Here is a 72089-nt window from a genome sequence, read left to right on the forward strand (position 1 = left end):
TAAGGGCTTCTGAGTCTTTTGCCCTGTCTCAGATACATAGGGACAGGTTTTTGGCTCAGCGGCCCAGGGTAATAGGGAGAGAACACTTTGAGGTCTTGGCACAGAAAATTATAGTTTAACCCGAGATTTGGGAATAAGTGCTTGAGTTTATTGGGCTTTTGTGCGCAGACTCTTCATCTTCTTTCTCTGTATGAGACCCTATGAGTCTCAAAGGGGGGATATATTGGAGTATAAAAGTATAAACTTTAACTATGAAGTTTATTATTTTCGATGCATGTACTCAATTTACTCAATTTAGTAGAATGAAATCTTAGGAATGCAGAAGACAATGGTGTGTTAATGAGAGGTAGCTAAGAGGTGTAGATTAAAACATGATTAAGCCAATTGATAGGAACAAAAGGGACATGATGTACGTGCAGTATGCAGCTAGAGATTTGCTATAAAAGCTGCAGTGTCCGGGGATCGGGGGCAATCAGCGACTAGCTCAATGACTGTCTCAGCTTTGATTTGCAAATTAAAGTTTAACCCTTCTTGAAGAATCTTCTGCGTCTCCTGGTCATTTGTAAGGCACGAAAAACCACGACAACATCTCCTCTGTACCTACTTCCACGTACCTTAAAACTATGCCCTCTCGTGCTAGCCATTTCAGCTCTGGGGAAAAAGCCTCTGACTATCCACATGATCAATGCCTCTCATTATCTTATACACCTCTATCAGGTCACCTCTCATCCTCCGTCGCTCCGAGGAGAAAAGGCCGAGTTCACTCAACCTATTCTCCTAAGGCATGCTCCCCAATCCAGGCAACATCCTTGTAAATCTCCTCTGCACCCTTTCTATGGTTTCCATGTCCTTCCTGTAGTGAGGCGACCAGAATCGAGCACAGTACTCCAAGTGGGGTCTGACCAGGGTCCTATATGGCTGCAACATTACCTCTTGGCTCTTAAACTCAATTCCACAATTGATGAAGGCCAATACACCGTACGCCTTCTTAACCACAGAATCAACCTGCACAGCAGCTTTGAGCATCCTATGGACTCGGACTCCAAGATCCCTCTGATCCTCCACACTGCCAAGATTCTTACCATTAATACTATATTCTGTCATCATATTTGACCTACCAAAATGAACCAACTGCCTCACACTTATCTGGGTTGAACTCCATCTGCCACTTCTCAGCCCAGTTTTGCATCCTATCAATGTCCCGCTGTAACCTCTGACAGCCCTCCACACTATCCACAACACCCCCAACCTTTGTGTCATCAGCAAACTTACTAACCCATCCCTCCACTTCCTCATCCAGGTCATTTATATAAATCACGAAGAGTAGGGGCCCAGAACAGATCCCTGAGGCACACCACTGGTGACCAACCTCCATGTAGAATATGACCCATCTACAACCACTCTTTGCCTTCTGTGGGCAAGCCAGTTCTGGATCTACAAAGCAACGTCCCCTTGGATCCCATGCCTCCTTACTTTCTCAATAAGCCTTGCATGGGGTACCTTATCAAATGCCTTGCTGAAATCCATATACACTATATCTACAGCTCTACCTTCATCAATGTGTTTAGTCACATCCTCAAAAAATTCAATCAGGCTCGTAAGGCATGACCTGCCCTTTACAAAGCCATGCTGACTATTCCTAGTCATATTATGCCTCTCCAAATGTTCATTAATCCTGCCTCTCAGGATCTTTTCCATCAACTTATCAACCACTGAAGTAAGACTTACTGGTCTATAATTTCCTGGGCTATCTCTACTCCCTTTCTTGAACAAGGGAACAACATCTGCAACCCTCCAATCCTCCGGAATCTCTCCCGTCCCCATTGATGATGCAAAGATCATTGCCAGAGGCTCAGCAATCTCCTCCCTCGCTTCCCAGGGTAGCCTGTGGTACATGCTAACCTTTCCCGGTGACTTATCCAACTTGGTGCTTTCCAAAAGCTCCAGCATATCCTCTCCTTAATATCTACATGATCAAGCTTTTCAGTCCACTGTAAATCATTCCTACAATCGCCAAGATCCTTTTCCGTAGTGAATACTGAAGCAAAGTATTCATTAAGTACCTCTGCTATCTCCTCCTGTTCCATACACACTTTTCCACTGTCACACTTGATTGGTCCTATCCTCTCACGTCTTATCCTCTTGCTCTTCACATACTTGTAGAATGCCTTGGGGTTTTCCTTAATCCTATTTGCCAAGGCCTTCTCATGGCCCCTTCTGGCTCTCTTAATTTCATTCTTAGCTCCTTCCTGCTAGCCTTATAATCTTCTAGAGCTCTGTCATTACCTAGTTTTTTTAACGTTTCATAAGCTCTTCTTTTCTTCTTGACTAGATTTACAACAGCCTTTGTACACCATGGTTCCTGTATCCTACCATCCTTTCCCTGTCTCATTGGAACATACCTATGCAGAACCCATGCAAGTATCCCCTGAAAATTTGCCACATTTCTTCCATACGTTCCTTGAGAACATCTGTTCCCAATTTATGCTTCTAAGTTCCTGCCTGTTAGTTTCATATTTCCCCTTACTCCAATTAAATGCTTTCCTAACTTGTCTGTTCCTATCTCTCTCCAATGCTATGGTAAAGGAGAAAGAATTGTGATCACTATCTCCAAAATGCTCTCCCACTGAGAGACCTGACACCTGACTAGGTTCATTTCCCAATACCAAATCAAGTACAGCCGCTCCACTTGTAGGCTTATCTACATATTGTGTCAAGAAACCTTCCTGAATACACCTAACAAACTCCACCCCATCTAAGCCCTTCACTCTAGGGAGATGCTGATCAATATATGGGAAATTATAATCTCCCAGCACAACAACCATGTTATTATTACACCTTAGCAGAATCTGTCTCCATATCTGCTTCTTGATGCCCCCGTTACTATTGGGTGGTCAATAAAAACTCCCAGTAGAGTTATTGACCCCTTCCTGTTCCTAACTTCCACCCACAGTGACTCTGTAGACAACTCCTCCATGACTTCCTCCTTTTCTGCAGCTGTGACACTATCCTGATCAACAGTGCCATGCCCCCACCTTTTTTGCCTCCCTCCCTGTCCTTTCTGAAACACTAAAGCCTGGCTTTTGAAATAGCCATTCCTGCCCCTGCACCACCCAAGTCTCTGTAATGGCCACAGCATCATAGCTCCAAGTGCTGATCTACGCTCTAAGCTCATCTGCTTTGTTCATAATACTCTTTGCATAAAAACAGACACATCTCAAACTATCGGTCTGAGCACGTCCCTTCTCTATCACCTGCCTGTCCTCCCTTTTGCACCGTCTCCAAGCTTTCTCTATTTGTGAGCCAGCCTCCCCTTCCTCCGTCACTTCAGTTCAGTTCCCACCCCCCAGCAATTCTACTTTAAACTCTCCTCAATAGCCTTAGCAAACCTCCCTGCCAGGAAATTGGTCTCTCTGGGATTCAAGTGGAACCCGTCCTTTTTGTACAGAGTCATAGAGTCTATACAGTCCAAATACAGACCTTTCAATACTTCATGTCTGTATCAATCTTTTTACCCACCTACAGTGATTCCATTTGCCTGTATCGAGTCTGTAGTTTACTGGAGGCTGTAGCCCCAGAAACGGCCTGTCCTGGGGTTGGCATTGTGTGTGCGTGTGCATGTGTGTGTGTGTGAATGGACGGGAGGGAGAAACAGAGCTTGCTTTTGTTCTGTTTTGTTGTGTTCTGTGAACTTAATGGACTTGCTATGTTGGTGCTGGAATATGTGGTGACATTTGAGGGTTATCCCTAGCACATCCTCCCAGGCCTGAATCTGTATCCTTCCGGGCTTTGCCTGTTCAAAGGTTGGTTTATATGTTTCTCAACCGTTGTGATTGTATCTGATTCCACCAGCTCCTCTGGCAGATATCAATTCTTCTCTATGTAATATACTTACCCTTAGCACCTCTTTAAAACACCTTTCTCTCATTTTAAACCTATGCCCCCTACCTTAGGAAGAGTAGTCTATGTATACATCTACTCCTCCTATAATTTTATCTACCTCAGCCTCTTGTGTTCCAGGATTTATAAGACTATAACTCTCTATCTTCTGAATTTCACTGACCTAAGTGAATGGGTAGGAATTTCCCCCTTCCCCACCTACTCCATCTGCCCACCATCCAAGCTCTCTTTCCATTGGAACCCTTCTCCCTACTGTTCCCATCTGCCCTTCCCCACCTCCTGCACTTGGTTCCATTCTCACTTTCCTCTCCTATCAGTTGTGGCTCTTTGTCACATTCATCGATCACCACCTTGGTTTATTAACTTTTGGGATCACGGTGATATGGGCAAAGTTCGTGTTTCTTTCCCTTCCAAACAACACCTGAGAAAGGGAGGGCAAGCCTCTCCTTGGACTCCTGCTGATCACCTGGTAAAGAAGTAACTGTGGTACTTTTGTGTTGGGAATTCCAGCATTTTGCCCCAGACACAATGACCGGTGACAGATTTCAAAGTCAAGTTGACAGTTGGGCAGGGGGAGGTGGGGTATGAGTTCTTGGAGCTGACATATTCCCATCGTCCTGCTGCCCTTGTCCATCCATCCAGATAGTGCAGCGCATATTGACCAGTCATAAACTTACACCGCATCAGCTAAATTACTGACCTGAGCTAATCCCATTTGCCTGCATTTGGCTCGTATCCCCCTAAACATTTCCTGTCCATTATCCTATCTGAGTAACATTTAATTGTTCTTATTGTACCTGTCCTCCCATTCCCTCTGACAGCTCATTCCACATACCCGCCACCCCTTGATGTAAAACCTTCCCCTTCAGGTCTTAAAATTTTTCTCCCTCCCACCTTATACCGCTAACCTTTAGTTATAGATTTGCCTCCTCTGGGGGGAAAAGACTTGTCATTACATACCACCCCATAAGCCTCTGCATCCAGCTTGTCATTCTCCGCGACTCCCACATGACCCTAAGACCAAACTCATCTTTTTGTCCACTCCACTCTGCAAGGATCATTCTCTCCTTGATTGCCTTGTTGATTTGTCTCTCCTCACTGATCTCCCTCCTGGCAAGAGGAAGAAGTGCTACAATTGTCCATTCACCTCCTGCCGCAGCACGAAACAGGTAAGGCAACACTTTGCCTGCAAGTCTGTCGGGATCATCTACTGTATCTGGTGTTCCCGTTGCGGCTTCCTCTACATCAGTGAGACCTCGTGTAGGTTGGGGCATCACTTTGTCGAGCACCTTCACTCTGTCCACGAGAAGCAGGATTTCCCAGTAGCCAACCATTTTAATTCCAGTCCCCATTTGCATTCCAACAGGTTGGTCCATTGCCTCCTCTACTGCCAGGATGAGGCCACTCTCAGGTTGGAGGAGCAACATTTCGTCTTCCATCTGGGTATTCTCCGACCTGATGACATGAACATCAATTTCTCTAACTTCCAGTAATTTCTCCCCCCTTTTCTTTTCTCTTATTCCATTTTCTGACTCCCCTCTTACCCCTTCTCTTCTCCTCATCTATCTATCACCTCCCTCTGGAGCCCTTCCTCCAATGGTCAGATTCCTCCTTCTTCAGCCCCTTTACCTTTGCCACCCATCTCCTCTCAGCTTCTCACTTCTCCCCCCATCCACCTACCATCCTCCTAGCCTGGCTTTACCTACCACCTTTTAGCTTGTAGAGAATGTGGAGCAGCAAATCAAATCATGAATGCAAGAGATTTTGCTGATGTTGGAAATCCAGAGCAACACAAGTAAAATGCTGGAGGAATTTTTGACGTCAGTGGTGGGTAAATTAATGGAAAGTATTCTTAGAGATGGTATATGTAATTATCTGGATAGACAGGGTCTGATTAGGAACAGTCAATATGGATTTGTGCTTGGAAGGTTATGTTTGACAAATCTTATTGAATTTTTTGAAGAGGTTACGAGGAAAGTTGATGAGGGTAAAGCAGTGGATGTTGTCTATATGGACTTCAGTAAGGCCTTTGACAAGGTTCCGCACGGAAGGTTGGTTAGGAAGGTTCAATTGTTAGGTATTAATATTGAAGTAGTAAAATGGATTCAACTGTGGCTGGATGGGAGATGCCAGAGAGTAGTGGTGGATAACTGTTTGTCAGGTTGGAGGCCGGTGACTAGTGGTGTGCCTCAGGGATCTGTACTGGGTCCAGTGTTGTTTGTCATATACATTAATGATCTGGATGATGGGGTGGTAAATTGGATTAGTAAGTATGCAGATGATACTAAGATAGTGGCGTTGTGGATAATGAAGTAGGTTTTCAAAGCTTGCAGAGAGATTTAGGCCATTTAGAAGAGTGGGCTGAATGATGGCAGATGGAGTTTAAGGTTGAGGGGGGACTTGATAGAGGTATTTATGAGGGGGATAGATAGAGTTGGCATGGATAGGCTTTTTCCATTGAGAGTAGGGGAGATTCAAACAAGAGGACATGAGTTGAGAGTTAGGGGGCAAAAGTTTAGAGGTAACACGAGGGGGAATTTCTTTACTCAGAGAGTGGTAGCTGTGTGGAACGAGTTTCCAGTAGAAGTGGTAGAGGCAGGTTTGGTATTGTCATTTAAAGTAAAATTAGATAGGTATATGGACAGGAAAGGAATGGAGGGTTATGGACTGAGTGCAGGTCAGTGGGACTAGGTGAGAGTAAGCATTCAGCACAGACTAGAAGGGCCGAGATGGCCTGTTTCCGTGCTGTAATTGTTATATGGTTATATCATCTGCAGAGACAAAGTCCCAAACTCTGAGGTTCTCTCCTGCGCTGGACTTCCCACAGTGTTCACGCTTTTAAGAAAATGCAGACTGCGCTGGCTGAGCCACAATAGTCATATGAAGGATGATAGACTGTCAAAGGACATCCTCTACGGAGAACTAGCAACAGGCAAGAGGAACGTTGGTAGACCCCAGCTTCACTTCAAGGACCTCTGCAAGCGCGACATGAAAGCCTTAAAAATCAACACAGAGTGCTGGGAGGTTACAGCAGATGACTGCAACAAATGGTGAGGTACTCTTCAGCAACACCTAGAGCAAGGCGAGGGAGTGATCCTGAGTCAGTCTGAGGAGCGGAGAGCTAAACGGAGAGCACAGTGGACAGCGGACAACAATTCCACGATGCCTACACATGCAGCACCTGTGGCAGAGCCTGCCGTTCCAGGATCGGACTCAACAGCCACAATCGACGCTGCTCGACAAACCAGTGACTATCAGAGGCACAGTACCCATTGTCGACCCCAACTGACCGAGGCCACACACAGTACACGTGATAAGAATAAACCAATTTACTAGCTTATGTGCAGCTCATATACTGTGTCAAGAATTGGCGAAAGGCAGGATTCTGTGATAGGGAGGTCTCAGTATCAAGCCAAACTGCACCATCTGTTTGGCACTTTTGCTAAGTGCAGCAACCAGAGCTTTAGAATAGTATTTGTCACTCACCTGTACCTGTGTTCTCTTGTTCCTGATCTAGAGGAAACAATCTGCTGTTGTGCACTTTAAACTTTTCATAACTTCCCCTAAAGTCTGAGTAAGTGTTCAGAAAAGCTGATCAGTCTGAGTTTCCGACCAAGCATAATCTGATCTTTGTCCATCCCTAGGAGTGCCCAGAAGGCTGTGGACTGTTACATATACATCATAACATACAGACCCGGATTTATGTTGATGCAGTTATAGAGATTTATATTTTTTGATTCAATACATTTCAAAAATTGTATTACATTTGACTTATCACAATGTGGGCTGCAAAGCACAAGAAGTATGTGTACAATAGTGATGACCTCTCATTTGAGGTGCAGTAGACAAGCCACAGTATCGTCAGTGGTAAAGTTGAGAGCAGCCCTGCTCAAAGACCCAAATCAGGGGCAGAGAGAGCCCAGGGGTTTGATGCATCACAACTACTGATCGGGCGCCAAGTTAATCCTGTTATACTGTACCTACTCTTGTGTGAAAGGGCTAACTACTTGGGGCAAGTCTTTGTGTCTCGTGAATTCTGGGAAATGTGATCAGGCACCACAGAAACGTAAAACTTTGTCCTTATTTGTACTTGCTAGGCTTACAAATGTGTTGTGAAATGTATTGCTTAATTAATTTCATTTTGCTCCATTTGGCATCACTGCTTCACTTCTGCATCGTTGCAACAATTCCAACAGAATCTCCAGTTTAATAGTCATCACTGAAGGGGTATTCTGGGTGATCCTTCCACCTACAGTGGGAGAACAGAGGGTGACAGAGTGAGGTTTGATTACAAAAGACACGACCAGATTCTGCTCTAATTCTATCTATAAGTTTGCAGATGATACCACAGTGGTGGGCTGCATTTCAACAACAATAGGTCAGACTACAGAAAGAAGATAACTGAGTAACATAAACACAAGAGATTCTGCAGACACTGGAAATCCAGAGTTACACACAAAATGCAGGAGGAACTCAGCAGGTCAGGCAGCATCTATGGAAATGGATAAACAGTTGATGGTTTGGGTCGAGACCCGTCACCAGGATTGGAAATCATTCTGGTATCTTTGCCCTTCCTTTCCAGTCCAGCTGTGGATTTTTTCTGGAACAAGAGCTGCTCCAATAAAGTTGGCAGATTGTGTACTTGAAGTAGTTGATCATTGTCTGCTTGTATTTTATTAATGCTTTGTTAGTTCATTCCCAATGGAATGGTTACATCAATGGGTGAGGTCAGGGGAAAATCAAAGCAGTCATTCTTAAAAGAAAGTAAGAAACATAATGGATTCTGCAGATGCTGGAGATCTTGAGCAACACACACAAAGTGCTGAAGTAGGTCAGCTTACCACTATCTGGTTAAAGAAACTCCTCCTTACCTCTCTTCTATAGGGATGTCCTATTATGAGACTGTACTCTGTGGCCCTAGATTCCCTCACAGTTGGATTCTCTCCAAACCAACTCTATTCAAGTCTTTCAATATTTGGTGGGCTTGAATGAAATCCCCTCATTCTTCTAAACTCCAGCAAGTGTAAGCCCAGAGCCAGCAAATGCTCCTCAAACATTAATACTTTTGTTCCTGAGATCATTCCTGTAGACCTCCTCTGGACCCTCTCCAATGCCAGCACATCCTTCCTTAGAAATGGGGCCCAAAACTACTCACAATATGCTAAATGGTGTCTGACCAATAACACAGCATTACAGCCCTGCTTTTATACTCCAGTCCACTCAGAATGAATGCTAACATTGCACTCCCCTTCCTTATTCAACCTGCCAGTTAACCTTTAGGGAATTGTGTACGAGGACTCCCAAGTCCCTTTGCACTCTAATTTGTGAATTTGCTTCCCATTTAGAAAATAGCCAATGCCTTAATTCCTTATACTGAAGTGCAAGACTACACACTGTCCTGCACTACATTTCATCTGCCGCTTCTTTGCCCATTCTCTTAATCTGTCCAAGTACTTTCAATGACTCACCCACCCCTCCACTTATATCATCTGCCAAACTTGGCCACAAAGCCTTCAATTTTCCTCCAAGTTAGAGTCACAGAGCATTACAGCACAGAAACAGATCCTCTGGTCCATCTAGTTCATGCTGAACTATTACTCTGCCTAGTTCCATCAACCAGCATCTGGACCATAGCCCTTCATATGCCTTCAATCCATATACATCCAAATTTCTCTTCAATATTTCAACTGAACCTGCATTCACTGCTCCTGGTGTTAGCTCTTTCCATATTCTCAGCACCCTCTGAGTGATGAGGTTCCCCCTAAAATTCCACTTCAATATTTCACCTTTAACTCTTAACCTATGACCGTTCTATTCTCACGCAACCTCAGTGCAAAAAGCCTGCTTGCATTTACTCTATCTATACCCTTTATAATTTCGTATACCTCTGTCAAAACTCTCCTCAGTCTCCTATGCTCTAGGGAGACTCCTCAATACCCAGAGCCTGGACTGACACCTTGCCCTACTGTCCTGTTTATTATTTATTGTAATGCCTGCACTGTTTTTGTGCACCTTATGCAGTCCTGTGTAGGTCTGTAGTCTAGTGTAGCTTTCTCTGTTTTTTTTTAATTACGTAGTTCACTCTAGTTTTTTGTACTGTGTCATGTAACACCATGGTCCTGAAAAACGTTGTCTCATTTTTACTATGTACTATACCAGCAGTTATGGTCGAAATGACAATAAAAGTTGAATTGACTTGACTTGACTTGATAAAGTCCTAACCTATTCAGCCTTTCCCTACAATGCAGGTCCTCACGTCCCAACAACATCCTTGTAAATTTTCTCTGTATTCTTTCAATCTTACTACTATCTTTCCCGTAAGTTGTGACCATCAGTGTAGTATATTATCCTTCACAGATGCTGCCTGATTCCAGCTCCAGTATTTTGTGTGTCTTATCAAATAGAAAGTGTTGTGAGAACTGAGTCTAGAACGGGGTCTGGATGAAATTAGTGAGATTTGTGTGAACAGGGGAGAACGTCACGTTAAACAATCATCCATCATTGTTCAATCAAAGTGATGCACTTCACAGAATCAGGCCCTTCTGCCCAAAAACACCATATTGCCCATTGTACCTACTTCCATTAATTCCATTCTTCTGCACAGGTCAGTGTCCTTTTATGCCTTGTTGATTCAAATACTTGTCTGGAGGTTTGTTTTTAAATGTTGTTAGAGAATCTGCCCCTACCACCTCCTCAGACAGCATGTTCTGGACTACTCTCTGTGAGGTAAAACTTCCTCCTCACGTCCCCTCTCAACTCCTTCCTCTCATCTTAAACCAGAACCCTCTTATCTTTGCCAACCTCCACCCTCCCCAGTAGAGATCCTATCTATCCTCCTTATGATTTTGTGTATCTCTGTCAGGTCACACCTCAAGCCTCGGAGAGGACACAAGCCCAGCCTCAAGTAGGTAAGAAATGAGACTCCTAGCAATCAGATCTGTTCAACAAATGGGAGGCTTACATTAAAAGTTCCACGTATCGTTGATTTTTGTTGAGTGCATCAATGGCTTTCATCTCTTCATCCGTTAAAGAAAAGTCAAAAATCTACAAATGAAAAGCAGTAAGATGAAAATGAAAGTCATTTGGTTTTTATCGACTGAAGTTCGCCCTTAAATTACTCCTCGCCTGGATAGTAATCGCACTGTCGCTCTCGCTTCCTATTCATCCTGAGAGGAATGATTGGGCTGACTTTGAGCTTGCTTTCACCAGAAACATTTCGGTGTCTATCCAGAGACCAGAACGAGAGTAACAGATTCAGTTGGGACGTCGCCCCCACAGAACAGGTAGAATACGAAGTCAGCTGTTACACAAAGTAATTGGGGTGTGTTACGCTGCACGGAACAAAAACAATGATGGAGTAAGTGGGAATATGCGGTATTATTGAGTGATGTCAGCCATGTTACATGCAGGCAGCCTACAGCGCAGGAGTGACTAACTGGGGAAGCATTATGTGAAGCATAAATGTGCGCACCCTAAAGTCTGCAAAATCAATTCACCCAATCAATTCACCAGGCGATGCACACCTGCCATAGTCTTGCAATCGATCCAATACGGGTTCAAGGTGAATTTTAGGCATCCGTTAGTCCCCTGAGATCATGGATTTGCACCTTGGAAGGTTTCCAGGGCGCAGGCCTGGGCAGGGTTGTATGGGAGACCAGGCAGTTGCCCAAGCTGCAGGCCTTCCCCTCTCCACGCCACCGATGTTGTCCAAGGGAAGGGCACTAGGACCCAAGCAGCTTGGCACCGGTGTTGCAATGTGTGGTTAAGTGCCTTGCTCAAGGACACAACGCGTCTAGTGACCTTCAGATCACTAGACCGATGCCTTTTCCACTAGGCCACGCGCCAACACAAGGTGAATAAATGAATTTAAGTAAAGGAGTTGGAGGAATATAAAGAGGTTCACATGGTGCAAAATCATTGTCATGGGTATATTCATGCAGCTGTTTGAAATATTTATCTCGTCATAAAATAATCTTAAAACTTTACCTCAAAATTCTGCTTGATGCGCTCCGGGTTAAAACTTTTGGGGATGACAACAATTTTGTGTTGGATCTGGTAACGCAAGGCCACCTGCGCACTGGTTTTCTTGTACTTAGCTGCCACAGCGTTGAGGACAGGATCTTCCAACAAGGGGGGGACCTTAGTGTTCACCCTGCCGACAGAAAAGCAGTGTGTCATCGGAGATTGCCCTTCCCGAGAGAAAGGTGTCCTGTTCTGCGGTGCTGCCTATCACCTGGCGCCTGTGAGGCAAGAGAGTAGCTAACGGGCCAAGCTGTTCGGCAGCCCTCCCTACTCTGCACGCATTCGCAGTCTTGGGAACATTGAACAGTGGTTGGCAGTGGGAGAACACAAGAAGAATGGGAATTGACAGCAGAGATTGGTGTGGAGAGGAGTGATGGCAGTGGTAATCCTCCTTAATTCTCCCCAACTCGGGACACGTGACCACAGTTCACTCAGCAGAGAGTAGGAACTGAAGCCGAGCATTTCCGGCTCTTTCCAGTGCGGTGGCTTTGATCATGTGATTAATTTGCTGTGGCGACATTTGAAACCGCAGGCTTGCCACAGAAGCACGAACAGTGCACGCTAAGAGACGGGGAACAGCTGAGTGGTATTGGTTTATTGTACCACAATACAGTGGAAAGCTTGTCTTGGATGCTGTTCACACAAATCAATTTATTAGACAGTGCATTACAATAGTACAAGATAAAGCGATAGCAGAACGCAGAATAAGGTGTAAGAGCCGCAGAGGAAGGGCAGTGAAGGCAGACAATAAGTTGTAAGGGCCATGTCAAGGTAGATTGTGAGGTCGGGAGTCCGTCTTATTCTACTAGAGAACCAGTTTTTAGTCTTATTACACCAGGATAGAAGCTGCCATTTAGCCTGGTGGTATGTGTTTTTAAACCCAATGGAAGAAGGGAGAAGAGAGAATGTCCGGGATAGGTAAGGTCTTTGATTATGCCGTGTCTCCCAGGCCCCAAGGTCAGCTCCTGGGTACATGGAGCCTCCATTTTCCTCCCACCCCACCTTACTTGTATACTCCAGCCTTCCTCTCTCATCTGACACGACCAACCCTCTTCCCCCCTCTTTGATCCCAGCTCTCATCCGGGCCGGATCTTCACAATTCCCTCTGACCTTCCCCTCTCTGGGGCAGAACATTCTGTCCTCAGTAGGGACCTCACCTTTTGTCCCCCTGCACCTCTGCCTCAGTGAGTCCCACGCCCGCCTTGACGGCGACTTCTTTATCCACCGCATCCGTCTCGGAGCCTACTTCTTTGCAAGGGTTCTCCAGCCCGCACCGATGACCACTTCTCCCATCTTCAACACTCTTCCTCCTCCTGAACACCCTCTCTGGTCTTCTGCCTGTTCTGGAGCTTTTCATTGCTGCCACCCAGACATCAACCATCTTTACCTTACCACTTCTCTCCCCAATTCCAACCTCACTCATTCCGAACACACTGCTCTCTACTCTGTCTGCACTAATCCTAACCTCACCATCGACCCACAGATAAGGGGATGGTTGTAGTAGTCTAGTGGACTGACCTCTACCTTGTTGAGGCCAGGTGCCAGCTCTCTGATGCCTCTTTCTTACCCCTTGAACGGAACTCCACTAAGGAGCACCAGGTCATTGTCTCCCACACCATCACCAACCTTATTGACTCTGGGGATCTCCCATCCTCTGCCACCAACCTCACAGTTCCCGCACCCTGCACCTCCCATTTCTACCTCCTACCCAAGTTCCACAAACCTGCCCGTCCACGTAGACCCATTGCTTCTGCCTGCTGCTGCCCCACTGAACTTGTGTCTGCGTACCTCGATTCTATTTTATTCCCCCACCCAGTTCAGTCCCTTCCTACCTATATCCATGATACTTCACACAGTCTTCATCTTTTCAATGACTAAGTTTCCTGGCCCTGATCTTCTCATTTTGACTATGGATGCCCAGTCCCTATACACTTCCACGCCCCATCAGTAGTGCATTAAAGCTCTCCACTTCTTTCTGTGCAACAGATCCAGGCAGTTCCCCTCCACCACCACTCTGCTCCATCTGGCGGAGCTGGTCCTCACTCTCAATCATTTCTCCTTTGGCTCCACCCATTTCCCTCACACGAAAGGTGTAGCCACGGGCACTCGCATGGGTCTCAGCTATGCCTGCTTTTTCATCGACAATGTGGAACAGTCTATATTCCAAGCCTACACTGACATCGCTCCCCAACTCTGCCGACACTACATTGATGACTGCATTGGTGCTGCTTCCTGCACCCGTACTGAGCTTGTCGATTTCATTAACTTTCTCTCCATTTTCCACCCTGCCCTCAGATTTACCTGGTCCATTTCCAACACCACTCTCTCCTTCTTGATTTCTCTGTCTCCATCTGTGGAGACAGTCAATCTACTGATATCTTTTATAAACTCACTGGCTCTCACAGCTATCTGGATTGTATCTCTTCCCACCCTGTTACTTTTAAAAATGTCATTCCCTTCTCTCAGTTCCTCTGTCTCTGTCACATCTGCTCTCAGGATGAAGCTTTAAATTCTAGAACAACTGAAATTTCTTCCTTATTCAAAGAAGGGGGCTTCCCTTCCTCCTCCATTATCTCTGCCCTCACTCGCAACTCTTGCATTTCACACACATCTGCCCTCACCCCGTCCTTCCACCGCCACACCAGGAATAGGGTTCCTCTCGTCCTCACCTACTCCACGTCCAGCACATAATTCTCCATAGCTTCTGCCATTTCCAATGGGATCCCACCACCAAGCACATTTTTCTCTCCCACCCGCACCCACTTTTCACAGGGATCGCTCCCTACGCGACTCCCTGTTCATTCGTCCCTCCCCACTGATCTCCCTCCTGGCACTTATCCTTGCAAGCGGAACAAGTGCCATGCTTGCCCCTACACCCTCCCCCTCACTACCATCCAGGGCTCCAAAAAGTCCTTTCAGGTGAGGTAACACTGCACTTGTGAGTCTGTTGAGGTCATCTGCTGTATCCGGTACTCCCAGCGTGACCTTATTGGAGAATAAAGTTGCATCGTTTGCTGTGTGGCCAGAACTATGTCGCCAGCCTTGTGTTTGCTATTTGCTATGTATCCAACTTATTGGCCAGAATGTAACCTCTGTATTGTCTCTGTACTATTGAACACATCAGTGCCTTAAGAATGTAGCTAACAGTGAAAGTAAGCATGTAGAGATAACGGTGGTAGACAGGGTCGTGGAGTGGTGTGATGGTATGAAAACCAGTCAAAGCCGGGAAGGGGGACACGTGTTCCAAGAAGCAGACTAGACAGGATCATGTGATGGTGTGATGGTGTGAGAACCAGTCAAGGTACTAGAACAAGTATATGCTATTGTAACTGAGATAAGAAAGTACTATAAAGAATACAGTGTACTAGCCTCGGCGGGCAATTAGTGACACGTTCATTAATTGTCTCAGCTTTTGTTTGCAAATAAAGGCTTAAATTTCTCGAAGAATCTTCTGCGTCTCCTGGTTACTTCAAGAAACCACGACAACCTCCTGTATATCGGTGAGACCCAACGTAGACTGGGAGATCGCTTCGTCAAGCACCTTCACTCTGTCCGCCATAACAACTGGATCTTCTGGCAGCCACCCATTTCAATTCTTCTGCTCATTCACATCCCAGCATGTCAGTCCATGGCCTCCTCTATTGCTATGAAGAGGCTACACACAGGTTGGAGGAGCAACACCTTATATTCTGTCTGGGTAGCCTCCATCTTGATGGCATGAACATCGATTTCTTAAACTTCCATTAATTTCCTACCTCACCCTCTTTGCCATTCCCCATTCCTGTTTCCCTCTCTCACCTTATCTCCTTACCTGCCTATCACCTCCCTCTGGTGCTCCTCCCCCTTCCCTTTCTTCCATGGTCTTCTGTCCTCACCTATCAGATTCCCCCTTCTCCAGTCCTTTATCTCTTTCACCAATCATCTTCCTAGCTCTTTACTTCACTCCTCCCTCTCTCTTGGTTTCACCTATCACCTAGCACACTGTACTTCTCCTTCCCCACCCCTACCTTCTTATTCTGACTTCGGCATGTCCCCTTTGACCCTCACCAATTCTTATCGAAGCACCATAGAAAGCTCCCTACTCGGATGCATCACAGCTGGGTATGGCAAATGCTCTGCCCGAGACAACATGAAACCGCAGAGATTTGTGGAAACAGCTCAGCACATCACCAGTCTTTCCTCCATGGACTCTGTCTATACTTCTTGATGCCTCAGTAAAGCAGCCAGCATAATGAAAGACCTCACGTACCCCATTCTCTCTTCTCCCCCCTTCCATTTGGCAGGAAACACGTACCACTAGGCTCAAGGATGGCTTCTACCCCATTCTTATAAGACTATTGAACAGTTTCCTAGAATGATAAGATCACCCCTGACTGTGGTGAACTACATATATCTGTCTGGACACGCCCCCTGCTGACTGCTCCTGTGGCTCCTCCCACAGACCCCGGTATAAAGGTGATGGAGGTCTGAGCCCAGCCTCTCTGTCTCCAGGATGTAGTATGGTGGTCACTCACAGCTCGTTCCTTCTTCCAGTCAATAAAAGCCGATATCTCGCCTTCACGTCTCAGAGAGAGTTATTGATGGTGCATCACTGACATCACAGTCGACTTTGTTACAGCCTTGCACCTTATCATCTACCTGCTCAGCAATTTCTCTGTAACACCTCATTCTGCATCTGTTATTGTTTTTCCCTCGTACTAACTCAATGCACTGACGTGAAGTGATCTGTATGGATGGCACACAAAACAAAGCTTTTCCCTGTACCACAGTACCTGTGACAATAAAAAGACAAATTACCAGTCTTCAAAAAAAAATCAATTTACGTAAACCCTTGAGCCTCCCACCCTGAATTGAGCACCTTGTACCACCCCTCAGCATGTCCCAAACCTTCCCCACAAATGTTGGGTTTGCACCTGTCACCATCTCCTTCTTATCCTGCCACACAGGCCTGAGTTAGGTCTACGACCTCTGGTTTCTTAAACCCACACCTTACTAAAAGGCCTCTGATCCTCACACTCGATTCCTAACCCATTCCCGAGGACGAGGCCAAAATTTGAAGCTGAGGAGGCTGGCATTCTATTGGTCCACCATTCTAGGAGAATCTAAAGAGTAGACTAGGCTTCCTTTAGGTGACTCATTTGTCTCTGAGAGAGTTAAGTTACAAAGGTAAGGTCAACTTTATTGTCATGTGCACAATGAAAAACTTAGTTCTAGTAGCATCACAGACACAGAGCATCAGAGAAACAACTTATACAAGAAGAGCTGAAATTGAGCAACAATGACAAAAACAACACAGTAAGAACAAAAAGTCCGTGTCGTGCAAAGTGGTCATAGTGTTGCTACACTGAGGCAGGAATTGGTGTTCTGGAGGTTGGTTCAAGTACTGAATGGTTGAAGGGGAGTAGCTGTTCTTGAATCTGGCGGTGTGGGACTTCAGGCTTCTGTGCCTCCTGCCCACTGGTACCTTCGAGAAGATGGCATGGGAGATCTCTGATGAAGGTTTTTGTCTTTGATGAGGCAGCTGTCGTGCAGATGCTGCTGATGATGGGAAGGGATGTGCCTGTGATGTATTGGGTTGAGTCCACAACACTCTACTCTGTCTTATTGATAAAGGCACTTTTATTCTGCCCATGATTACAATGTTCATCCATTCTTATACACAATGTAAAGGTCAAATGTTAAAACATTAGATTCAAGGTGAGCTGAGGATAGAATTGGAATTGGTTTCTCACCTAGAGGGGGTCAGTTGTGCTGTGAGGATTACATTCCTTGACTTCTCTAGTGCCTTTAACACCATCCAGCCCAAGATCTTAAGGCACAAACTAACGGAGATGGGAGTAGACTCTCACATGGTGGATTGGATAGTAGACTACTTGACAGATAGACCTCAGTATGTGCGGTTGGGAGACTGTAGGTCTGACACGGTGGTCAGCAGCACAGGAGCGCCACAGGGAACCGTACTCTCTCCGGTCCTGTTCACCCTGTACACATCAGACTTCCAATATAACTCGGAGTCCTGCCATGTGCAGAAGTTCGCTGATGACACGGCCATAGTGGGGTGTGTCAGGAATGGACAGGAGGAGGAGTATAGGAAACTGATACAGGACTTTGTGATATGGTGCAACTCAAACTACCTGCGTCTCAATATCACCAAGACCAAGGAGATGGTGGTGGACTTTAGGAGATCTAGGCCTCATATGGAGCCAGTGATCATTAATGGAGAATGTGTGGAGCAGGTTAAGACCTACAAGTATCTGGGAGTACAGTTAGACGAGAAGCTAGACTGGACTGCCAACACAGATGCCTTGTGCAGGAAGGCACAGAGTCGACTGTACTTCCTAAGAAGGTTGGCGTCATTCAATGTCTGTAGTGAGATGCTGAAGATGTTCTATAGGTCAGTTGTGGAGAGCGCCCTCTTCTTTGTGGTGGCATGTTGGGGAGGAAGCATTAAGAAGAGGGACGCCTCACGTCTTAATAAGCTGGTAAGGAAGGCGGGCTCTGTCGTGGGCAAAGTACTGGAGAGTTTAACATCGGTAGCTGAGCGAAGGGCGCTGAGTAGACTACGGTCAATTATGGATAACTCTGAACATCCTCGACATAGCACCATCCAGAGACAGAGAAGCAGTTTCAGTGACAGGTTACTATCGATGCAATGCTCCTCAGACAGGATGAAGAGGTCAATACTCCCCAATGCCATTAGGCTTTACAATTCTACCGCCAGGACTTAAGAACTTTTAAAAAGCTATTATTAATGCTTTTTGAGATAGTGATTTAGATGCATATCATATTCTTTACTGAGTTAAGTATTGTATGTAATTAGTTTTGCTACAACAAGTGTATGGGACATTGGAAAAAAGTTGAATTTCCCCATGGGGATGAATAAAGTATCTATCTATCTATCTATCTATCTATCTATCTATCTATCTATCTATCTATTATTGTCTCACATACTGAGATACAGTGAAAAGCTTGTCTTGTGTACTGTCCATACATATGAAATTATTACACGTTGCCCTGAAGTAGGAAAGGATGCAGAATGCAGAATAAAGTTACAGAGAAAACGTAGTGCAGGTAAACAGTAACATGAAAGATCATAACGAGGAAGTCTGTAAGGTCAGGTGTCCATCTTATCGTACTAGGGAACCATCTAAAAGTCTTATAACAGCAGTGTGGAAGCTGTCCTTCAGTCTGGTGGCATGTCCACTTTTGTATCTTCCGCCTGATGGGAGAAGGGAGAAGAGGGAATGTCTGAGGTGGGCAGGGTCTTTGATTATGCTGGCTGATTTACTGGGGGAGCAAGAAGTAACTGGATTAGAATGAGATGTGGGTTATTTAATTGGTACTGTCTGCTAACTCACCCTATATCATGAAGGGTCAATAAATGTATATTACAGCAGTCTGTCTTAGGAGGTAGAAACACATGAAGATATCCAACCTCAACAAGGATAGCAGCTAAGGCACAATAGCCAGCTACATCTTGATGGACCCTCCATGCTTTGTTTCATGGCTGACCTGGCTGAAGGACTTGGGAGAAGCCACAGAAGGAAGCTAGTGATTCTGCTTACCAGGAGGGGTCACGGCAGGTGCCCAAAGGGCTGTATCCCACAATGACGATGCCGTGGAGGTTACAGAATTCCCTTAACTTGGGCTGCATGAAGTATGGCTGGCATTCGACCTGAGCAGAGAGAAAGACAGAAAAGTAAAGGCTCTTCTATGTTCGACAAGCACTTATTCTGTAGCAGCTGAAATGAAAATTAAACAGCTCTGCCGTCTACTTGGAGTATCAAAGTTAAAGAGTCATAGATCACAATCACACAGAAACAGGCCCTTCAGCCCATCAAATACACGCTAAACTATTATTCTGTCTAATCCCATCGATCCACACTTGGACCATACCCCTTGCATCCATGTACTTACCCAAGCTTCTCTTAAATGTTGAAATCGAACCTGCATCCACCACTTCCGCTGATAGCTTGTTCCATGCTCTCACCACCCTCTGAGTGAAGAAGTTCCCCTTTCACCCTTTACCCACGACCATTAGTTCTAGCCCCACCCAACCTCAGTGGAAAAAGTGCTTGCATTTACCCTATCTATATCCCTCACAATTTTGTTTTCGTTTTTTATATAATTTTGAAGTCAAAGTCAAAATGAATTTATTATCAAAGTATGTATACGTCACCATATACTGCCTGGAGATTCATCTTCCTTGCAGGAGAGTCAGGGAACCAGGAGCTTAGAGATCAAGGGCAGAGAAAATCAAGTGTGTTGGGATTCTGTTCTGGTCACTCCCCATTATAGGAAGGATGTGGAGGCTTTGGAGAGGGTGCAAAAGAGGTTAATCAGGTGGCTGCCAGGATGACAGGGTAGGGCAAACTTGGTTTCCTTTTTCGAAGTGGCAAATCCTGAGGGGAGATTGGATAGAGGTTTATAAGATTATGAGAGGCATAGATTGAGTAGAGAACTAGTATCATTTTCTCAGGGTTGAAATGTCTAATACAAGAGGGCATGCATTGAAAGTAAGAGAGAGAAATTTCAAAGACAAGCAGGCCAAATTATTTTTACGCAGTGTGGTAGATGCCTGAACAGGACTGCCCGGGTGGTGGTGCAATCAAATGGCTCTTACATAGGTATATAACCGTGCAGGGAATGGAAGGATATGGGCATTGTGCAGGCAGGAGGGATTAACTTAGATAGGCATTTGATTGGTAATGTAAGGTATTCAGATTGGAGAGATATTAAAGGCATGAGTTCATGAGCTATAATCTGTTGCAGATGGAGATGGACAAAACAGGAAGAAAGGGTTAAACATCAAAGTTTGGGATTTGATGTTTACTACAATCCATTATATGTCCAGAATAACAAGTACGTTTGCTAATGATTCACGATAGATTAAAGAAGTTGCTCACCATTGTTGGACTGGGTGTAGAATTGTTATTTTACTTGTAGTTTAACTTTCCTATGCTTATTTGTATTTTTATATAATCACCAATATACTGTAGATGGAATTATTCAGTGAATTTTCCAGTAATTACAGTACAGTTGCTTCTGTGTTTTTCTAGCAACTTCTTAGTTTTCAGTAGCAGGTGTCTTGCCACATAAAACTGGTTATTTTATAGGTTAATTATTATCAATGGAATTTTGTTATCTCTAGTCTGATATGACATGAACACAACTACTTTTTAGAAAACATAGAAACATAGAAAACCTACAGCACAATTCAGGCCCTTCAGCCCACAATGCTGTGCCGAACATGTACTTACTTTATAAATTACCAAGGGTTATCCATAGCCCTCTATTTTTCAAAGCTCCATGTACCCATCCAGGAGTCTCTTAAGAGACCCTATCATATCTGCCTCCACCACCGTTCCTGGCAGCCCAGTACATACTGTGAGTGAGTGCATGTGATGCATATAGGTATATTATCCTAATCATATTATACCTCTCCAAATGTTCATAAAACTCACCCCTGATATCTCCTCTGTAACTACTTCCAAACACCTTAAAACTGTGCCCTCTTGTGTTAGCCATTTCAGCCCTGGGAAAAAGCCTCTGACTATCACCATAATCAACGCCTCTCATCATCTTATGCACCTCCATCAAGTCACTCAACCTATTCTCATAAGACATGATCCTTGTAAATCTCCTCTGCACCCTTTCTATACCTTCCACATCCTTCCTGAAGTGAGGTGACCAGAACTGAGCACAGTACTCCAAGTGGGGTCTGACCAGGGTCCTATATAGCTGCAACATCTTGGCTCTTAAACTCAATCCCGCAGTTGATAAAGGCCAATGCACCATATGCCTTCTTAAGCACACAGTCAACCTGCGCAGCAGCTTTGAGTGTCCTATGGACTCAGACCCCAAGATCCCTCTGATCCTCCACACTGCCAAGAATCTTACCATTAATACAATACGCTGCCTTCATATTTGACCTATCAAAATGAACCACCTCATACTTATCTGGGTTGAACTCCACCTGCCCCTTCTCAGCCCAGTTTTTCATCCTATCAATGTAATCTGACAGCCCTCCACACTATCCACAACACCCTCAACCTTTGTGTCATCAGTAAATTTACAAACCTATCCCTCCACTTCCTCATCCAGGTCATTTACAAAAATCACAAAGAGTGGGGGCCCCAGAACAGATCCCTGAGGCACTCCACTGGTCACTGACCTCCATGCAGAATAAGACCCATCTACAACCACTCCTTGCCTTCTTTTTTTTAAAAAATTTTTAAAATTAGTTTTTCAAAACATTTTACAAAATTAAAAACCCCAAATCCCAGTGGGGAGCATTAATACAGTGCAAGATTAAGCATACAATAACAATATGCTACAAACGAAGAGAATTTAACAAAAAAGCACCTAAATTAAAGACAAGTGAGCTTAGTGTTCTCCCCAAGCCCCACAACACAAGAAAAAAACAACAACAACTCCAGACCAACCACCACACAATATAGAGAGTATAAGTCCGGACAGTCAAACTCCCAGACTGTGAATATACTTAGTTACAATAGCAGTCTGGGAACAGAGATGTAAACATAGATTCGTAAGGTCAAAATATAAACATGTCCTAAGCAATAAAGAGATGTTGGAACTGGAAAATCCACCCCACCCGCACAACCCAAAACTAGACGGCTACCAAAACAAGTAGCTAGCTCTACCAAAAAAATTAACCCAAATACAACTTCCAGATCTGTGTCATTAACAACAGTTCCGTATAAATACTATAGCAAATAACAACTAGTTTATGCACTAGAAAACATAACTACAGATTAGAACACCTTCTGCAGAAATATACAACTTAATACAGAGAAAATCGGAAGAAAACCAAAACTAACCTACCTGCGAAAAATTATATAAGAATAAAGTAAGAGAAAGGGAAAAAAAAGGTAAGAAGGAAAAAGAAAAAAGAAGGGGAAGGGGAAAATTATAAATTCAAGATGAGTATTTATCAACCATTTACAGAGAAGGGAGAGAAAAATTCAGAGATTAGAAAAAAGGGGTGAAGAAAAGAAAAAGATAAAATAAATAAATATTTAAAGCAAAGGAAAAATAAATCAGCAATTGAACTGTGAACCGACAAACAGGGAGGCCTTCACTAAAGACTTCGAACCTCCAAAACAAGTTAGAATTCGTTGTAGAACTCTGTAGGTAAAGTTATACAAGAATAAAGATAGGTTACACACACACCAAATCCCGGGAGAGATTGTCAACAGCCCTTAAAGTTTCAATGAATAATGTCTGAGTGATTCAAGTGAATTCCGAGTCCAGAGAAAGTAATTTTACTACGAGGAGTACTTATCCACCATTTTAGGAGGTCCGATCAGATTCTGAAGATGACTGGATAGCCAGAAGACTTGCCACAAACGCTTCAGCTTCCTTTGCTGATTTGAACCACTTGAATTCCCCGGTATTAAGCTTGATTCGCAGATCAGCAGGGTTACGAAGGGAAGGTTTGAAACCACGATCAAAAAGCACTTTCATTGCGCCTTTAAACTCAGCGCGCATCTTTAAGGTCTGGGGTGCAAAATCTTCCACAAAGCGAATGGTTGTATCCTGGAAAGAAAAAGAGCCTCTGCGACGTGCCTCCACAATCAGACTGTGTTTTACCTGGTATTGATGGAAACACAAGACTACTGGTCGCGGACGGGAGCCCAGAATTCCGGGGGGAACGTAAACTCTGTGTGCCCGTTCGAGCTCGGGCGGCTTCGGAAGCAAATCTTTCCCGAATAACTCACAGAGAAACTCGGCGAAAAACTTCGCGGTTGGTCCCTTTTCAGTCCCTTTTCGAGATCCACCATTTTGGAAAGAAGTTTGTTAGATTTTTCCTCTAAGCTGGAACAGAGAGTCTCCAAGCATCGAACACGACTTTCTAAATCTTCAGAAGTCGAATCGATGCGAGATAAGTGTTCAGCATGTTTGTCCACTTTATCGTTGATCCGATCCAGTTTGTCTTCTAACTGTTTGAAAGCGGTTTTAAATTCCTTGAAGATTTCGTCTCGGAGCTTTCCCAGCGCAACCAGCGTCTCGTCCGACGCGGTCATAGTTTCTTTTCTCCCGGATTTAGAACTCTTGCTAGACATTGTAAGTTAGATATATTCACAGGCAAGTAAGAGATACTGAAATAATTCCTAAGGTTTAAAAAATGGAGACATTTAGTGCAAAGGTAGCGACAGTAACGGAACAAAAGTTCGGAGCAGCTAAACAATCGCCATCTTACCGGAAGTCCCTCCTCTTTGCCTTCTGTGGGCAAGCCAATTCTGGATCCATAAAGCAATGTTCCCTTGGATCCCGTGCCTCCTTACTTTCTCAATAAGCCTTGCATGGGGTACCTTATCAAATGCCTTACTGAAATCCATATACACTACATCTACTGCTTTACCTTCAACACTGTGTTTAGTCGCATCCTCAATAAATTCAATCAGGCTCGTAAGGCACGACCTACCCTTTACAAAACCATGCTGTCTACTCCTAATCATATTATACCTCTCCAAATGTTCATAAACCCTGTCTCTCAGGATCTTCTCCATCAACTTACCAACCACTGAAGTAAGACTCACTGATCTATAATTTCCTGGGCTATCTCTACTCCTTTTCTTGAATAAGGGAAAAACATCTGCAACCCTCCAATCCTCCAGAACCTCTCCCGTCCCCATTGATGATGCAAAGATCATCGCCAGAGGCTCAGCAACCTCCTCCCTCACCTCCCACAGGAGCCTGGGGTACATCTCAACCGGTCCCAGTAACTTATCCAACTTGATGCTTTCTAAAAGCTCCAGCACGTCTTCTTTCTTAATATCTATATGCTCAAGCTTTTCAGTCCACTGTAAGTCATCCCTACAATCGCCAAAATCCTTTTCCATAGTGAATACTGCAGCAAAGTATTCATTAAGTACCTCTGCTATCTCCTCTGGTTCCATACACGCTTTCCCACTGTCATGCTTGATTGGCCCCCTTCTCTCATGTCTTATCCTCTTGCTCTTTACATACTTGTAGAATGCCTTGGGGTTTTCCTTAATCCTGTCTGCCAAGGCTTTCTCATGGCCAGCTCTGACTCTCCTAATTTTATTCTTAAGCTCCTTCCTGCTAGCCTTACAATCTTCTAGATCTCTATCATTACCTAGTTTTTGAACCTTTCATAAACTTTTCTTTTCTTCTTGACTAGATTTTCAACAGCCTTTGTACATCACAGTTCCTGTACCCTACCATCCTTTCCCTGTCTCGATGGAATGTACCTATGCAGATCGCCAGACAAATATCCCCTGAACATTTGCTACACTTCTCCCATACATCTGAGAACATCTGTTCTCAATTTATGCTTCCAAGTTCCTGCCTGTTAGCTTCATATTTCCCCTTACTCCAATTAAACACTTTCCTAACTTGTCTGTTCCTATCCCTCTCTGACACTATGGTAAAGGAGATAGAATTGTGATCACTATCTCCAAAATGCTCTCCCACTGCGAGACCTGACATCTGACCAGGTTCATTTCCCAATACCAGATCAAGTACAGCCTCTCCTTTTGTAAGCTTATCTACATATTGTGTCAGGAAACCTTCTTGAACACACCAAACAAACTCCACTCCATCTAAACCCCTTTCTCTAGGGAGATGCCGATCAATATTTGGGAAATTGAAATCTCCCACCATGACATCCCTGTTATTATTGCACCTTTCCAGAATCTGTCTCTGTATCTGCTCCTCGATGCCTGTTACTATGGGTGGTCTATAAAAAACACCCTTTAGAGTTATTGACTCCTTCCTCTTTCTAACTTCCACCCACAGTAGACAATCCCTCCATGACTTCCTCCTTTTCTGCAGCCGTGACACTATCTCTGATCAACAGTGCCACACCCTCACCTCTTTTGCCTCCCTCCTTGTCCTTTCTGAAATATCTAAAGCCTGGCACTCTAAGTAAACATTCCTGCCCCTGACCCATCTAAGTCTCTGTAATGGCCGCAACATCATAGCTCCAAGTACTGATCCACGCTCTAAGCTCATCCACTTTGTTCATGACACTCCTTGTATTAAAATAGACACATCTTAAACCATCAGTCTGAGCGCATCCCTTCATCACCTGCCTATCCTCTCTCTCGCACTGTCTACAAGCTTTCATTATTTGTGAGCCAAGTGCCCCTTCCTCCATCTCTTCAGTTCAGTTCCCACCCCCTGGCAATCCCAGTTTATACTCTCCCCAACAGCCTTAGCAAACCTCCCCGCCAGGATATTGGTCCCCCTCGGATTCAAGTGCAACCCCTCCTGCGCCAAAAGACGTCTCAATAATCCAGCAATCTGAATCCCTGCTCCCACCCCGATCACTCAGCCACACATTTATCCTTTACCTCACTCTTCTTTTGTACTCACTGTCACACAGCACAGGCAGTAATCCCGAGATTACTACCTTTGAGGTCCTGCTTCTCAACTTCCTAACTCCCTGTAGTCTGTTTTCAGGACCTCCTCCCTTTTCCTACCTATGTTGTTGGTTCCAAGATGTACCACAACCTCTGCCTGTTCACCTTCCCATTTCAGGATATCGTAGACGTGATCAGAAACATCCCAGTCCCTGGCACCTGTGAGGCAAACTACCATCCTTGTTTCTTTCCTGCATCCACAGAATCACCTGTCTGACCCTCTAACTATAGAGACCCCTATCTCTGCTGCCATCCTCTCCCTTTCCCTACCCTTCTGAGCCACAGGGCCAGACTCTTTTGCTTCCCCCAGGTAGGCCGTTTCCCCTCGCCCAACAGTACTCAAACAGGAGTACTTTCAACAGCCACAGGGGTACTCTCTAGTGTCTGCCTCTTGCCCTTCCCTCTCCTGTTACCTACTTAGCTGTCTCCCAACGTCCCAGTGTGACTACTTGTCTATAGCTCCTCTCTATCACCTCCTCACTTTCCCAGACCAGACGAAGTTCATTGAGCTGCAGCTCCAGTTCCCTATTGTGGTCCCTAAGGAGCTGCAACTTGACGCACCTGGTGCAGATGTGGCCGTCCGGGAGGCTGGGAGACTCCCAGACTTCCCACGTCTGACACCCAATACAGAACACCAGCCTCACAGAATACCATAAATGCCCATACCCATTTTCCTTGGAAAAGGGATGGAATGATCGATGATGGACAGCAACCGAGGGATGATTTTATTAGAGAGTGAGTCACAAAATAATGCAGCCAATGCAAAAGTATTCTGGATTTTACAGGATTGCAGATGAGGCCATTGGAAACAATCTATTCCGAGTGACTTTGTAGCAGATGCTTTTCCAGCAGTGGCACAGGAGTGAGCACGGCAGGAAAACAGTAGACCAGGATGAAGTATGACCTAAAGGGTTTATCATGAATAAACTCGGCAGCTCCACTGACTCCTCAGAAACTCTGGCCTATAATGAAGAAATAGCATTCAGAGCGGTAGTGGGAACCTCCGATCAATGCACCAGATGCCCCAGGGAAGGAGTTGCCATGTCACAAACTCCCCACTGGCCTGCCTAGCAGCTCTGGGCTTTGTCTGCTAGAGAGGCAAGCTCTCCTACAGTGGCCTCATTAGTTACTTCTGAACCCAAAAAAACCAGAGTGGGAGCAAATCACCTTGACCACTGTGGGATGGAAAGGATCAGTGGGAATGTTGTCCGTACCAGGTTGGACAACAAGGTATAGGGATAGTCTTTGAAAATATGTTTTGGATTTAGACCATTAGACTATAAGACATAGGAGCAGAATTAGGCTGTTCAGCTCCTCAAGTCTGCTCCACAATTCCATCATGGCTGATTTATTATCGCTCTCAAGCACCATTCTCCCGGCTTCTCCTTGTAACATTTGACCTCCTTTCTAATCAAGACCCTATCAACCTTCACTTTAAATATTCCCAATAACTTGGCCTTCACATACATGTGTGACCATAAATTCCACAGATTCACCAGCCTCTGGCTAAAGAAATTCCTAAGTCGGTATTGTTGGAGGAAAAAATATTATCTTGGAGACACCTGATTTACACATTTTGGCTTTTATTTCTCTTATAGCTAGGAGGGGATTGTTGCTTAGGAGGAAGGATGTTGCTCCACCTACTCATGCTCAATGGCTAAGCGATGTTATGTCATGCTTAAATTTAGAGAAGATTCGTTGTTCAATTTCTGAATCAAGACAAGACTTTCTAACATTGTGGGGACCTTTTTCAAATTGCTTTCAAAATCTTTGATTTGTTATCAAGTACAGATGTTGGCTAGTAATATGTTTTACTACATGATAAGGATTTTTTTTCTTTTTCTTTATCAAACAGCATTTCTTGGTAGTGGGTTTAGATTTTTTTGTATAATAAAATTATTACTTTTTAATATTACAATTCAATGTAACTTAAATGAATACGGGGTAATGAGACCATAAGTGTGATTCACATATATTGTAATTGATATATGATATACATCCTCCTGTACTCTGTATTCTTTTTTTGTAAGAAATCAATTAAAATATTGAAAAAGAAAAGTAAGAAATTCCTCCTCATCTCTGTTCTAAAGGGATGTCCTTCTATTCCAAGGTTGTGCCCTCTAGTCCTAGACTCCCCCATAATAGGAAACATCCTCTCCACATCCACTCCATCTAAACCTTCCATTATTTGATAGGTTTCAATATGATCCCTCCTCAATCTTTTAAACTCCAGCAAGTACAGGCTCAAAGGCATCGGACCCTCCTCATTTGATAACCCTTCCATTCCCGGGTTAATTCTTGCAAACCTCTTCTGGACCCTCTCTAATGTCAGCACATCCTTTCTTAGATAAACTTTAATGTGGAGGAAGACGATGAGTTGGGGTAGGAAGCAGTAAACAAAGGAGCAAGAGCTTTCAGTATGAAGTGGAGATTGAAGTAACTGAAGTGGTGAGGTGGGTCAGTGCAGAGGCTGAGGGAAAGGGAGCAGTGTAGGCACACTCACTATGATCCCTGGGCGTTAAAGTCATGATATGAGAGCTGAGAAATGGAGAACAATGAACTGCTTCAGAGGAAGTGCCAGTGGATAAGATGGCCATGTTCTGTTGACTATCACAACACCGTCATCACAATGGTTTGACCAGGGAAAACAGAGGAAGGTGTACCTGGGCAGGAAAGCTGTGCTCAAGGTAAAGGTTTCATCAGGTCAGCTTGGCAAGGTGTGATTATGATACAATGCTGTGACTTTGCTGTTCTCACGGGATGGTACCTGATTAACTGCTGGCTTGTACTTCAGGTCCTTCTTGTTCAGAATCAACTCCAGCTGCCTGCGATTGAAGTTGGACACACCAATCGACTTGACCAGGCCAGCATCTTTACACGCTTCCAGAGCCTAGCAAATAAAAAAAACCCTTATACAAGAGTGTAACTCTGTTCCAAATCCAAAATCAGAATTAGATTTATTATCACTGACATCGATCATAAAATTTGTTTTGCAGTGGCAGTACAGTGCAAGGCATTAAATACTATAAGGCACAATAAGAAATAAAAAAAATTAAGTAGTGCAAAAAAGTGAGGTAGTGTTCATGGGTTCAGAGAATATACAGAATTCTGATGGTGGAGGAGAAGAAGCTGTTCCGATAATGTTGAGTGTGGGTTTTCAGAATCAGGCTTATTATCAATGGCATGTGACATGAAATTTGTAAACCTTGCAGCAGCAGTTCAATGCAATAAATAATCCAGAAGAGAAAAAAATAATAAATACAATAAAATAATGGTAATAAACAAACAAGTAAATCAATTACAGTATATGTATATTGAATAGATGTTTTAAAAATGTGCAAAAAACAGAAATACTGTATATTAAAAAAAGTGAGGAAGTGTTTAAGGATTCAATGTCCATTTAGGAATCGGATGGCAGAGGGGGAGAGGTAGGAGGTACAGAAGCCTGATAGCACACACTCAGCGATTCAGTCATATTAAAGGCAAAGTGACAGATTTGATGTAGTGGACCTGATTGGGTCCTTTACCATGACCTCGTTCAAGCTCACTTTGCCATTAATATCACTTTAATTTTATTTATTTATTGTATTTTATTTAGAGACAGAGCATGGTAACAAGCCCCTCTGGCCCTATGAGTCTGTGCCACCCAATTATCCTCACAAACAGGAGAAAATCTGCAGATTTGGATATCTGGAAATCCAAAGCAACACTCATAATGAGATCTGATGAAGGATCTCGGCCCGAAACATTGAGTGTTTATTCTTTTCCATAGATGCTGCTGAGCTCCTCCAAGATTTTGTGTGCATTGCTAACCTATTAACCTACCGTATATGTCTTTGGCACATGCACAAAGTACTGGGGGAACTCACCTATTGAGAAGAATAAACAGTCAATGTTTCGGGCTGAGACCCTTCATCAGGACTGGAGAGGAAGGGAGCAGAGGCCAGGATAAACATGTGTGGGGGGTGGGGGGAAGGACTAAGAGCTGGCAGGTGATAGGTGAGACCAGCTGAAGGGTAAGGAGGTGGGTGGAGGAGGGTATGATGGGGGGTATAAAGGGAGAAGCGGGGGGGAAGAGGGAGAGGGCTGAAGAAGAAGGAGGACCCTGCCAGGAAAGGATAGTCGACTATGGGAGAAAGGGAAGGAAGAGGGGTACAAGAGGGAAGTGATGGGTGTGGGGATGAAGGGGCAAGAGGGGAACCTGAAAGAAAAAGTGAGGAGGGGAAGGAAGGAGAAATTACCAGAACTTAAAGTACTGTGTGGAAGGAACTGGGCAGTCGGAGGAAATGCACCCAGTCACAGAGACAACGTATAAACTACTTTATAGACAGTGGCAGAATTGAATCCTGGTTGATAACATTACACAAACCACTGTATTACCCAAGATTAAATCCTGTGTCCTGGCTCAAATTGTTGCTGGCCCTCCATTGCCTTAAGTGCAACGTAGTTCTATTTCTATACAACACACACAAAATGCTGGTGGAACACAGCAGGCCAGGCAGCATCTATAGGGAGAAGCACTGTCGATGTTTCGGGCCGAGACCCTTCGTCAGGACTAACTGAAAGGAAAGATAAGAGATTTGAAAGTAGAAGGGGGAGGGGGAAATGCGAAATGATAGGAGACCAGAGAGGGTGGGGTGAAGCTAAGAGCTGGAAAGGTGATTGGCAAAAGGGAATCAGAGCTGGAGAAGGGAAAGGATCATGGGACGGGAGGCCTAGGGAGAAAGAAAGGGGGAGGGGAGCACCAGAGGGAGATGGAGAACAGGCAAGGAGTGATGGGCAGAAAGAGAGGAAAAAAAGGGGGGGGGGAAGCTAAATATATCAGGGATGGGGTAAGAAGGGGATGAGGGGCATTAACAGAAGTTAGAGAAGTCAATGTTCATGCCATCAGGTTGGAGGCTACCCAGCCGGTATATAAGGTGTTGTTCCTCCAACCTGAGAGTGGCTTCATCTTGACAGTAGAGGAGGCCATGGATAGACATATCAGAATGGGAATGGGATGTGGAATTAAAATGTGTGGCCACTGGGAGATCCTGTGTTCTCTGGCAGACAGAACATAGGTGTTCAGTGAAATGGTCTCCCAGTCTGCGCTGGGTCTCACCAATATATAAAAGGCCACACCGGGAGCACCGGACGCAGTATACCACACCAGCCGACTCACAGGTGAAGTGTTGCCTCACCTGGAAGAACTGTCTGGGGCCCTGAACGGTGGTGAGGGAGGAAGTGTAAGGGCAGGTGTAGCACTTGTTCCGCTTACAAGGATAAGTGCCAGGAGGGAGATTGATGGGAAAGGATGGGGGGGATGAATGGACAAGGGAGTCACGTAGAGAGCGATCCCTGCGGAAAGCAGAAAGGGGGGGAGGGAAAGATGTGCTTGGTAGTGGGATCCCGTTGGAGGTGGCGGAAGTTACGGAGAATTATACGTTGGACTCAGAGGCTGGTGGGGTGGTAGGTGAGGACAAAGGGAACCCTATCCCGAGTGGGGTGGCGGGCGGATGGGCTGAGGGCAGATGTGCAGGAAATGGGAGAGATGCATTTGAGAGCAAGTTGATGGTGGAAGAAGGGAAGCCCCTTTGTTTAAAAAAGGAAGACATCTCCTTCGTCCTGGAATGAAAAGCTTCATCCTGAGAGCAGATGCGGCGGAGACGGAGGAATTGTGAGAAGGGGATAGCATTTTTGCAAGAGACAGGGTGGGAAGAGGAATAGTCTAGGTAGCTATGAGAGTCTGTAGGCTTATAATAGATATCAGTAGATAAGCTGTCTCCAGAGATGGAGACAGAAAGATAAAGAAAGGGGAGGGAGGTGTCAGAAATGGACCAGGTAAATTTGAGGGCAGGGTGAAAGTTGGAGGCAAAGTTAAAGAAGTCAACGAGCTCAGCATGTGTGCAGGAGGCAGCACCAATGCAGTCGTCAATGTAGCGAAGGAAAAGAGGGGTATGGATCCCCGTATAGACTTGGAACATGGACTGTTCCACAAAGCCAACAAAAAGGCAGGCATAACTGGAACCCATGCAGGTGCCCATGGTTACACCTTTGGTTTGAAGGAAGTGGGAGGAGCCAAAGGAGAAATTATTGATAGTAAGAACTAATTCCGCTAGACGGAGAAGAGTGGTAGAGGGGAATTGGTTAGGTCTGGAATCCAAAAAGAAGCGGAGAGCTTTGAGACCATCCTGGTGGGGGATGGAGGTATATAGGGACTGGACGTCCATGGTGAAAATAAGGCGGTGGGGGCCAAGGAACTTAAAATCATTGAAAAAATTCAAAGCGTGAGAAGTGTCATGAACATTGGTGGGAAGAGATTGAACAAAGGGGGATAAGACAGTGTCAAGGTATGCAGAAATGAGTTCAGTGGGGCAGGAGCAAGCTGAGACAATAGGTCTATCTGGACAGGCAGGTTTGTGGATCTTGGGTAGGAGGTAGAAACAGGAAGTGCGGGGTGTGAGAACTATGAGGCTGGTGGCAGTGGATGGGAGATCCCCAGAGCTGATAAGGTTGGTGATGGTATAGGAGACAATGGCCTGGTGCTCCTTAGTGGGGTCATGATCAAGGGGTAAATAAGAGGAGGTATCAGAGAGTTGTTGCTGTGCCACTGCCAGGTAGAGGTCAGTACGCCAGACTACAACAGCTTCCCCCCTATCAGCAGGTTTTATAGTGAGGTTGGGATTGGTGTGGAGGGAGCGGAGAGCAGAGCGTTCGAAAGGAGTGAGGTTGGAATTGGAACACGGTGTGGTGAAGTCGAGACGGTTGATGTCCTGTTGGTAATTAGCAATAAAGAGATCCAGATCAGGCAGAAGACCAGAGCGGGGTGTCCATGAAGAGGAGGAGGGTTGAAGACGGGAGAAGGGGTCATTGGTGGGGGTAGGAGAGTCCTTGTCAAAGAAGTAAGCTCGGAGACGGAGCCGGCGGAAGAAGAGTTCAGCGTCATGGCGTACGCGGAAATCGCTGAGGTGTGGGCGAAGGGGGACAAATGCGAGGCCCTTACTGAGGACAGAGCACTCTGCTTCAGAGAGTTGAAGGTCGGAAGGGATGGTAAAGACCCGGCATGGTTGAATGCTGGAATCAGAGGGGGGAGGGAGGCTGGAAGTTTCAAAGCGATTGCGCAACCACCGATTGCGACTCCAGCCTTGAACTCCAGGCCAGGTCTTCACATGCTGCGATTGTGACTCCCGTCTCCCCTTCCTCCACCACAACTCTGCAATCCCCTCTCCCTCAGTTCCCATCGTCAGCTCCTGGGCCCTCAGAGGCTCCATCTTCCTCTCACCCCAACCCTTCCCTCTCCACTGACACTACCAGCCTCCCTCCCCCCTCTGATCCCATCTCTCATCCATGCTGGGTCTTTACCATCCCCTCCGACCTTCAACTCTCTGAGGCAGAGCGCTCTGTCCTCAGTAAGGGCCTCAGCTTTGTCCCCCTTCGCCCTCACCTCAGTGAGTTCTGCGTACACCATGACGCTGAACTCTTCTTCCGCCGGCTCCGTCTTCGAGCCTACTTCTTCAGCAAGGACTCTCCTGCCCCCACCGATGACCCCTTCTCCCATCTTCAACCCTCCTCCTCTTCATGGACACCCCGCTCTGGTCTTCTGCATGGTCTGGATCTCTTTATTGCTAATTGCCGACATTTATTGCTAAATGCTATCCCCTTCTTGCAATTCCTCTGCTCTCAGGATGAGGCTTTTCATTCCAGGACGAAGGAGATGTCTTCCTTTTTTAAACAAAGGGGCTTCCCTTCTTCCACCATCAATGTTGCTCTGAAATGCATCTCTCCCATTTCCTGCACCTCTGCCCTCACCCCATCAGCCCACCACCACACTCGGGATAGGGTTTCCCTTGTCCTCACCTACCACCCCACCAGCCTCCAGGTCCAACGTATAATTCTCCGTAACTTCCACCACCTCCAACGGGATCCCACTACCAAGCACATCTTTCCCTCCCCCCCCTTCTGCTTTCCGCAGGGATCGCTCCCTACGCGACTCCCTTGTCCACTCGTCACCCTCATCCCTTCCCACTGATCTCACTCCTTGTAAGCGGAACAAGTGCTACACCTGCCCTTACACTTTCTCCCTCACCACCATTCAGGGCCCCAGACAGTCCTTCCATGTGAGGTGATACTTCACCTGTGAGTCGGCTGGTGTGGTATACTGTGTCTGGAGCTCCCAGTGCGGCCTTTTATATATTGGTGAGACCCGACGCAGACTGGGAGACCATTTCGCTGAACACCTATGCTCTGTCCGCCAGAGAACGCAGGATCTCCCAGTGGCCACACATTTTAATTCCACGTCCCATTCCCATTCTGATATGTCTATCCATGGCCTCCTCTACTGTCAAGATGAAGTCACACTCAGGTTGGAGGAACAACACCTTATATACCGGCTGGGTAGCCTCCAACCTGATGGCATGAACATTGACTTCTCTAACTTCCGTTAATGCCCCTCCTCCCCTTTTTACCCCATCCCTGATATATTTAGTTTTTTTCACCCCTCCTTGTTTTCTTTTTTTCTGCCCATCACTCTGCCTGTTCTCCATCTCCCTCTGGTGCTCCCCTCCCCCTGTCTTTCTCCCTAGGCTTCCCGTCCCATGATCCGTTCCCTTCTCCAGCTCTGATTCCCTTTTGCCAATCACCTTTCCGGCTCTTAGCTTCATCCCACCCCCTCCAGTCTTCTCCTACCATTTCGCATTTCCCCCTCCCTCCACTACTTTCAAATCTCTTACTGTCTTTCCTTTCAGTCAGTCCTGACGAAGGGTCTCGGCCTGAAACGTCAACAGTGCTTCTCCCTATAGATGCTGCCTGGCCTGCTGCGTTCCACCAGCATTTTGTGTGTGTTGCTTGGATTTCCAGCATCAGCCGATTTCCTCGTGTTATATTTCCATACAATGGGTTCTTTTATTATTTTGTGACAGTGAACCCAACTCTCTCTTTTCAGCACCATGAGGAAAGAATGCCTTCTACAAGTCCCTTCCACACCCTCTAGCTGCCACCCCTCACTCCCACAGCACTCCCCCACAATCCACGGGGATTGTCCTTTAAATCTTCCCACCCCACCATCCACAGACACAAACTCGGTGTGCCCCACTCAGTTTGTTCCTGGGAGCCAAGGAGACTGCAGGCAGTCAATGGTTCTACTCCAGCTGGATGCCTGCCCTTCTGTCCCTGAAAGAGCACGTGGTATCCATGGCGCATTGGAGGTCTTCCAGGACCGATGGACGCGAGTACGTTCAAAATAGAGATGGCTGTGTTGTGATATGAAGCTGGTGATTGTAAATAGTGCGTATAGTGAAACATTATAGTGTCATAAATGCTTTGGATCAGCAAGAGACCTCCAACAGCTCCAAACCTTGGTATTCTACTTCACCTGAATATTGCTAATTTACCTTATGAAGCTTGTTAACTGCTCCTTTCTTTTTACACTTTCTTTTGTAATCTATAGATGTCTGTTTTTGCACTACAGCTGCAAACTTCACTTCACACATCAGTGATAATAGATTTGATTTTTTTTGGAAAAGGGGGTAGGGGTTGAGAGACCCACTCCTAGGTAAGCACTCATTGCCAGTATTTCTGTCAATTTAACATGCTGCATTCACTACTCGCAGTGTGACCTCCCCCCCAACCCCCAGCCTACAACAAGAAATCAGAAACCGACTGGGCGACCGATCTGTCGAGAATTTCTGCTCTGCGCGCAACAGAACCGCGAGTTGCCTCACGCTCGGGCTTCCCTGACCTTACCTCCCAGGTGGCGCACAGGTCAGTCTGGTGATACAAAAACTTCCCATTTTCATCTTTTGGATAAACCACATCCCCAGGCTGGAAAAGATACACACAAAGGTTTACAAGGCGTGAAGCACATGGATATCAGGCAGCAAACGGTATATACAAATGTGAATTAGATGCTGGAGTGGGATGCACAACTCAACTCCATTAAACAAAAGAGCCGTTTATCTGATGGTAATGTCAACTCTGTAATCCTCTCTGTGTGTAGTGCCCCCCCACCTGTTTATCTGCACCTGCCTCTCCCTTAAAAATATTCACTCTGAAGGTAAAGATTAACTTTGTGTGTCACAAGTACATCAAAACTGTTTGCATCAAATCAAACCAGCAAGGATAGTGGTGGACAGCCCACAAGTGTTGCCTTACTTCCGGCAGCAACGTAGCATGCGCACAATTTAACCCAAAACCCTGTGTCTTTGGAATGTGTGGGGAAGCAGGAGCCACAGGAGGAAACCCACGCAGGGAGAACAAAGCCATGCTGGCTTTTCCAAATCATATTATGCCTCTCCAAATGTTCGTAAATACACACACACACACACACACACACACACACACACACACACACACACACACACACACACACACACACACACACACACACACACACACACACACACACACACACACACACACACACACACACACACACACACACTTCAAAAGTTGGTTGTGGAGCTGTACAAAATGGAGTGTGCTAACCATGAAACAGCCATTGACATTAATCTTGCAGGTTGTGCGACCAACTCAGTGGTTCAATTTTGAATATGCCACATAATATTTTACACTAAAACCCACTTTTGCTGAATCCACAGACTCCGCCCAGCAGGAATGTTCCAGGTTTAAGATCCAGTCAGCAGCACTGTAGAAATGGGTGGAGGGTCGCAGCTGAGGACACATTTAAGGTCCAGAGTGATGTGTGCAACCTATGCTTTCACGTGAAGAGGGAATATTCAGATGAAGGCCAGCCCGGCGGACATGGGCCAGAAGACATCTGTGGGCTGTCCCAGATTGTCACATGCCCTTGCGAGCAGGACGCATGAAGTGATGTGGATTGGTTAGTTGGCATGCTTGGAGATCGAGCCTGGAATTTGTGATCCTGTTGTCGGCTAGCCGAGGGGTCACTGCTGAGGATTGAGGCTTGGAAGTCTGGAAACCATTGCCTGATGTCCAAGGCCTGTAGACTGGAGGCCTGGAGGGCTGTCCATGTGTGTGGGTGGGAGGGAGGTGGTTGTTGGCTTGTTGCGTGTTGTGTGCAGTGTTCTGCTGAGCGTTGATGGACATACCAAGTCGGTGCCAGAAGATGTGGCGATGCTTGTGGCCTGCCCCAACATATCAGTACGAGTATTGGGTGTTATCACTAATGATGCATTTCACTGTATGTTTTGACATATATGTGATAAGAAAATCTGACTGAATTTGAAGCTGATGAAGACAGCCAGCGACAAGCAGACAGAGATCTGGAGAGGAAAATGAAAAAGCAACTTCTTTAGACAGTACTATAGATTTCAAGACCTCACCTTAAAGGCTAGCGGCAGCTCAATGATGTACAGGTCGATGTAATCAAACTTCAGGAGTCTCAGAGACTTTTCCAGGGCGGGCCTTACCAACTCTGGGGGATGGTATGTGTTCCAAAGCTGTAAGTTAGACAAGCTTGATATTAGAAGAGCAATCTGAATCAGCTTATGCAGGATTTCTTATTCTCATTATACATATATGCTGTGGCTGCGTTCCTGGTTGAATCTCAGGAGGAGCCTACAGGCTGCATGAGTTCCTGTGTTGTGAGAGAAAGGGGAACATGCACATGGTAAATGTATAATGTCTGAATCACAGAAAATCAAGAGACTGCAGGTACTGGAATCTGGTGTAACATACAAATGGCTGAAGGAACTCAGCAGGTCAGGCAGCAGCTGTGGAGAGAAACGCATGCTTGACCTTTCAGGTTGACACCCTTCTTGACCTGCAGTTCAACTGTTGACTGTTTTGAGTCATGGAGTCACGTTTGATTCATAAGCTGATAAGCTGGCACGTTGCTGGAAATCGATACTTCAGAGCAGGAACGTTCAAAGAGATGGATCTAATGAGCCAACTCAGCCCAAAACATCGACTGTTTACTCGTTCCCATCAATGCTGCCTGGCCTGCTGAGCTCCTCCAGCATTTTGAACATGTTGCTTTGATTATTTCTTACCAGGATGCTACCTGCATTAGAGAACATATCCTATGAGGAGAGGTTCAACAAGCTAGGGCATTTCTCTTTGGAGTGAAGGAGGATGATGGAGTTGTATTAAGATTATGAGAAGCATAGATATTGGATAGCCAGCACCTCCTCTCTAGGACTTCAATTGCCAGTACTAGAGGAAGTCAGTTTAAGGTGAGTGGAGAAAGTTTTGGGGAGATACAGAGTGGTGAGTGTGTGAAATGCATCACCAGGGGTGGTGGTAGAGACAGATACATTAGGGACATTTAAAAGGCTCTTAGATTGGGACATGGATGAAGGAAAAATGGAGGATTCTGGGCTCTGTAGAACGAATGGGTTAGGTTGATTGTGGAGTAGGTTAAAGTTAGCTCAACATCATGGGCCAAAGGCTCTGTACAGTGCTGTAGTGTTCTATGTTCTACTTGTCTGCAGGTTTGATAGGTTGAGTGAGCTCACAACTTTCTCTTTGGAGTAAAGATGGACGCGAGCTGACTTGATAGAGGGGTACAAGAGGCATATGATCGAGTGGATAGCCAGAGACATTTTCCCAGGGCAGAAATGGCTAATACCTGGAGGCATAATTTTAAGGTGATTGGAGAAAATTACAGGGGGAATGGCAGAGGTAAGCTTTATTTACATAGAGAGTGGTGAGTGTGTGAAATGTTTTGCCAAGTGTGCATTAGGGACATTTAAGAAACATAGATAGGCACGTTACGATAGAAAAACGGAGGGCTGGTTAAGAGGGAAGTGTTAGATTGATCACAGAGTAGGTTAAAACATCAGTACAAGACCGTTGGTCAAAGGACCTGTACTCCATGTACTATATCTGCATAAGTGTCTTTGCGCTGGCTTTCAGGTTCGTGCAGTCACTGGATGGAAAGGCTGGTTCTCCAGATGTTCATGGAGCAAACTAATCGAGAGTTCGAGAGAGGGAGAGATCCTTGGAATGGAAGTACCTTTCCACAGTAATAGATGTCATCACGGCTCACTGTCCCATCGGCGATCTTTTCCTGAATGGCCCTTCCAACCTCACCTTCATTGCCATAGACCCATGCTCCGTCAAAGTGCCGGTAACCCACATCGATTGCTAATTTGACTGAAGTGTAACAACAATCCTTGGAAGTCTGTGAAACAGGCAATATACTGTATGTAAACAAAGTGAACAGAAGTCTGTGAATTATTTCAGACTGACAGAGCTCAGTGTTTAATCATTACACCCCCCCCTCCCCCTTGAGAACACAAGTGGGCAATGGCATTCATAAAGCCCCAGAGCTGCCTGCTTTCGTGGCCTTGACAGGTATATTTAACAAGCTGGAGCACAGGAGAATGAGAGGTGGCCTCACGGAAATGTATAGAAATATGAGGGGAATGGATAAGGAGGTTGGTCATATCCTTTTCCCCAGAGTTGGGAAGGCCAAAGCTAAAGGGCAGAGGGGAGAGATTTACAAAAGACCAGAGAGACAATTCCTTAACACAGAGGGTAGAGAGTACCTTGGACAAGCAGCTAAGGGAAGTGATCAGTGCACTGATAATGTTCACTTAATCACTCTCACTTGACAGACTCTCACTTTAGCATCATGTAAACCTTTACAAGACTCATCCTGTTCTTGGGTCCACAGTGTTTATGTCTCTGAAGGGTATAATGGTTTCAGTACGGAAACATCTGGGTAACCCTGCCTGGGCCTCGACTCATTTCCAGTTTTGTAACCAACTTCCAATCCCTCCTACAACTCAGTCTTGCACCGCACCCCTCCATATGGACACAAGCAATACCACTTTATTTCTTTTTTTATTATGCAGAGATACAGCATGGAACAGGCCCTTTTGGCCCAATAAGCCCCCACTGCCTAGCAACCCACTGACTTAACCCTAGCCTAATTATAAGCCAATGTACAATAACTGATTAACCTACTAACTGGTACGACTTTGGACTGTGCAGGGAACGTATAGTACAAACTCCTTACGGAGAGTGGCTGGAATTGAACCCAGGTTGCTGGTGTTCTAAAGCATGACACTAACCACGATACTACCATGCCACCCCACTATATACATATGGGACTGATCGTAGGCAGTCATTAACGGAAACATCAACTCTTTTAATGAGCCTATACTCACCGGAGTTTAGAAGAATGAGAAAGGGGGATCTCATTGAAACCTATCGAATTTTGAAAGGCCTCGATAGAGTGAACATGGGGAGATGTTTATAATAGTGGGGGATCTAGGACCAGATAGCACAGCCTCAGAATAGAAGGGCATCCCTTTAGAACAGAGTTGAGGAGGAATTTCTTTAGCTTGAGGGTGGCTTATTTGTGGAATTCATTGCTACAGATGGCTGTGGAGGCCAAGTCATTGGGTATACTTAAAGCAGAAATTGATAGAGTTCTGATTAGTAATGACATTAAATGCTATGGGGGGGGGGGGGAAGACGGGAGAATGGGGTTGATTGATAATGTATCAGCCATAATGCAATGGCAGAGAAGACTCAATGGGCCAAATGACATAATTCTGCCCCTATGTTTTATGCTTTATGGTCTTTTCTCTCCACATATAATTGTTATTGAGTGTTTACAACATTTTTCTGTTTTTACTTCTCACTTAACATCAACTGATTTTTGATGTCTCTTATGACATTTTAACAAGGGGATCCAAAAGTCCAGTAAAGTTTATCTGTTTTATAATCTCAATTTTTTTCTCTTTGCTTACTCAAACTCCATGAGACTACTTCAACGTGATCTACTTTTCAGAAACCTGCATTCTTCCCTGTATGATATTTGTGATTTCATCTTAGGAATGTTAACAGTACCCTTCCTGTTAAAAATTTGATATCTTTTTTCTATCTGAAGATTGGAACTAGAGTAAACTGGTACTTATCAGATTTCCACACCAGTAACCATATCTGAATCTACCCATTCCTCCAAGCAGTACATGAAGGCGGCTTTTGGCATGTTTGCCTTCGTTAGTCAGGGCATAGCACACCTCATTTCCTTTTCAAATCTTTTTATTATATTATTCAAAAATAACACAAATACATCGAAGTAACAACTCTTACAATGTCTCAAGGAAAAAAAATTATCTTGAAGTTTGAAAATTTTGTGAATAAAAAAACCCTACTAAGCAAAAAAGTGGGGAAAAACCCATTAGGGGTACAACCCCGGAGCCATGCGTCATACAAAAAGCTTCTAAAGATAAACATCAAACCGCCAGCAAGAAAGAAAAGTATATCCAAAAAATTTACAATTAGATCATGGAGAAGATCTATCAATTAGCTCAAATGATAATAGCGAGCAAATGAGCCCCATCTTTTCTCAAAATCAAATAAAGGTTCAAAGGTTCAACTTCTAATTTTCTCCAAACTAAGACACAGCGTCACTTGTGACAAAATAGGAGCTGATATATCCTTCCACTTCAACAAAATGACGCTCCTAGCTATCAATGTAACAAATGCAATAACATGTTGGTCAGACACATAAATACCATGGATATTTTGAGGAATTATTCCAAAAGTCGCAGTCAATTTATTAGGCTGTAGGTTAATTCTCAGTGCTTTAGAAATTGTCGTAAAGACTGACTTCCAGAACTGTTCCAGTATAGAACATGACCAGACATATGTGTCAATGTAGCTATCTCAGTTTTACATCTATCACAATAACTATCAACATTGGGAAATATTTTAGAGAGCCTCTCCTTAGTCAAATGGTAACGATGTACAATTTTAAATTGAATCAGTGAATGACTAGCACAGATCGAAGAAGAGTTAACCAGCTTCAGAATCCTCACCCAATCCTCCCATATAAAAGTCAAATTGAGTTCCTTTTCCCAATCCTGTTTAATCTTAAATAAAGGATGCTTATCCCATTGTAATAATAAATTATAAATTCTTCCAATAGAACCCTTCATCGAATGGTTCATACTGTATCTAACAGGTCAGCCTCCAATATTTAAGGAAAATTACTTAAATATTTTTGTAAAAAATGTCTAACTTGAAGGTATTGTAAAAAGTGTGAATATGAGAGAGAATATTTATCGACTAATTGTTCAAAAGACATCAATCTGCCTTCTTTAAATAAATCCAAAAAAGAATTAATACCTTTATTTTTCCAAAGTAAAAAGATTGGATCATTCAAAGAAGGTTTAAAGAAGTAATTACGATAGATTAAACTACAACGTTTAAATTTTTTAAGATTAAAAGAATTGCGGAACTGGAGCCAAATTTGTAAAGAGTGCTTAATCACAGGATATAAGTTTAAATTAGCAACTTTAGCTAACTGTATAGGTAAAGCAACTCCCAATAACAAGGTTAAATAAAACTGTTTCACAGCTCTCAGTTCCAGGTCTACCCAAATTAGCTGATCATTCCTATCAACCCAACATAGCCAAAAGGACGTGTATCATAAATTACCAGCCCAGTAATACATTCTTAGATTAGGCAAAGCAAGACCTCCATCCTTTTTCAACTTTTGTAAATGACACTTACTAATTCTTGGTCTTTTATTATTCCAAATAAAAGATAGAATAACAGAATCAACCCAATCAAAAAAAACTTCTTAGTCAAAAAAACAGGAATATTCTGAAATAAATATAAAAATTTTGGTAAAATCATCATTTTAACTATATGAATACGACCAAAAAGTGAAAATTTAAGTGGACTCCATCTACTAAATAAATACTTTATAAAGTCCACTAAGGGAACAAAATTGGCTTTATAAAGACCCTTATTTTTTCAGTAATTATAACACCTAAATATCTAAAAGATTCCGTAGCTTTAAAGGGAATATTATCATATATAGAGACAGATTCATTTAAAGGAAGCAATTCATTTTTACTAAAATTTATTTTGTATCCTGAAAAATCTCCAAATTTGTTAAATAATTTCAGCAAAGCAGGAAAAGATTCATCAGGCTTAGATATATAAACCAATAAATTGTCAGAGTAGAGAGATCCTGTGCATGGTCTCATTCACAAAAATCCCATGAATATTTTTGGCTTCACAAACAGCAGTAGCAAGGGGTTCTAATATTAAGTTAAATAGCAAAGGACTTAATGGACAACCTTGTTTTGTCCCCTGTGATAGCTGAAAAAAAGGAGACTTACAGTTGTTAGTGACAACAGTAGCAAGAGGAGCTTTATATATCATTTTAATCTAATGATTAAAATTAGCACCAAAACCAAATTTTTCTAAAGCATTAAATAAATATTTCCATTCGACTCAATCAAACACTTTTTCAGCATCCAAAGATACAACGCATTGTGGAGTTTTCAAAGAGGTCGAATATATAAAGTTAAATAGTCTCTGAACATTTGAAAAAAAAGTGACCCTTTATAAATCCTGTTTGATCTTTAAAAATGATTTTACCCAAAATACACTCCAACCGATTGGCCATTATCTTTGATAGGATCTTAGCATCAACATTCAATACTGAAATAGGTCTGTATGTGGCACAATCAGTAGGATCTTTATCCTTTTTAAGAATTAAAGAAATAGAAGCCTCATAAAAAGTAGAAGGTAAATCACCTTTCACAAAAGAATCTTTGAACATCTCCAACATACATGGAGAAAGTACTTTTCCAAATTTTTTGTAAAATTCTACAGGATAACCATAAAGTCCAGGGGCTTTACCAGACTGCATTGAAAAAATAGCTTTATGAATTTTGGATTCAGTAATTTGGGTATCAAGAGTTTTTTGATCCTCAGCAGAAATTTTAGGAAAAGCAATCTTTCGTAAAAAAGCATTCATTTCAGAACAGTCTACTGGACATTGGGATTTATAAAGTTCAGTATAAAAATCTTGAAAAATCTTATTAATTTCTTCATATTCCCGAGACAGGGTACCATCCTTTCTACGGATTTTCAAAATTTGCCTTTTGGTTCCAGCCATTATTAATTGAGATGCAAGCAGTTTGTTATTTTTATCTCCAAACATATAAAATTGGCTCTTTAACTTAAGCAAATAGCCTTCAATTGGATGAGTTAATAATAGGTTATATTGTGATTGAAGTTCCATCCTTTGTTTAAATAAATCAACATTAGAGGAAGGCACATAGATATTATCTAAATCTTTAATTTGTTTTGGAATTTTATCTAATTCTACTTTAGTCTGTATTTAAGTTTAGCTGAATAAGAAATAATCTCACTACATAAAAATGCTTTAAATGTATCCCATATAATTAATTTGGATGTACCCCCTATACCATTAAAAAGAAAAAACTCTTTTACCTGGTTTTCAATAAAACTGACAAAATCAGAGTTTTGCAGTGAAGTCTGAGACATGCGCCATGGTGGATGGGCAAGAATGACATCATCAAATTCAAAGGACAAACTCAGAGGCGCATGATCAGATATAGCAATAGCGTCATATTCACAGTTTTTAACACTAGGCAAAAAGCGGGGATCAATTATAATACAATCAATCCTCGAATATCTTTTATAGACATGCGAGAAAAAGGAATATTCTCTGTTATCGGGGTGCAAATGCCTCCATAATTCAATCAACCCAAAATCGATCAAAAAGGAATTAGTAAGTGACGCGGAACGATTTGGAAGTCGCTGATTAGTTGAGCTTTTGTCAATCATAGGATTTAAACAACAATTAAAATCCCCACCCATTTTCAACATATATCCATTTAAATCAGGCAATAAAGCAAATACCTTTTTAAAAAATAGAAGGTTCATCTAAATTAGGACCATACAAATTGACCAAAACAACTTTTCTATTACAAACCACTCCTTTAACAATTATAAATCTACCATTAGAATCAGATTCAATATCCTCTTGAATAAATGTATTGGATTTAATAAAGATAGACATGCCTTTACCATACTATAATTTTATTCTAATTTATTTTATACATGCGCAGAACACATACCAATACGGGATGATCTAAAATTGCGATGATGAAGAATACAACCACATAGAAAACACGCATGCTCCGGAACCATCCAGTGGGAAAGAACTCCTGACTCTAGACCCACCCACCCTCCCAAAAGCCTGACAAAAAGGCAAGCGAACTAAGATAGAATACAAAGCCAAGGACCACTCTGTCGGTCTCCTCTCTCCCTCCCCCCAGCCAGCACAAAAAAATAAAATGACCTTGCAAGAAAGACAGTAAAGTCTCAGCAAAGTATTTACATTCCATCTATTAAACAAAAAAGAACCAAAATAATATAATCTCTTAGAGAGAAAAACCAGCGCCATCTTAAGTTTAACCTTAAATCTCTAAAAAAAAACTTCAAATTTGGCTATAAGACGCTATAATAAAACAGAAAAAAATGTTAATAGTATATTATTACACTTGTAGAATTGTGGAGACAGTCTGTGAAAATCAATCAGCAATCAGCTTTCAATCATGCCTTGTACAAGACTGTGGTGTCAGCTCTGTGGGGTTAAAGAAGGAACGACACAGGCATTAAGGTAATTAAAATCTGCCACTTTGTACCTTTCTGTCAAATCCGACAGCATACCTCACCCAATAACTATAGGCTTTTGTATCTTCTGCCCAATGGGAAGGAGGGAAGAATGCTCAGGATTGGAGGAGTATTTGATTATGTTGTCAGCCATACCATGGATTATCACCCTGTCATGGCAGAAAGGTTTGTGAGTTCCTGAGATCCCAAGAGTGATGGTGTCTGAAGTTTAGCCGTCTGGCACTTACCTCCTGGTGGGGCCACCCATGGCAGTAAGGTCAAGTAAGGTAATATTTTAAAAAATATTAATTAATAATATCGTAAGTAATTAAACCCTCCCAAATTTATATGTATAAAAAGAAATCCTATTAATAGGAGAAAATTACCAATTAATTAAGAAACAACAAAAAAAAATCAAACCAAATGTTAGATGAAAGGAACAAATCCCTTTATCCTCTTTTCTCAACCAAATATCTGAATAGCCATTTAAACAGTCAAACTTGAACCATAAATCTTTTTTCCAAAAAAAAAATCCAATAATATGCAAGAATGAACAAGTGTTCTTATCTTCTTTTATTAATCTTTCAATGAAATCCAAATAACCTTCATATATCTTCTTTTCAAAATGTGAATAATATACAGATAATCAAACAACTCTTCAGATAGTTCATTTGGTCGTGGCATCAGTAGCAGCGGCAGGTATAGTCTGAACAAAGTCCAGAGTGACTTTTGGATCAAAGAATGTGCAAGGAGGAGAATTAGGAGGAAAAACTTTAATTCTTGTAGGGTATCACAAAGAAGGAAACAATTTCTTATCATATACTTGTTTCATTACCAAAGCAAATCTTGACCTTTGTTCCATAACTTCTTTTGGATAGTCTTCATAAAAAGAGCTCAGACTCCTTGAATCTAAAAACTCTCTGTTTTCTTGCCTGTCGCATTATTTGATCTTTAACTTTAAAGTGATGAAAATGAACCACAATGGATCTTGGTCTACTTGAGTCTCCTTAAATTTCGAAGTAAACGCTCTATGTGCTCTTTCTATAGCAGGTGGCTGTGATAAAATAGTAGGAAATAGAGTATGGAAAAGCTTACCAAAGTAAACTGTTAAATCTCCATCTTCAGCTCCTTCTTGCAATCCAATAATTTGTATGTTCTTTCGACGAGACCTAGTTTCTGGGTCTATAGTCTTATTTTGATATCTTTCCAAATGGGTTGTAGTTTCAGACAATCTTTGCTTAGTTAACTTCAGCTCCTCTTCATGTGTAATAACTTGAGTTTCCACGTCTTTAAGTTTTCCCAGAAATGACTTCATTTCATTATTATTCTTTTCCAGTTGGTCTTTAATTGACCCATTCTGATCTTGAATTAAATTCAGTGTCTGAACGAAATCTTCAGCCCATGATGGCATTTCATCAGATCTTTCCTTTTCCATTACCTCTGTCACTAGGTTCAGACAGATTCTTCCCACTCCTCGTAGACATAGACATATTACTCCCCTTCAAGAATCAGCAAGTAATTTTTTTTTGTAATTTATTTTTTTATTGAAGTTCATCATCAAACAAACATTTCCATAAGATGTTTTTAAGACATTGTTCATATATATCATATAATCATATATGTCACAAATCTCCATGTAGTATTTATCTGAGGTATACACTTATAGAAAAGAGTGGAATGAAAAAACAAGCAAAAGGAAAAAAAACTATGTACAAATAGGGAGAGTAGGGAGTGATTTTTTTTTAAACAACATATTCATTGATTTGTGAGAATAAAATCAGGCCTATGAGGCATTATGTAGTTAAACCATTTTTCCTAAGTATGAATCAAATTGTTCCAGCTTATGATTAACAAATGCTGTTATCTTCTCTATTTTGTAAATGTCCATTGTAATTCCCATCCATGCAAACTAGGGGGAGAGAAAGAAAACTAAGAGTAGCACAAAATTACACTACTCCATCGACAGACAGTCGGTCTCCCACACCTCATTTCCTTGCCTCCCTCTGGTGCTCCTCTAGCCTTTTCTTTCTTCCATGGTCTTCTATCCTCTCCTATTAGATTCCTCCCTCTCCAGCCCTGTATCTCTTTCACCAATCAACTTTCCAGCTCCTTACTTTACCCCTCCCCCTCCCAATTTCACCTATCACCTTGTGTTTCTTCCTCTCCTCCCTGCACCTTCTAACTCTGACTCCTCATCTCTATTTCTTCAGTCCTGATGAAGGGTTTCGGCCCAAAACATCGACTGTACTCTTTCCCATAGATGCTGCCTGGCCTGCTGAGTTCTTCTGGCATTTTGTGTGTGTTGCTTGGATTTCCAGCTTCTGCAGATTTTCTCGTTTGTGCAGGGAACACAAGAGTTGGGATGTCATGTTACAACTATAGACCACACGGAGTATTGTGTGCAGTTTTGGATCGTCCAACTCTAGAAAGAATGGCATTAAGCTGAAAATGGTGCAGAAATGATTCACAAGGATGTGACTGGGACTGAAAGACACGAGTTATAAGGAAAGTCTGGATCGGCTGGGACTATTTTCTCTGGAGCTTAGGAGACTGATGGATGAGCTTTTAGAGATTTATAAAATCATGTGAGATGTAGATGAGTATTCACAGTCTTTTGGCCAGGAGAGTCTAAAAGAAGAGGGCATAGATTTGAGGTGAGAGGGGATAATTTTAAAAGGGAGCTTTTTTTTTACACTGAAGGCCTGTTTCCATGCTGTCTATCTCTGTGAACCTATGTCTGTTGCAGGAGGAAGTAATGTCATGTTTATCTTCATTATTCTCAAAGAATATTCTTTTCAGGGTTGGAGGCCAGCAATGGCAATTCCTAGTTAAGAGCGGGGTGAATTTTTTCCCACTAAACAAATGCCGTTCCTCCTTCCCACCCATCCACACACAATCCTGCAACGCCAGGACAGGCCAATTCTGCCCTCTGCTGTCATCATCTAAAACATATCAATAGCATTTAAAATACATGAAGATGAAAACAGTTTTATCTGATTGAAGGAGTTTGGTTGTATTAGTAGGCATCATGGCCTATGCTGGCAAATGATTGGACCCAGATGTAGAGGAACAAAAAACTCCCATGTTGAGACCAAAACAAGAGTTTATTCATTGGAACTCCAACTGAACTTTGGGGGCTTGACTGACTGTGGAGGAATTCTGCCAGACTAGGGGTTCATACCTTCACGCGACTGTAGAATTGCATGTCTGCACTGCTCAATGCACAGATCAGCAGAGATCAGGTAGTCCCCTTTAGCCCACTGGTGTCAGTCACAAGACCATGTAAATCACAAGACTCTGTGACTTGAGTGTTCTTAACTGTTAGTACATTACTCAGCCTGGGGAAAAATTCTTGTCTTATCACTAATGATTATTAATAATTCTTGTTAAAATGTGCAACCATTCTGCTTGCACGTCCTATAAGTTCTGTAAAGCAACTTTCTGTATCCAAAGGCAGAGTCACTGTTCTCGGGAGGGATGGCTCTCCATGTCACATAAAATTAAAGAGTCTCTTGAATACCTGGGTCCAAGGCTATGTCCACACTAGACCGGATAATTTTGAAAACGCCGATTTCACATAAAAACGATAGGTGTCCACACAGCTTTGGAGAGCGTTTCTGAAAAGCTCTGGTTTCGGGGATGAAAACACCGTTTTAGTGTGGACAAAGGGTAAAAACTAAGAGAAAAAGCTTTGGTTATGGATTTATCCGGTGTAGTGTAGTGTTACGTACCCCGTAACTGGGTGTCTGACCAGCAAAGACAGAAGTATCCGTTGGAGTCTGGTGGTACTATTTTCAAAAGTGTTTATTAGTAAAATAAGCAAAACAATACCAATAATGCAAATATACATATAACACAGGTTAGCACTAATAAACCTAAAAGTGTGGGAATAATAATAAGCAATAATAAACAAGTTCTATTGATGTCTAGGGGTAAATGAATTGTCATAGAAAAGTATAAAGTTCAGTTCAGTTCATGCGTGCTGAGGTAGTTATGGTTGTTGTGTTGTAATCGGGGAGAGAGAGAGAGAGAGAGAGCGAGCGAGATGTAACAGCAACTGTTGCGGCAGGCAAACCTTTTTGTGGCTTTCTTAATCAGTCGTATCGTTGAGGTCATTCAGTTATGACCCCTCTGGTCTTCAGCCAGACCGTTCTTCTGTGGTGGACTCGTCACTCTGGCATGAGTGGACACACACACAAGTCCCCACCGGCCCTGCTTTAACACTGTGAGCTTTACTGACCGATCTCCTGGTTCGGTCTCCGAAGCCCCCACCTTTCTGTGGGTTCCCAACACTCAGTCAGTGTCCACTGGTGTGTCTGGAGGGTGTCTTTCCAGACCTGTCTTTTATCCCTACTAACGGGGTCTCAGCTATCCATCACTCCTGAATGACTGTGACCATCAAACCAGCCCACTCCTGCAGTCCACTGAGGAATGTTAATGGGCAAAATGGTAGAAGATAAATAACCCTTGCAGAAGTCATAATACAGTAAATCAACAAGTCTCTCTCCCCTCTCTTATCTGTAGTAGATGTTCTTACATGTTTTCCATCTCTCTTTCTCATGGTCAGCATAGCAACAGTAATAGTTGGTGGTTCTCAGGGAGGGGAGATGGGTAACTCTGCACCCCATTGTCCACCAGATCTGTTCATCACTCATAACAGTGGACATAGCCTCAGAAACGCTGTCCAGGGTGGGTATTTTTGAAAACGCTGGATTGGCCGGATGCTGTCAGACGGCAGCGCGCCATTTCATTGTTTTCTTGAACGCGACCTATCAATTTCAGAACAGACGGCAACGAGACTGAAGCCAGAAGAGTTAGAAATGTACTCACCAAATACTTTGACCCATAACTTACCGAATAAATAAGTATACTCACTTTGCCCTGTTTTCTGTCCTTGCTGGTATGAAGGTGGTTTACCTATTTATGCAAGTACTTCTCTGACAATAGATGCCTAATGTAACATTGTATGGAAATACAAGATAACACTGATGCAGACATGTTTTATACATTTAACAAGGTGCTTTATTAATGCAACAGAGTCAGTTTTTTAATGTTCGTCGTCAGCCGGGTCAATCTGTCTGTGAACTCCCTGTCGGTTGCCGCTGTACGCTCCAGTATTTGTTTTTTTATAGTTTTAAGTTCTCTTGCGCGAAAGCCAAGAGCGATCCGTCGTTTTAGGTTTTTCTAGTCTGTAATTTACACAAACGCGCACTTTCACGGTGAGATTCGACACCAAACATGTCGCTTGTTTTCGGCAGATGTGTCCTGCGCAAGCACAACAGGAGGAGATTTCGCCAAAATCTCCGTTTCAATGTAAATAGAAATATTTTTAAAAGCGCATAGTGTCGACGCCTATCGTTTTTACCCGAAACCGGCGAGGATATAGGGTGGGAAGACGTTCAGAAAGTAAAGATGTACTTACTGTTTTGGGATTGGAGTATGTTCCCAGTCCAATGAGGGGAATGCTGTGTCCATCATTTAAAGGTATTCGGTGATTCTGTGATTCAAAGTTCAAGCCCGTGAACTTTGCTGATGACATTTCTACAACTGGGGGCTGCTCTGGACTTTCAACAACAACTATGGAATTAACAGTGACGAGTACTGTTCAAACATGCAACTGTTAACTCATTCGGTACCGTCACAGATTTGTATATTTTAATTTAATTGGCCTTTCCGCTTTACAATTACCATCATTTGCAAAGGAAAAACTATTATCATTGAGGGCCACTCAACCCTATACACCTGCCTTCTCGCCACATCCTTTGATACTCAAATGGTTAAAACTAGTGCGTCATTGGGGGCTAGTGAGATGAGTGCAGTATAGACGTGTTTTTTCAAGCTCCTGATGGCACACTAAACTTTACAAGTTAAAACTGCCTTCTTGAACGCTTGACTCAGTTTTTGTTGCAAGATCTCCGTTGCTTGTTTCTCTTTTACGCCACCATAAAGTGTAACATGAACATGTCCAGTAAAACAGCACGAGGCGGGAAGGGAGCCGCTCACCCGCTAGCCGATTTTGTTTATTCAAAATATACTTTATTCAAAAATAAAATTATGTAAATAACCCATTCAATGACTCTCAGTCCTTTACAAATGTTTCCATTACAGTCTTTACATTTCCACACTTTTAGCCACCCACGTGGCACTCTGTTATTCCATATTTACATGCACTTGTTTAGGGGTATACACCCCGCCCCACCTACCCCTCATCTCCCGCTGTCCTTCCCCACCTTCCCTTGCGGTGGCTGCACCGAGTTTGAGCGCGTCCCTCCGCACGTACTCCTGCAGCCGAGAATGTGCCAGTCGGCAGCATTCCCCCATGGACATCTCCGTGTGCTGGCAGACCATCAAGTTTCGGGCCGACCAAAGAGCGTCTTTTTACCGAGTTGATGATCTGCCAGCAGCACCGGATGTTGGTCTCGGTGTGCGTCCCCGGGAACAGCCCGTAGATCAGAGAGTCCTCTGTCAGCAGCTGCTGGGGATGAACCTCGACACCGCCCCTTCCATCCTCCTCCACACCTTCTCCGCGAACCCACAGTGTGCAAAGAGGTGGGTCACCGACTCCTCCTCTCTGCCATCCTCCCGTGGGCAGAGGGGTGTGGAGGCGACGTTCCGGGCGTACAGGAGGGATCGGACTGGGAGAGCCCCTCTCACCGCCAGCCAGGCGAGATCTTGGTGCCTGTTGGTGAGGTCTGGCGATGAAGCATTTTGCCAGATGAACTGGACTGTCTGCACTGGGAACCACCCCACTGTGTCCATCACGTCCTTCTCCTGCAGTGCCTGCAGGACCTTACGTGCTGACCACTGTCTGATGGCCCTGTGGTCAAAGGCGTTGATCTGAAAGAACTTCTCTACGAAGGACAGGTATGGCGGCAACGACCAGCTGACAGGGGTGTTGTGCGGTAAAGGGGCCAGACCCATCCTTCGTAGCCAGGGCGACAGGTAGAACCTGGGCACATAGTGGTACTTGGTGCCCACGTACCTGGGATCCACACACAACCTGATGCAGCCACACACGAAGCTGGCCATCAGGGTGAGGGTGACATTGGGGACGTTTTTGCCCCCGTTGTCCAGGGACTTGTGCATGGTGGTCCGTCTGACCCGCTCCATCTTGAATCCCCAGACGAATCTGAAGACGGCTCGGGTGATTTCCGAGCTGAAGGAGCGGGGGACTGGCCACACCTGCACCAAGTACAGCAGCCCTGAGAGCACCTCACACCTGATGACCAGGTTCTTGCCCGCTATCGATAGGGAGCACCCTCCCCACAGCCCCAGTTTCTGTTTGACCTTGGCAGTCCGCTCCCGCCAGTTCTTGTTGCACACCTCAGCCCCTCCGAACCAGATCCCCAACACCTTCACGTGATCAGCCCTGATGGTGAAGGGGTCGCTGAATCGGTCGGGCCAGTTGCTGAAGAGCATGGCTTCGCTCTTCGTGCGGTTGACCCTGGCCCCCGACACCTGCTCGAACTGTTCGCAGATGCCGATCAGCCTGCGAACTGACCTCGGATCAGAGCAGAAGACGGTGACGTCGTCCATGTACAGGGAGGTTTTGACTTGGGTCCCTCCACTGCCTGGCAGCGTCACCCCTCTTATGCCCTCATCCCTCCTGATGGCTTCGGCAAAGGGTTCTATGCAGCACACGAACAAGACAGGGGAGAGAGGGCAGCCCTGCCTGACTCCAGACCTGATGTCTGTTTCCCACCCGTTGACCTGGACTGCGCTACAGATGTCCGTGTAGAGCAGTTTGCTCCAATTCCGGATTCCCTCCCCAAATCCCATTTTGGAGAGTACATCCGTCATGTACGTGTGCGATATCCTGTCGAAGGCTTTCTCCTGGTCCAAGCTGACCAGGCAGGCGTCCACCCCCATGTCCTGCACGTAGGCGATGGTGTCCCTCAGCAGCGCGAGGCTGTCTGAGATCTTCCTGCCCGGTACAGCACAGGTTTGGTCCAGATGGATCACCTGCTCCAGTGCAGACTTGACCCTGTTGGCGATAGCCTTGGACAGGATATTGTAGTCCACATTCAGGAGTGAGATGGGCCTCCAATTTCTAATGTCTTCCCTCTCCCCCTTCTGCTTGTAGATGAGGGTGATGATGCCCTTCCTCATGGATTCGGACATGCTGCCTGCCAGGAGCGTAGCGTTGTACACTTCCAGCAGGTCGGGGCCCATCCAGTTCCACAGAGCCGAATACAACCCGACCGGTAAGCCGTCACTTCCGGGAGTCTTACCCGACTCAAAGGAACAGACGGAGCCAGTCAGCTTGTCCAGGGTCAGTGGCTGCTCCAGACTCTCCCGCTTGCCGTTGTCTAAGACCTGCGTGATAGACGACAGGAAGCTGCGGGAGGCTGTGGAGTCTGTGGCCTTTTCTCCATACAGACCGGCATAGAAGGACCTGCAGATCCTCAGTATGTCTGTCTGCGAGGACGCGACTGAGCCGTCCTCTTCCTTAAGGTTGTGGATCACAGAGCTCCCCCTGTGCACCTTTTGGAAGAGGAATCGTGAGCACGTTTCGTCCTGCTCCACGGTTTGGACCCTCCATCGGAAGATGATCTTGGAGGACTCGGCGGCAAAGTGCTGGGCCTGCCGGCCCTTCACCTCCCGCAGTTCCTCCCTGACATCCATCTCCCTCGACTGCAGAAGGAGGAGTTGCTGCAACTCTGTCTGGAGTTTACGCAGTTCCCTCTGCCCCTGCCTTGCTCTCTGGATACCCTTGCGTATGAAGAACCTCTTGATGTTCTCCTTGGTGGCTTCCCACCAGTGAATCGGGGAATCAAAGAAGGCTTTCAAGGTTCTCCAACCTGTGTACTCCTTCTCTAGTTCCTCCATGTTCTCTGGGGTCAGCAGCTTGACGTTCAGCTTCCACGTCCCCCTCCCTGCCTTCCGGTCCTCCCGCAGGTGGCAGGTGGCTCGCAGGAGGCAGTGGTCAGAGAAGAACCGGACCGGCGTGACGTCGGTGGATCTGACCGTGAGGGACCCCGACAGGAAGAGGGAGTCGATCCGGGAACGGGCTGAGGCGTCCGATCGTGTCCAGGTGGCTTGCGGCTGAGCTGCCCCTGTGGGGGCGCCAAAGGCGTCGCGCAGCTTGGCTGTCTTCACCGTTTCCATCAGGAGTCTGGAGGTACTGTCCAGCCTGCTGCCGGATCGTCCAGCCGTATCGATGGTGCAGTTGAAGTCTCCGGCCAGAACGACCGGCCGGGCCGTCACCAGCAGCGGTGGGAGCCGCTCGCTCCGCACGGGGAGGCGTACACGTTGATCAGCCGGAGCCGAGTGCCCCGGTATTTGACGTCTGTTACCAGGAGGCGCCCAGCAACCACCTCTTTGACTTGGGTGATTGCGAAGTTGCCTCCCCATAGCAGAATCCCCAGGCCGGAAGCGCGACAGTCGTTGCCCCCCGAACACACCGACAAACCCCGGGTCCACCAACGTGACCACCTCCGGTAGTTGTGGAGGTGTGGCAGTCCGCACTCCTGGAGGAAGGTCACGTCGGCCTTTACCGAGTCCCAGTACTGGAGCGTGCTGACGCATCGCCCGGTACTCTTCAGACAGCGCACATTGACAGATGCCAGTGAAATGTCCGCCATTAAAGTTCTTTATTTCAGAAGCACACTGTCCTTACCTTCGCAGTCCTGAGCCTTCATGCCCACGGCCTCTGTGAAGTCCGTCACCTTCTGTGGGCTCAGGAACTGCAGGTTGTTCTCCCCTGGGTGTGGCAGGTCCTGTTCTGTGCCTGGGGGCTTGGTGTCTCCCAGGCCTGCTGCCCCTTCAGGCTGTGAGGCGCCATACGTGGCTCCACTCCCGGGTTCCCGGAGCTGGGGGGGTCTCTGGTGGTCTCCGCCTCCTGTGCTTGTGCTTGGGGGGGGGGGGCAGCAGCCTTTCCCCACTCTCTCTCCTCCTCTCCACCGTTTCCTCTGCCGGGACTGCTGCTGACCTCCCCCAACTCCTTCCTCGTCTGAAGTGGACAGTTTGCTGCAGGCTGTGTGGTCCCCTGCCCTTCTCTTCACGTGCTCCTTCCGTTCCGCCCTCTGTCGTTAGGACGGAGCTTTTTGGGCCTTCTTTCATTTGCCCACAACACTCCAGCCTTCCTCCCCCTCGGCTCGCCCCTCCTCCTTTTCCTGTGGCAGGTCCTGGAGGGTCTGCAAGGGGGAGGGGGCCCCCGGGGTGGCTGCACCTTCTCCTCTGTGGCGTCTTCCGTCGCTTCGGGCGCTGCCTGTGCAGGGGTGGCGGGTACACCCGATCCTGCCGGGGCCCTTCCAGTGCCAGCACCTCCCATGGTCGCCCGTGCATAGGTCCCGGCACGTTTCGGACAGGCCCAGTACAGGTGGTTGTGTCTCCGCAGAGGTTGCAGGACTTGGCCTGCGTGCAGTCCTTGGTGAGGTGGCCCTCCACCTTACAGTTCTTACAGACGACCGCCCTGCACTGGGCTGTGACGTGCCCCGCCTTGCCGCAGTTGCGGCTCACTCTGGGCTGCCCGGCATAGACCGGGTAGCCTCGGTTCCCTCCAATGGCGAAGACCGAGGGTGGGTGGAAAACACAGCTGTTGGAGTCCACTCTCAGCTTCACCTTGACCTACCGTTTGCTGGTCCAGCACCCCAGGCTGTCCTTCACGTCCAGCCAAGCTCCTACGCTCTCCACGTACCGAGCGAGGAATGTAAGGACGTAGGGGTTGAACATGTGCACGGTGACAGTCCGTTCCTGCTGGGCGGCAGCAAAGAGGGGCCCGCCAGCTCTGGATCCGGTTCTGCCCTGGTTGCCGCCCTGCTCTGCATCTGCTCTGTCCGGTTGGTCTTGCTCCCCCTGCTTCTCTCGTGTGCGCTGGTCCCGCTCTTCTGCCTTATTCACCTTGCCTGCACTGTCACACTGTCAGTTGCCTTTCCCAATTTACCGGTGTATCACGGTAGTCCTGCTGCTCACCCTGGACCCAACTCCCTTCTGTTCCCTCGCCTCCGTCGGGTTAGCCAGGCCATCACCGTTACCTCTCGGGTGGTTCTGTCCTTTCCTGTCCCTTGCCCCCGTCGGGTAAGCCAGGCCGTCTGCCGTTGCCGGCGGAGGGACTCTGTTCCCTTCTTACCCCTCACCTCAGATGGGTTGTGCCCCACACCTGCCCAGGTGTCCGTGCCTTGCCCAGGCCTCCGTGCTTCTGCCTGGGAGGCGGCCCTGCCCGGGATCCACGCGGCCCGCCCTGAGGACTCCGACCCTTTCCACCCATTGCTCCCTACGGGTTGTGCCCACACCTGCCCAGGGTTCCGCATCTTGCCCGGGCCTCCGTGTTCCTGCCTGGGATGCGGCCCTGCCCAGGAGTTATGTGCCTGCCCCAGGGGGCTGTTCTGCCTGCCTGAACTCTGGGATCCTCCTGCCTCGCCTGACCTCCAGGATCCAGCCCCGCCTGCATTACCCCTTGCATGCCATGGCATCCCCATCCTGTCCTACCCCTAGTACTTCAGTGCCTGTATCCTGCATTTGGGTCCAATCCATGACTGCTCCTGACACTCCCTAAGCAAGCCTATAACTGGCGCTTTAATCCCTTTTTGCTCAAGGATCAGGCATTTAAAGAATATATTACGGTGCACATCTTGCATTTCCTTGAGACCAATGACAATGGCGAGGTGAATGACTCAACACTCTGGGAAACACTTAAAGTGTATATCAGAGGACAAACTATTTCTTATGAAGCAACACTTAAAATGGACTAAGCGAGGTAGATTGGAAGAAATTGAGAAAGAATTACTAGCGAATGAACAGGCTTACAAAAACTCTTTGCTCCAATCAGATTATAATAACATTCTCAAATTAAAATACAACTACAGACAGACAGACATACTTTATTGATCCCGAGGGAAATTGGATTTCGTTACAGCCGCACCAACCAAGAATAGTGAAGAAATATAGCAATATAAAACCATAAATAATTAAATAATAAAAAATTAATCATGCCAAGTGGAAATAAGTCCTGTTCTTGCATAAATAAATTGTAAATAATAAATAAATAATTGTTAGTAAATAAACAACTTAATAATAAATTGTAAATAAAGTTCCCAATGTCCAAGTCCAAGGTCCGCGGCGGTCCATGCTCCCAGTGTCTAAGTCATGGCTGTGGCGATCCAGGTTCCCAGTTTCCAAGTCCAAGGTCTGCGGCGATCCAAGTCTCTAGTCTCCTAGTCTGAGGTTCGTGTTCCTCTTTGTCCTCCCTGATTCCCCGGTTCTCTGTGTAGCGAGTAATAAACGCTATTTTATTGAACCTAAGAAAGACGTGTTTGTGTCCGGCTTGTGGGTCCTCTCCCAGCATCTTTGCTCCCACCTTGTGACTGGAGGATGTGGAATCGATATGGGTAGAGCTGCATAACACTAAGGGGCAGAAAACGCTGGTGGGAGTTGTGTACAGGCCACCTAACAATAGTAGTGAGGTTGGGGATGGCATTAAACAGGAAGTTAGAAATGCGTGCAATAAAGGAACAGTAGTTATAATGGGTGACTTCAATCTACATAGAGATTGGGTGAACCAAATTGGTAAGGGTACTGAGGAAGAGGATTTCTTGGAATGTATGCGGGACGGTTTTCTGAACCAACATGTCGAGGAACCAACTAGAGAGCAGGCCATTCTAGATTAGGTATTGAGCAATGAGGAAGGGTTAGTTAGCAATCTTGTCATGCGAGGCCCCTTGGGTAAGAATGACCATAATATGGTGGAATTCTTCAATAAGATGGAGAGTGACATAGTTAATTCAGAAATAAAGGTTCTGAACTTAAAGAAGGGTAACTTTGAAGGTATGAGACGTGAATTAGCTAAGATAGACGGGCAAATGATACTTAAAGGGTTGACGGTGGATATGCAATGGCAAGCATTTAAAGATTGCATGGATGAACTACAACAATTATTCATCCCAGTTTGGCAAAAGAATAAACCAGGGAAGGTAGTGCACCCGTGGCTGACAAGGGAAATTAGGGATAGTATCAAGTCCAAAGAAGAAACATACAAATTAGCCAGAAAAAGTGGCACACCTGAGGACTGGGAGAAATTCAGAGACCAGCAGAGGAGGACAAGGGGCTTAATTAGGAAAAGAAAAAAAGATTATGAGAGAAAGCTGGCAGGGAACATAAAAACTGACTGTAAAAGCTTTTATAGATATGTGAAAAGAAAAAAATTGATCAAGACAAATGTAGGTCCCTTACAGTCAGAAACAGGTGAATTGATCATGGGGAACAAGGACATGGCAGACCAATTGAATAACTACTTTGGTTCTGTCTTCACTAAGGAGGACATAAATAATCTTCCGGAAATAGTAAGGAACCAAGGGTCTAGTGAGATGGAGGAACTGAGGGAAATACATGTTAGTAGGGAAGTGGTGTTGAAGGAATTAAAGGCAGATAAATCCCCAGGGCCAGATGGTCTGCATCCCAGAGTGCTTGAGGAAGTAGACCAAGAAATAGTGGATGCATTAGTGATAATTTTTCAAAACTCCTTAGATTCTGGATTAGTTCCTGAGGATTGAAGGGGGGCTAATGTAACCCCACTTTTTAAAAAAGGTGGGGGAGAAAAACCAGGGAATTATAGACCAGTTAGCCTGACATCGGTGGTGGGGAAAATGCTAGAGTCGGTTATCATTTCACATCATTTGGAAAGATGTGAAATCATCGGACAAAGTCAGCATGGATTTATGAAAGGAAAATCATGTCTGACGAATCTTATAGAATTTTTTGAAGATGTAACTAGTAGAGTCGATAGGGGAGAGCCAGTGGATGTGGTATATTTGGATTTTCAAAAGGCTTTTGACAAGGTCCCACACAGGAGATTAGTGTTCAAACTTAAAGCACACAGTATTGGGGGTGTGGCGTTGATGTGGATAGAGAATTGGTTGGCAGACAGGAAGCAAAGAGTGGGAGTAAACAGGACCTTTTCAGAATGGCAGGCAGTGACTAGTGGGGTACAGCAAGGCTCAGTGCTGGGACCCCAGTTGTTTACAATATATATTAATGATTTAGACGAGGGAATTAAATGCAGCATCTCCAAGTTTGTGGATGACACGAAGCTGGGCGGCGGTGTTAGCTGTGAGGAGGATGCTAAGAGGATGCAAGGTGACTTGCATAGGTTAGGTGAGTGGGCAAATTCATGCCAGATGCAATTTAATGTGGATAAATGTGAGGTTATCCACTTTAGTTGCAAGAACAGGAAAACAGATTATTATCTGAACGGTGGCCGATTAGGAAAAGGGGAGGTGCAACGGGACCTGGGTGTCATTGTACACCAGTCATTGAAAGTGGGCATGCAGTTACAGCAGGTGGTGAAGAAGGCAAATGGTATGTTGGCATTCATAGCAAAAGGATTTGAGTACAGGAGCAGGGAGGTTCTATTGCAGTTGTACAAGGCCTTGGTGAGACCACACCTAGAGTATTGTGTGCAGTTTTGGTCCCCTAATCTGAGGAAAGACATTCTTGCCATAGAGGGAGTACAAAGAAGGTTCACCAGATTGATTCCTGGGATGGCAGGACTTTCATATGAAGAAAGACTGAATCGACTAGGCTTATACTCACTGGAATTTAGAAGATTGAGGGGGGGATCTTATTGAAACGTATAAAATTCTAAAGGGATTAGACAGGCTAGATGCAGAAAGATTGTTTTCAATGTTGGGGAAGTCCAGAACAAGGGGTCACAGTTTAAGGATAAAGGGGAAGCCTTTTAGGGCCGAGATGAGGAAAAACTTCTTCACACAGAGAGTAGTGAATCTGTGGAATTCCCTGCCACAGGAAACAGTTGAGGCCGGTTCATTGGCTATATTTAAAAGGAAGGTAGATATGGCCCTTGTGGCTAAAGGGATCAGGGGGGATGGAGAGAAAGCAGGTACAGGGTTCCGAGGTGGATGATCAGCCATGATCATACTGAATGGCGGGGCAGGCTCGAAGGGCCGAATGGCCTAGTCCTGCACCTATTTTCTATGTTTCTATGTTCCTACAAGGCATTCGATATGATAGAGTGGCCATATCTAATTGTAACACTCAACAAGTTTGGATTTGGCGACACTTTTATAGAATGGGTAAAAATATTATATACTAATCCAAAATCCTCCATTCTCACAGATGGGGATAAATCCAATCCGATCTCCCTGCAATGTGGTCCCCCCTTTTGTTTAACATAGAGCTGGAGCCCCTGGCAATTGGCATTAGGGGCCACCCACACATTAAAGGTATTAAGTTGGGCAATATTGAGACCCGTGTGACCCTGAACGCGGACGACCTCCTTGTTTGTCTAGCCCATAGGTCAGAACCCGCGGCTCTTTCATCTCTGTGCTGCGGCTCCCTGTGGCTTTGGTGCTGAAACGCTTTGTCGCGTGTCTGGAAGAAGTGAAAACTTTCCTGGGCAGCAAAGGGCTCACCTTTCCTGAGCTGGAACAGCCAGAGTGGCTGGAAAAGCTACACTTCATGGTAGACATGACAGCGCACCTGAACACGCTGAACACAGCTCTTCAGGGGAAAGGACGCACAGCCCTGCACATGTTGGAGGATGTTTTGGCATTCGAGCGCAAGTTGACAGTGCTTGCCAGAGATTTACAGAAAGGCACATTGTCTCACTTCCCCAATTTGAGAGAGTTCAAACAAGCTCACGACATGATAAATTCGGAGTACTTACGTTCTGCAATCATCGCAATGCAAACATCGTTTGGGAAACGCTCCTGTGAGTTCAGAGAGAAAAAAAACACATTATCCTTCCCGGTCACTCCCCTAAGCATCGATCCATACCTACTGAATACCACTGCTTTGGCAGGTGTGAGTCAACCTGATCTTGAGATGGAACTGGCCGACATAGCCGACAAAGACATATGAGTGTCCAAGTTTAGACGCTTGACAGCAGACCTTGAAGATGTTGCCCGTCAGAAGGCCGTTCTTGCTCAGAATCACAAATGGAGTGATATTGAAACCCCCCCCCCCCCAAACCGGACAAACTTGTGTTCGAAACATGGAATGCTATCCCCGACATTTATGTAAACATTAAAAAGTATGCGCTTGGAGTCCTGTCGATCTTTGGATCCACATATGTATGTGAGCAGGTGTTCTCCAATATGAACTTTATTAAAAACAAACATCGCGCACGCCTCACAGATGACAGCTTGCGATCCTGTGTAAAGATGAAGGTGACGTCATACAGCCCTGATGTGCAGACGCTGTGCGCTGAGGTCCAGGAGCAGAAATTCCATTAACAAAGTATAATAAATATTTTAATTGCCTATTATTTTACGTATATTCATATTTTTTCATTGTTCAGTGAAATAGTCCTTTTATTTTTCAGGTTGACAGCTGGCTGACGTTATTTTTGGTTTGCTGCTGGCGGACAATTTAAGTTCGGCGTTTTTCATAAATACAAGGACTCAAATAGACATTGGGTATTTTACTTAAAAGTAACCTTCAACCCAACTTCTTTTTTTCGGAGTTCAAAATGTTTTTGTTGCATGCAGAAATGTAATTTCGTTTTCTCTGCAGGAGTTTATCGATTTCATAAATGCAACACATTATAGTTTGTTTATACCTAGCATAAAGGCAAAAAAAAACGTTGTATGCAGTGTTATTTCATTTTAAATGTCAAACGAGTTCTGTGGCTCCCAGTGTTTTCTTTTCTGTGGGAAACGGGTCCAAATGGCTCTTTCAGTGGTAAAGGTTGCCGACCCCTGCTCTAGCCAACACAGCGGTCTCTATTCCCATCCTACTAGAATATATAAATTCCTTCGGAAGTATTTCTGGCTATACCATAAACTGGGGAAAGAGCGAATTCATGCCCTTAGTGGATCAATTTACTGAAGACTTCCTGAAAAAGTTGTCTTTTAGAGTAGAGAAGGACTGTTTCACCTATTTGGGGATTAAACTGATTCTATCATATTGCCCTTTGTGTGGGGCTATAAATCACACAGGATATCTAAGGCTCACCTATTCTTCACTTCCTGCTCTTCTGCTTTCCACTTATGCCTCAACAGACAAGCTAATCCAACAAAACTTTACCTTAAAGAATTCTTTACGAATATTAAATCAGATAAAAGTGGCTCACCAAATTCGCAGTGTTTCCATACACGCTCCCATTTGTCAAAATCACTCATTTAAGCCTGGACAATTAGATGGGGTGTTTGCAGTCTGGAGAGAGAGGGGTATTAAAACTTTCTTAGATCTGTACATCGATGGCCAATTTGCATCATTCACACAATTAAGCACTAAGTTCAACCTTCCAAATTCACATTTTTTCGCTATCTCCTAGTTAAACACTATGTTAAGGAAAAGTGCCCACACTTCAAGCCTATTTCCACCACCCATCCCTTTCTTGAAAGCCTCTTGCTCCCTCCAGACTCCAAACAGTTAATATCAAAATTTGTGAATTGCTTTACCCCTTTGGTTTCTACAGATTTTATCAGGGAAGCCTGGGCCAAGGACTTGAACTCAGAGATATCAGCGGGACTTTGGGAGGAGGCAATGTCCCGGGTTCACTGTTGTCCTATTGATTCACGCTGCAGGTTAATCCAGTTAATCCAGTTAATTGATGCATAGATTGTATTATTCAAAAACAAAACTGAATCGCATCTTCCCGTCTGTCTCCTGATTGCGACAGGTGCCGCTCTGCTGCGGGCTCACCAGCACATCTTTTCTGGTTTTGCCCTACATTATACAACTTCTGGACTGCAATTTTTGAGTGGCACTCAAAAGCCTATTCCAGAGACATTCAGCCCAATCACAAACTCGCCATCTTTGGATGTTCTGCAGTGACTGTTGAGTTGCCGCACGACATGTAGATTGCTCTGCATCTAGGAATGGTGGTGGCTAAAAAACTTATTCTTTTGACCTGGAAGTCTACTACCCCACTTACCTTTGCACACTGGCTCAAGATGTTGTCTATTATACAAATGGAAAGACTGCGTCTGCACAAACCGATACACAGAATATATTTGAGAGAATATGGGGATATTTGACCACCCTGGAGCAGCTGGACAGGACTGCTGATGCGAGTCAAGAGTAACCTTGGATGATATATGTAATGCCAGGAACTGAAATAAACAAGGAACTAGCCCCATCAGACAGTAAACTGTTTGCCATCAATTGCATCCTTCTTAATTCCAAAGGCATTACTCACATTTCTACCTGCAGGGCTGATACTGGTGATGTTTTAAAAACCCCACTTCACACTCTCAAAACCTGAGCCTGAATCACATCCAGTTTCCTTATAAGAGACCTAGTTGCTGATCCATATGCTACACTTCCATAATCCAACACAGATCTTACTCAAGCCACATACATTCTCTTCAATGCTGAACAACTTGCTCCCCATTCCCTACCAGTCAAACATCTCACCACGTTTATTACTTTTTTACATTTCTCCTCAACTTTCCTGATATGGTCTGCCCATGTTAATCATGAATCAAATCTAACTCCCAGAAATTTAAATGATCCAACCCTTTCTAATTCAATCCCATACACCCTTAACTTCTTCCCTACCTCAATTTTTTTCCTAGTGAAAAATACAGCTTGAGTTTTTTCTACTGAAAATCTACATCCCCAATCATAACCCCACTGTACCACTTCATCAATTGCTCCTTGTAGTTTCCTGATTATATGCTCCATGTTCCTGCCTCTTTTCCACAAGGCCCCATCATCCACAAACAGTGACCTGCCTATATCCACTGGTACCTTTGTGAAGACATCATTGATCATAAAGATGAAAAGTAACAGGCTAATCACACTACCCTAAGGTGTGCCATTTCCCACTATGTACTGTTTTGATAATTCTGATCCAATCCGAACTTGAATTTTTCTACCAAACAAAAAATCTTTAATCCAATTAAAAACTCTCCCCCCAACCCCCATCTTGTGCAGTTTAATTAATAATCCTTCCTTCCACATCATATCACAGGCTTTTTCAATGTCAAAAAAGCACTGCAGCTACTGATTCTTTATTTGCCTGGGCCTTTCTTATTTCAGTCTCTAACCTTATCACTGAGTCCATGGAATTCCTTCCCTTCCTAAAACCACTCTGATAACTTGCCAGCATTCCTCTCTTCTCAAGATCATACCTTTCTGTTATCATCCTTTCCATTACCTTACATATATTTGATGTTAGTGCTATTGGCCTGTAGCTAGTGGGTTTTGACGGATCCTTGCCAGGTTTCCTTATTGGAATTACTACTGCTTCTTTCCATGCACTTGGTAATCTTCCCTCCTCCCACACTGTTGTAAAGATGCAGTAATTTCAAGAGCGCTCCTTCTCCTAGATTTTTTAGCATAACGTAGCATATTAGATCTTTCCCTGGGGAGGTTGGTCTCGATCTCTTTATTGCTCTCACCATTTCTGCCAAAGTAAATGGATCATCAATTATATCATTTGTTTCTTCCCTCCTGTTTAACACACCTGGGTATTGACTCATTGTTCTTTCCCTTCTCCTTCTCCTCCCTTCTTCAGACAAATTTTCTGAACTATGTATCTTTACAAATGACTTGGCCATGATCTCAGCCTTATCCCTGCTGGAGACTGCTGTTTCCTCCTCAGATATCATTACTGGATATTCCCATTCCCTTCTATCTCCCCCCATCCTCTTAATCATTCCCCATACCTCTCCCACAGGTGTTGTTCTTCCTATTTTGTTGCAAAAACTCCTCCAACTTGCCCTTTTAGCTTGACGTATAGTTCTTCTCACCACTGCCTATGCCTTCTCATATTGAATCAAATGCTGCATATTATGGGTTCTTTTAACTAGCCTGAATGCTCTATTTCTGTTTTTTACAGCCTGACAACATTCCTCTGTCCACCATAGCACTAGCTTTCTATTCATCCTATTTTTACTCCTGGGTATAGATCCTTCTGCTGCCATAATAATTGCTGAAGTCACCTGACTGTTTAATTCATCTATATTTCCAGAAATGTCAATCTTTGTCAATGCTTCTTCACTTAACTTCTGGAACTTACCCCAATCTGCTTTTCCAAACACCCACTTTGGGATTCCACCACCTGGTCTTACTTCAACTCTTTCACCCACTGAACATAAAACTGCCTACTGTTGAAGCAGTCCAAACTCCCCAGTTACTAATGCCAGCCAAAATATTAGACACTATCTAGTACCGACTCAGTTCCTGTTGTTATGTTTATCCTTGTTCCTCTACCATCATTCATACATACCAAATCCCTTTCTTCCATCAAATCTTCAATTACCTTTCCATTTGAATCTGTAATCAGATCCCCCCCCATATTGTGCTGTGAGCATTGAAATCTGCACACCACACTACTTTATGTCTGTTTTGTCCTTGTATCCTTAGTAGGCTATCCAAATCCAACCTTTTACATGGATTATAGTAGTTAATTGTAACCATTTCCTCCCCTCTCTCCCACACTTCCACCACTATGTATTCCTGATCGTCTCCTTTTCCAGTACTCTATACGGTATACCTTGCTTGATTAACATAGCACAACCCCCTCCTCCCCCTAGATTTCTATCTTTCTTTATCATTATATACCCATATACCACAAAGTCTAAAGCTGGTTTCAACCAAGTTTCCTGAATACACACTACATCTGGTTTTACAACCATTTCCTTAATAAAGTGCTTGAATTTCTGGCCATTGGCCAGTAAACTCCTTGCATTCCATTGCAAAAGAATCACCATAATGAGTATTAACCAACTCATGACACTTCCTGGCTTGACTGATTAGTGAGGTTCTCCTTCACTTCTTCCCATGTCGGTCCTACTAACCCTAAATGGTTTACTGCTGCTTTGACAACCAGCTGAATTTTGTCACTTTTTGACTTTACCTCAGCCGTACTATTAATCACTCCTGCAATGAATGTTACTAGGGTTTTTTTCTACATAAATCCTGTCATTTATTCTTTGCTGCATCTCTCGCATCCCTATTGCTCCCTGTTCATTAGGAGCATTATTCTGTTCTCTTGACATTCTTACAGCTTCTGCATAAGTGATCTTTCTTTTCACTCTTTTTTCTTGAATTTTATTCTCCCGTCTCATAACCTCACACCCACTATACGCCACATTATGAGCCCCTCCACAATTACAGCATTTTGGTTGCACTCCTGTTCCACACTTTCCATATTCATGATCACCCCCACATCTAGCACATCTCCTCTGCCTTTTACAGTTTTTAGCTATGTGTCCAAACCTTTGACAATTATAGCACCTCAATGGCTTTGGCACATATACCCTTACTGGGTAACTCATGAAACCCAGGAACACTTTCCTTAGCACTCCTTCTTCTTCAGATTCAATCAATTTGATTCACCTTCCTTTTTCACTCCCTCCTTTGTTGTTTTCAGTCTTAGAACATTAATTACTTTCCCCCCCTTTGATATTCCTCTTCAACTCCTCCATGTTTATACTCATTGGTACACCCGTGATCACTCCTTTACAACCACCATTTCATGCTCCCACCCTCCCTGTATATTCCACATTGCATTTTCCTATCTCTTTTAGCTTGAGTGCTTTCTCAAGTTGTTCCTCATTCACACATCTTACCAATAGATTGCCATCATTAAGGACTTTTGCAAATACTATTTCCCCTATCTTATTTGCCAGAGTTGTTGTTAGCACAAACGGGTTAATTTTCTTCATGTGTCCTTGCGCCTTCTCATTAAACCTAATTATGACAACACCTCCTCTCTGAACTTGTTCATCTTCCTCACTTTCAGAGCTCTCTCCACTGTCATTTCTTATTCTTTTATTCTCTGTCTCAGTTTTCATTCATCCATCCCCTCACTATCTCCTTATTCCCTTTATTTCTCCCTTCACCATCATCCATTTCTCCCCAGCTGCCTCCCTCTGATCCCAAATCCCTATCCCGCTCCTTCTCCACTCTCTTTCCCTCAGCCCCTCCTCTCACCTTGTCTGCCATTACCAGACCTGGGCAACCCCCTCCCAGCAATTCCCACTCCTTCCCCACTCTCTTTCCCTCAACAAGTTTCAAACCACATTCACACATGTACCCCAGCAACCAGCCTCAACCCCAGGGCCACTTATATTCCCAGCCCCAAGACGAGAATCAGGTGCCTACGATTAAGCCCAAATGAGACAAGGGAAAGCTGGAAGACCCAGAGTCTGGAGTCCACGGACCGGACCGTGAGCCGGAACGCGGACTTCACGGATCGGGCCCTGACAACATAGCTCATGCTCCTCATTTTTCTTTCATCAATGTGCCTATCTAAGAGTCCCTTAAATGTATCTGTCTCTACTGGGAAAAAGTCTCTGCCTCTCCACTCTCTCTCTCTTTTCATCTTCCTTTGCTCCAAAGGGAGAAACAAAGTTTCTTGATTGCTCAACTTGTCCTCATAAGAGATTTCCTCTAGTTCAGTCAGCATCCTGGTAAATCTCCTCTGCACCCTCTCTAAAATGTCCATATACTTCCTATAATGCAACCAGAACTGAACACAATATTCCAAATGTGGTCTGACTAGAGTTGTATAGAGCTGCAGCAATACCTTGTGGCTCTTGAACTCAATCCGCAACTAACGCAGCTGAACACACCATATGCCCTCTTAACAATCCTATTAACATACACAGCAATTTTGAGGGATCTATGGACATGGATCCCAATGTCCCTCTGTTCCTCCTACTGCTAAAACTCCAGCCATTAACCTTTTACTCTGCCTTCAAATTTGACCTTCCAAAGTGAACAACTTCAGTCCTTTCCAGGTTGAAATCCATCTGCCACATCTCAGCCCAGCTCTACATCCTAACAATGTCCCATTGTAACCTATGACAGCCTTCCATGTCACCAACAACATCACTCCAAATTTTGCATCATCTCTTCCTGTCAGCTTCCCTAAATTTTCCTCCATTCTCCTCAAAAGGATGTCCTCTGGTATTAGCCGTTGCTGTTCTGGGAAAGAAGTGCAGTCTGTCCATTCCATGTCTCTTATCATCTTACACACCTCAATCAAATTAACTCTCATCATTCTTTACTGATGAATCAACGTTATTTCTTTTGTGTTAGTGGTTTAATAGTAACTCCAGGCTGTAGGAAATTGGGAATGTGTTTCCAGTGAAAACAGTAGAATCCTGGCCAGGACAAGGGTTTGGTTGCTACAGTAGCCCACGGGCCAGCAAACTGGGACAGTAAGGCCAACTCTTTCAATAGGCAGTTGGGATTGCTGTAAAAGTACAGGTCTGGAGCAATAAGATCTGCTGCATTGCAGTGTTATTTAACACTGAGACTCAAGTGTTCCTCCACTTCTAGCCTCTCGATGTACAGTTTGGTCTGTCAACCACTCTACTCGAGGAGTGGATAGCAAAACTCGCTTATCTGTGTGACATCTTCAACCTGCTCAATGAACTCAATTTGTCACTTCAGGGGAGAATGACAACTGTCTTCAAGTTAGCAGATAAAGCGTCTGCTTTCAAAGCCAAACTGGAACTGTGGGGACTGCGAGTGGACAGGGGCATATTTGACATGTTCCCAACATTGGCTGGGGCTTTGGGAGAGAATGAGGTTTCACCGTCCTTCTCACAGCTGGTGCACGGTCACCTACTTTCGCTGTTGACAGAATTCGAGTGTCACTTCCCAACCGCAAATGACCCAAGACGTGTAAAGGAATGAGTCTTGTGAACGTCCCCGGTGAATCATCCACGTCAGCGCGGGAAGAAGATCAACTCCTCGAGCTTGCAGATGACAGTGGGCTGAAAAGTATGTTTGACATTACATCTCTGCCGGCATTCTGGATCAAAGTCAAGGCTGAATATCCTGAGTTAGCCACGAAAGCACTGAAAACGTTGCTTCCATTTCCTACATCATATCTCTGCGAAGCGGGGTTTTCTGCAATGAATGCAACAAAAACTAAATTGGGGGATAGACTGGACATAAGGAACACCCTTAGAGTATTGCTGTCTCCCGTCACCCCTCGATGGGTCCGTCTTGTTGCAGGGAAACAAGCCCAGGGCTCCCACTGATTCAGCGATATTGGTGTGTTGCAATGATTTTATATGTTCATAAGGGGAAAATATGTGCTGTGTGTTTAATATCCAAACGTTACTTAAAATGTTATGATGCTATTGACTTATAAATACTTATAATTGACTTATCACTATACTGTATTCATGCAAGGAAAGTATGCGCTGTGTGTCTAATATCAAATTCGTTAGATAAACCCTTTTAGTAACGAAATTGAGTGTATTAGTCTTGACTTATCACCTATATTCTGGTTGTGATTAACACTCCCCGCCCCCCCGTCAGCCAGTCTGCAAGAATATTGTCAATATTAAGCCAGTCCGCGGTGCAGAAAAGTTTGGTGACCCCGCTCTACCTGATGGCAACAGCAAGAAAAGAGCTTGGCCTGGGTGGTGCGGATATCTGATGATGGATGCTGCTTTCCTATGACAGCATTTCATCTAGATACGCTCAATGATTGGGGTGGCTTTACTCATGATGTACTGGACTGTATCCACTACCTTTTGTAGGATTTTGATGTCTGCTGATGCTGGAATCCAAAGCAAAACACGCAGAATGCCGGAGGAACTCAGCAGGTCAGGCAGCATCTATGGAAATGAATAAACAGTCAATGTTTTGGGCCAAGACCCTTCTTCAGAGCTGGAAAGGAAGGGGGATGATGCCAAAATAAAAAAAAGTTGGGAGAGGGAAAGGAGCAAGAATTCTCTGCGGTTAGCCGCTAGAATGCCGTGTTTGGCATGGACTAGTTGGGCTGAGGGGCCATTTCTGTGCTCTATTACTCTGTAACTCTAGTTCAAGAACTTGATAGTTGTAGGAAAGAAGCTGGTGGTATTTCATGAGATATAATACCAGTTTCAGTTCAGGGTCAGATTCACGTTCCTCCCACTCACGCACATACACAGTCCTCTAACCCCAGGACAGACCATCCTCAGCCTCAAGCCTTCAATAGATTTGGAGACACTAGGCCCTGATTTCTTTTCTTCAGTATTTTATCTAATTGACTTCCCACTCTGAAAGTGGCAGCTTGGAAACAGGCCCTTCAGCCCAAGTGGTGTATGCTTGCCTTCCTTTAGCCCCTGATTTCTTTTTGAAGTATTGTCTTGCATTTCTTATATTCCATAAGCCCCTCATTCGTCCCTACTTGCCTATACCTGCTGTGCACCACCTTTTTCTTCTTAACTAGGGCCTCAATATCTCTTGAAAACCAAGGTTCAAGAGATATTGGCTTTTAGTTCTCTTATGGCCAGAAGGACACTCTTGCTTAAATGGAAAGATGCAGCCCCTCCTTCTCACGCCCAATGGTTACGTGATGTGATGTTATGTTTAAATTTAGAGAAGATTCGATGTTCAATCTCTCAATCTGGTCAAGACTTTCAAACATTGTGGGGACCTTTTCTGAATTATTTTCAAAACCTTTGATTTGCTGTTAAAGCACAGATGATGACTAATTTTTTTTCCTTTATTTCTTTATTAATCAGCTTCGGTCTTGGTAGTGGGTTAGATTTTTTAATATGATAAAATTATTATATTTCAATGTTACAAATTAATCAATCTGTATGAATATAGGGTAAGGAGTCTTTATATGTGATTTAGTATAATGTACTGATATATATTTTTTCTATTTTTTTCTAATTTTTTTATTGAAGTTCATCATCAAACAAACATTTCCATAAGATGTATTTCAGACATTGTACATATATATCATATAATCATATATATCACAAATCTCCACAAAGTATTTATCTGAGGTATACACTTATAGAAAAGAGCAGAAAGAAAAAACAAGCAAAAGGAAAAAACTATATACAAGCAGGGAGTAATCTTTTTTACAACATATTCATTGATTTGTGAGAATAAAATCAGGCCTATGAGGCATTATGTACGGTAGTTAAACCATTTTTCCCAGTATGAATCAAATTGTTCCAGCTTATGGTTAACAGATGCTGTTACCTTCTCCATTTTGTAAATGTCCATTGTAATTCCCATCCATGCATTTAAAGTTGGGCTCTCCTATGATAACCATTTCCTAGTGAGAGTCTTTTTACCAGCCAGCAACAGTATATTCATTAAATATTTATCTCTTTTCAACCATTCTTGAGGTATATATCCAAAATATATGGTCTTACTCTCTAAGGGTATTTCACATTTAAAGATGTCTTGTAGGGCATTGTGTATCCCATCCAATAGTTTTTGATAACAGGGCAGTCCCAAAAAATATGATAATGATTTGCATTTTGATTTCCACAATTTCTCCAGCAAACAGGGAGGTTACTATCATAATGGGATTTCTGAGAGAGTGTAATAAAATATCTTATCAAGTTTTTCCATCCAATCTCCCTCCATTTCTGTGGACTGGTACACTTCCATTGATACCTCCATATTATTGTCCATTCTTCATCCGATATAATTATCCCTCCTCCCTTCTCCCATTTTGTTTTAATGTATGAAGTCAAATGTGTTTTAAGATTTGACAACGCCTTATACATGCTT

The 72089-nt window shown here is 44.4% G+C and overlaps 1 protein-coding gene and 1 long non-coding RNA gene across 3 annotated transcripts; one reads left to right on the forward strand and one right to left on the reverse strand.

Annotated features, from left to right (window-relative positions):
• Positions 1-7599: 7599 nt before the first annotated feature.
• Positions 7600-51372, reverse strand: LOC140734662 (aldo-keto reductase family 1 member D1-like). Of its 2 annotated transcripts, XM_073058919.1 has the most exons (9): positions 51115-51325; positions 39247-39414; positions 37613-37729; positions 36054-36131; positions 29101-29223; positions 19488-19597; positions 11887-12052; positions 10862-10944; positions 7600-8149 (listed from the first exon to the last, which is right to left on the reverse strand). In XM_073058919.1, the coding sequence occupies exons 1-9, from the start codon at positions 51229-51231 to the stop codon at positions 8107-8109; spliced, it is 1005 nt and encodes a 334-aa protein (XP_072915020.1). In that variant the 5' UTR covers positions 51232-51325; the 3' UTR covers positions 7600-8106. The 2 variants fall into 2 exon arrangements, with proteins under 2 accessions (XP_072915020.1, XP_072915021.1); XM_073058920.1 differs by lacking the exon at positions 39247-39414 and having other exon boundaries at positions 51115-51372.
• Positions 51373-60791: 9419 nt separating this feature from the next.
• Positions 60792-62271, forward strand: LOC140734663 (uncharacterized). Its single transcript, XR_012100585.1, has 2 exons — positions 60792-61886; positions 61972-62271. It is a non-coding gene; the product is annotated as an uncharacterized lncRNA (long non-coding RNA).
• The last annotated feature ends 9818 nt before the right edge of the window (positions 62272-72089 follow it).

This window comes from Hemitrygon akajei, chromosome 10 (genome assembly GCF_048418815.1).
Source record: "Hemitrygon akajei chromosome 10, sHemAka1.3, whole genome shotgun sequence".
In the NCBI taxonomy this organism is placed as follows: Eukaryota; Metazoa; Chordata; class Chondrichthyes; order Myliobatiformes; family Dasyatidae; genus Hemitrygon; species Hemitrygon akajei.

Coding starts and splice junctions, on each gene's coding strand:
- LOC140734662 (XM_073058919.1), bottom strand. CDS start 51,231: ATGTCATCAGCAAAGTTCACGGGCTTGAACTTTGAATCACAGAATCAC. Junction 19,598..29,100: donor ACAAGCCAGCAGTTAATCAG/GTACCATCCCGT, acceptor CTCTCTGCTCAG/GTCGAATGCCAGCCATACTT. Junction 12,053..19,487: donor ACCTGCCGTGACCCCTCCTG/GTAAGCAGAATC, acceptor TTCTGTCGGCAG/GGTGAACACTAAGGTCCCCC.